The sequence below is a fragment of the Panthera pardus genome, unplaced genomic scaffold (assembly GCF_024362965.1).
Source record: "Panthera pardus isolate Hobbes unplaced genomic scaffold, ASM2436296v1 HiC_scaffold_13, whole genome shotgun sequence".
In the NCBI taxonomy this organism is placed as follows: domain Eukaryota; kingdom Metazoa; phylum Chordata; class Mammalia; order Carnivora; family Felidae; genus Panthera; species Panthera pardus.
In genome coordinates, this window is record NW_026526688.1 from 172,378,715 (window position 1) to 172,446,912 (window position 68,198).

The 68,198-nt window shown below is 38.0% G+C and overlaps 1 protein-coding gene across 4 annotated transcripts; it reads left to right on the forward strand.

Moving 5' to 3' along the window:
- Window positions 1-448: 448 nt before the first annotated feature.
- On the forward strand, window positions 449-52,099 carry TMEM156 (transmembrane protein 156). Of its 4 annotated transcripts, none has more exons than XM_019414081.2 (8): window positions 449-608; window positions 26,500-26,769; window positions 28,299-28,559; window positions 31,474-31,593; window positions 34,709-34,792; window positions 40,922-40,964; window positions 48,560-48,662; window positions 51,498-52,099. In XM_019414081.2, exons 1-8 carry the CDS (start codon window positions 521-523, stop codon window positions 51,555-51,557), a joined length of 1,029 nt encoding a protein of 342 aa, XP_019269626.2. In that variant the 5' UTR covers window positions 449-520; the 3' UTR covers window positions 51,558-52,099. The 4 variants fall into 4 exon arrangements, with proteins under 4 accessions (XP_019269626.2, XP_019269634.2, XP_019269642.1 ...); XM_019414089.2 differs by having other exon boundaries at window positions 34,745-34,792; XM_019414097.2 differs by lacking the exon at window positions 40,922-40,964.
- Window positions 52,100-68,198: the final 16,099 nt, after the last annotated feature.

The window sequence follows — 68,198 nt, forward strand, 5'->3', positions numbered from 1 at the left end:
ATTAGAATCCAGTTCAGTGCCTGGCACTTACAAGGGGTCAACAATCATTTAAGTAAGTGAATGAATGGGCATGACGGACCTTCATCATTTTATTTCTGGTGTGTATATTGTGGGTTTATATTTACGCACACACATTGGCAAAAATGGGAAAACACCTTCAAATCTAGGTGAGGACAAGATCTTTCCTTCTTGACATCATTTCTTTATCTTTCTTGTTTAGAAGATAGTTTGAAAGTGTCTATCAGACAGTAGTCTTCTTAAAGGAAAGTGACTCAAAATGAAAAAGTCTCAGTTCAAGGCCTCTTTTTTTACAATCGATCTTAGCCAAAAGCCTGAGAAGCAATCAAGCCCTCTTTTTTTTTTTTTTTTTTTTTTTTTTTTTTTTTTTAGTCTTACACAAAAGGAAGTGAGTATGAAGTTGCTTGCATAAACTTAAAGAACTGCAGAGATGAAACCCAAAGCAGGAAGAAACATGCCACCAATGTACTGGAGGGGAACACACTGTGTCATGTGAATAGACATGACAAAAACAGCCTTCTTTAAATTACTTTTGGCAATTGTGATCGCATTCATTTTAATTTTGCCAGAACATTTTAAGACACCAAAAGGTGAGTACATAATTATAATTTATCTTTTCTTTTTCTAATTAAAAAAAAATTATGATAGGTAACGGTTACAAGGAAAGATCCTCTCTTGGATACACGCTGCCTGGGCTGAAGTTCTATGTCTGAAAAGTTAAGAAAATGAGATTGTAATTTTAGTTGGCTGTTATATAGCACAGTAACCTTATTTGCAGTACTTAATTATTGTGGCATACCGTAGTGAAATAAAAAATGAAAAGAAATATCTAAAATGTGTAGTCTAGATTTTAAACATTGAGTTTACATTCATCTCACATGATTTTGCTCTTTGAAGTAGTTTCCTTCAAAACAGTTTTAAGTATGCTTAGACTTATTTCACAAAGTGAGTTATATTTGTTATGTTAAAGGTGTTTGATTTCCCTCTACCACAGCTATTTCACACAAATAACTCACTGTTGCTTTTTGAAAAATAAGAGAATTTGAAATAAGATGGGTGCAAATTTCAGCAGGTGTGTGCGTATGTATATTTGTAACTAGAGAAAAAATGGAACAAAATGTCCTCTGCGGATATTTCAGGGATTTGTGATATGATTGTTGGAACCTAGGATAAGAAAATAAATAAATGTAAATTTGAACTATTTTTATATGTCAGTAAAAGATTTAAAATATATATAAATGTGCGTTCGGAAAATAGTTGTGCTCCCTAGTATTTAATAATAAGAAAAAGTAAAAAGAAAACACTATATTCTATCATTAAAGTTATATGAATTTGCTTAAAATCAGGGAAAAGCTTATATTTGATGACATTCTGCCATGATTACTGTTGCATGTACATGATACTAAGTGGCCAGATAACAATATTTTTGCTAAATTAACACTATGTGCAATTTTGTGAATGATTGAATTTTTCAAAATTTTCTTGGTTTTCTGGCATTGTGTTGCTCAGACTAAACAATCATAACATATATTTTTAATTCTTGATTCCACTTAGTGAAAATATAGAGAATAGTTAGAATTGGAATGGAGATAACTTATTTCAACGTTTAAGCCTTTTAAATAGTAAGCTGATTTGATAGTTATCTAAGGTAGGCCATGAAGATGGACCTCACATCTCCAAAAAATCAGGTTCATCTAACGAAAACCAAGTAATCAGCCTCAAAAAAGATTTCATAAACTATTTGCTAACTGTTGGTTACTGTGTTATGAGAACTGGTGATTGCCAGAGCATGTGAAAAGCTTTTCTTTCTTGGGCAGATGTCTTGACAGTAATCAACCATTAATGATTTTTGTGTTTTTACTTTCACAACTAATTACAATCAGCTCTCACTACTACCTATATTGCCTCTGCAAACTTAAAATAGCCACTTCGCTTTTCCTGGTCCAAGAACAGCACAGATAGATATTTCCTTGGACTCTTTAGGGGGATGGATTTATTTGGGAATTTTATTTCAAAGGGAACTTCCTTGGGGCCAACAAACAAAAATGTTTGAAAACCGTCATCTTATCCTGATGTCATTTTGTGGTAGAAGGGATTTTGCACACAGCCACCATAAATGAAAGGTTGATGATTGAGTAAAATATTTTACACATGCAATAGTGCACGTTTTATATTTTATAATGGTTTATGGATCACCAGGAACAAGGTCATATAGCTTCATTTTATCTAGTCTAATACAGATCCAACTAAAGGCAAATGATTATTTCACTTTTTTTCAGTAATTTTTAAATCACAGTTATAGTTGCCTTATGAAATAAGTTGACATGTCATATTTCATAAAATAAAATACCTGGTAAAAATTTTTAGATGTTCAAGAAGTGCTGAAATTAACCTTGAGATTCTCCTGTATAGTCCTACTCTTCTTATCAGTTACTTGTGGGTTTTTTTCCCCATTTTTTTCTTACATCCTATTCACTTTAATTTCTAAGATAAATATTATAAAATGATTTTTACTTATAAATTATTCACTGATACCACGTCGTTAACACATCAAATGAATTCAGAAGGAATCTTAATGAGGAATAATGTATTCATGAGGTTTAATAGATTTGATTTCAAAATAATAAACCCTCTGAAGGCCTAAGTTAAAAATAGAGAACTGTGTTTGATCATTTTTCATCAAGAATGTGTCTGAGTCTCTGAATAATCATTACTCAGAATATTCAATTATCATAATTACACAGTATAAGCTATCTAGTCTAACTTTATTGAAGAAGAGGAACTTCTTCAATGGTGTTTTGGACTTTTAATGAGTTTGCATTGAGCATGCACTGGCAAGAGAAACTATTTTAATACTTCCAGTTTATTTGAAAGACAGCTTATACTAAGATACAGTAGTTAATGTAATGATTTGCTACACTTACATTGCATGTAGATAGTGGAGATAGAAAAGGAATAGATATATTTTGATTCAGAGATGCTTGCAATTAAGAGAGCCTGGGTTGCCCCAAACAGGAGACTTCACCAACCAACTTTTATTGGACTTACAGTGTTTAAGAGAGAGAGACCTTCTTAACCCATATCAATCTCAGTGATCTTTTATTTATTTATTCCTCCGGTCATGAACAGTGCCTACCTGTGCTGGCTTCTGCAGCACATATACTGAAATTGGAATGAATAGTGTCTACCTGTACCAGGAACCCGGGGCTACAAAAACAACAGGCAACTCTTCTTTCAAGGAGTTTTCAGTTAGCGGGAGGCCTGACTGGTAAATAATTAAATACAATACTGTAATTACTGAAATAGCAATGTAAAAAGGTACAATGGAAACATAAAAGGTGCTTCCAGGCCGGTCTGGGGAGGATGTTCCTTCCATTTTTGTTGCAAAGAGATAACTGTCAGAGCTCTAATGATCAGCTAATATTTCTCCTTACCTGCTTGCACAAGCACTCTCTAAGAGAAGCAATTATTTTCAAATAAAATGTACTCATATAAATATCTCAGAAGTTCTTGAAGCCAGAAATTGTAGTCATACAAATGTCTTACTGATAATTCATGGCAATGCAAGACAGGAATAGCAGAGATAACAACACCTCAAACCTAATTTTATTTAGCTATTTGACTTCCTCGCTTACTTGTAAGAGCCAAACTGACATAAACTATGTTTACCAGCTTTCATTTTCCCTGGCATTTCACACTTTCTGATGGAAATGGTAGTATAATGGACCGTGAACTGCAAGAAAACGGTGGACAAAGGAACTTAACTTACAAAGTATACAAAGTATAGGATAAACCCTGAAGTATTCAAGCCTATGTACACATTACTTATGTCTGTATTATAAAGAACAGTGTTATCAAGAGTAACTGCAACTAATTTGCCTGAAAGTGTTCTTAGTTCTTAAAAATGGGCACTTAATTTTTCTCTCATTAATTGGCTCGTTAAAAAGTTAATCAACAATCCCCAATAAGGTCTGGGATATAGGCTAACAACTATTAAAAAAAATTTTTTTTAATGTAATAAATACTTACACATGTACCAGGTACTATACCAAGTACTTTTACAAGTAATAACTCATTCTGACACATTAAATACTTCATCTCATTTGTGGCAAAGCATCATTCTCAAGAGAGACTATTCTGAAAATATTCAGAAAGAAGGAATAAAACTAGATGGGTAGATTTACTTTGTTGTAACATTTTATTTCTTACGGAATTTTCTGAATCTTTATGGAATGCAAATGGCTACTGATCGACACAATATGTTTACAAATATATTGTAGACATTAGATGCTGGCAAAAAAAAAAAAAATAGACACGGCTAAATAAAATGCTTTCCACTGCTTTGGCAGAACGGGTTTTATTCTGTTAGATTATATACAGCAACCCTTGCTTGGGATGCTTTCTATTAGGTTCTCATTGCATTGGTAGATGCCCTTTCTGTACACCTTTTTTGTTTTTATAGAAAAACAACTTTCTTTAAAATAATAATGCGGTAATATATCTTACCCTGATACTGCTGTTTCTTTTCTCCATAGCACTCATACCCTATATAACTTACTTATCGTGTGTACTTTTTGCTGTCTGATTTCTCCAAATAGAGCATAAACTTGATGAAAATGAGGTTTTTGTCTGTTTAGGTCATATTTTAAGCACTTAGGACAGTACCTGCCACATTAAGAGGCACTCACCAAGTATTTGTTGATGGAGTGAATTTTCTGACTCATACTGTAAAGGAAATAAAAGTGAAACATTCTTGAAGGAAGCATTTCTTATCTGATCATCATAACCACCTTTTGATTTAGGCAGATCAGGCACTATTATCCTCCTCTTGTATTTTGGAAGCAAAATTTTACTTTTAGGTTGTGCAATGTATGAAATTTATTTCACAGACTCTTTCACTTAAAAGAACTTTTAGGTTGTGCAATGTATGAAATTTATTTCACAGAATCTTTCACTTAAAAGATATGTGTCTGTTTACCCTAGGTTATTTTCCTACCATTTTTTTTTCCCATGGAGAGTTTCATAATGTGCATTTACTTCCCTATTTTGACAAGTAAAGTCAGCAATCTTTCTTATCTCCCACTGTTCCACATACTGTTACCATAAATTAAAAGTAACCCCAAACTTTGCCCCTTTTCCCCAAGAAATATTTTAAATTGTCTTTCCCAAATGTTCTATGAATAAATCCATATCCTGTCTAGACTCCCCTGTTCCTTACCTGGTTAACACCATCAATGTATCATTCATTTGCAACATGATGTATTTTTACCCTTTCCAACTCAATATTACTAGAGAAGCCTCAATTACTGAACCCAAGATGGAAATGTAATTATTTGAACTTTTGCTATTGAAATTGATACTCTTTGAGTCTATACCAGTTGTTAAAGAGGCAGACCTGTAACCAAAGGAAAAAAAAAGTATGTTAACTAATATCTCTGTAATTAGGCAGCTAAGCCATTAGCTTTTTTTCTCTCCTGGCAGCTAATATTTTTTTTAAGTTTATTTATTTATTTTGAGAGAGAGAGTGAATGGGGGAAGTTTAGAGAGAGAGGAAGAGAGAGAATCCCAAGCAGGCTCTGCACTGTCAGCAGGAGCCTGATGTCTGGCCTTGAACTCAGAACTGTGAGATTATGATATGAGCTTAAATCAAGAGTGGGACATTTAACCAACTGAACCACCCAGGCACACTAGCTAATGTTTTTAAATTGCTGAATTATGATGCAGAATATCCAATAATGATTAAAGCTATTTAAAATTTTTTAAATGTTTGTTTATTTATTTATTTATTTATTTAGAGATAGAGTGTGTGGGGGGAAGGGCAGAGAGAGACGGAAACACAGAATCCAAAGAAGGCTCCAGACTCTGAGCTGTCAGCACAGAGCCCGACAGCGATCATGACCTGAGCTGAAGTCGGACGCCTGAGCCACCCAGGCGCCCCTGATTAAAACTATTTAGAAACAATTGGAGGTGTTTTGTTTAGTTTGGCTATTTTTTTAAAAGCACAATTTACATACAGTAAAATACAAAGATCTTAAGTGTTCGGTTTTATAAATTTTGACAATCATATGTGACTATGTAACTACAACCCCATACAAAATACAGATTTTCATCACTCCCAGAAGGATTCCTTTTGCTCATTTCTGTCAAATTTTCTCCTGTTCCCAAGGCAACTTTCTGACCTGTGTCACCATAGTTTAGTTTTATCCCTTCTTATACTTTATATAGACGGAATCATCACACAGTATCTATTTTTGATCTAGCTTCTTTAGCTTAGCATAATGTTTTTGAGATTCACCCATGTTATTAAGTGCATCACTAGCTCTTTTCTATTTATTGCTAAATAGTCCATTATACAAATATATCGCATTTGTCCCTTATGCCACTGGGTTGTTTCCAGTTATTGGCCATTATAAATGTGCTGCTATGAACATTTTTGTACAACTCTTCATATGAAAATATGTTTTCATTTCTATCAGCTAACTAGTAGTAAAATAGCTCAATATATTTAATTTGATAAGAAACTGCCAAATGCATCTCCAAAGTGGTTGTACTAGCTATGTTTCTGGTGGTAAAAATTGCTTATTTTCTTCAGTTTGTATTTCATATACTGAACCAATAACACTTAGAATATGTATTGTCTGAAAGAATCCATGCTTCTTCCAAAGTTCCTTGACAACTCGTTAACAGAGAAATAGCCTAGGTATTGGGAAAATATGACTTGACGTAGAGTAGTTTCTGGAGCTGCTCTTGTCTGTCAAACAATGAAGATTTTACTGTACATTCTCACTTATTTTTGAAGGTCAACAGAGAGTTGAGACTTCTATTCTTGCATTCAACCTTGAAAAATACTCTTGGCACAAAATATCTAAAAATGTGAGATAAAACATTAAAAACTAAAACATTAAGAACAACAACAAAATATATAGTTGAACTACTAACAAAATAAGAAAACTCCTCAAAGGTGGAAAATGATTATAAATTATGAATTCAGACTGGTAAGCAAGAGTAAACAGATTGGTCACCTGAGTGGCCTAGAGTCTGTTTCATGGGTCATACATGGTAGACAGAAGCCAGAGCTTAAGACTGGGACCCCAAAGGTGACGTGCTCTGTGAAGGAGTAAGGAATAATCTAGGGAAAACTTGTCTGGCTATAAGGAAATTTGTCTGCCTTTACCTAGGCCCTGGAGAGAGTAAGGAAAAAATTTCCCTTGAGAGTTTGTGAACACAAGTTGGCCATAGCTTGGATATTAATGATCATTGCCTATAAGGTGTGAAAGGCCAAATCCAAGAATTAGGTCTTGTCTTTGTTTTTTTTTTTTTCTTGTATAAATTTGACATGTGACATTGTTCCCTAGTACTTTGTTGAGGATTTTTACATCTGTGTTCATCAGAGATATTGGCCTGTAGTACTTTTGTGTGTGTGTGTGTGTGTGTGTGTGTGTGTGTGTGTGTGTGTGTTGTCTCTATCTGGTTTTGGTATCATGGTAATGCTGGATTCAGAATGAATTTGGATGTTTTCCTTCCATTTCTATTTTTTGGAATACTTTGAGAAGAATAGATATTAACTCTCCTTTAAAAAATTTTTTTTAATGTTTATTTACTTTTTTGAGAGAGAAAGAGAGAGAGAGAGAGAGAGAAAGAGAGAGGAGGACAGAGAGAGAAAGAGGGAGACACAGAATCTGAAGCAGGCTCCAGCCTCTGAGCTGTCAGCCCAGAGCCTGACACAGGGCTTGAACCCACAGACTGCGAGATCATGACCTGAGCTGAAATTGGATGCTTAACTGACTAAGCCACCCAGGCACCCCTATTAACTCTTCTTTAAATATTTGGTGGAATTTGCTTGTGAAGCCATCTTGTCCTGGTCCAACTTTTTTTTGTTGTTGGGAGTTTTTTGATTACTGATTCAATTTCTTGGCTATTCACATTTTCTATTTCTTCCTATTTCAGTTTTGGTAGTTTATATGTTTGTATGAATTTATCCATTTCTTCCAGGTTGTCCAATTGGTTGGCTTATAGTTTTTCACAATATTCTTTATAATTGTATTTCTGTGGTATTGGTTGTTATTTCTCCTCTTTCATTTATGACTTTATTTATTTGGGTCATTTCTCTTTTCTTTTTGATAAGTCTGGCTTGAGGTTTATCAATTTTATTAATTTTTCAAAGAATCAGCCCCTGGTTTCACTGATCTGTTCTACTGTTTTTCTAGTTTCTACACCATTTATTTCTGCCTTAATCTTTATTACTTCCTTCCTTCTTCTGGTTTTGGGTTTTGTTTGTTGTTCTTTTTCTAGCTCCTTTAGGTGTAGGGTTAGGTTGTTTATTTGAGGGTGTTGTTGTTGTTGTTGTTGTTTTGCTTTTTGAAGTAGGCCTGTATTGGTATAAACTTTCCTCTTATAACAGGTTTTACTGCATCCCAAAGGTTTTGGATTGCTGTGTTTTCATTTTCATTTGTTTCCATGTATTTAAAAATTTCTTCTTTGGGGCGCCTGGGTGGCGCAGTTGGTTAAGCGTCCGACTTCAGCCAGGTCACGATCTCGCCGTCCGTGAGTTCGAGCCCTGCGTCAGGCTCTGGGCTGATGGCTCGGAGCCTGGAGCCTGTTTCCGATTCTGTGTCTCCCTCTCTCTCTGCCCCTCCCCCGTTCATGCTCTGTCTCTCTCTGTCCCAAAAATAAATTAAAAAAAAAAAAAAAAATTTCTTCTTTGATTTCCTGGTTGACCCATGCATTGTTTAGTAGCATGTTATTTAACCTCCATGTATTTGTGGTCTTCCCAGATTTTTTCTTGTGGTTGACCTCTAGTTTCAAAGTGTTATGGTCAGAAAAGATGCATGGTATGATTTCAATCTTTTTGTATTTGTTGAGGCCTGTTTTGTGGCCCAGTATGTGACCTATTCTGGAGAATGTCCCATGTGCACTTGGAAAGAATGTGTATTCTGCTGCTTTAGGATGAAATGTTCTAAATATATCTGTTAAGTCCATCTGGTCCAATGTGTCATTCAAAGCCATTGTTTCCTTGTTGATTTTATGTTTAAATGATCTGTCCATTGATGTAAGTGGGCTATTAAAGTCCCCTAGCATTATTGTATTATTATTGATTAGTTACTTTATGTTTGTTATCCACTGCTTTATATATTTGGATGCTTACATGTTGGGTGCATAAATATTTACAACTGTTAGATCTTCTTGGTGGATTGTCCCCTTTATTATGATATACTCCCCTTCTTTATCTTTGTTACAGTCTTTGTTTTATTTTTTAAAGTTTATTTATGTATTTTGAGAGAGAGAGAGAGAAAGAGAGAGAGAGAAAGAGAGAGCACGAGCATGAGAGGGGCAGATAGAGAGAGAATTCCAAGCAGGCTATCAGTAGTACACAGCCCAATGCAGGATTCAGTCTCACAAACTGAGAGATCATGACCTGAGCCTATCTCAAGAGTCAGGCACTTAACCACCTGAGCCACCCAGACACCCCTCCAGTCTTTGTTTTAAAGTGTAGTTTGCCTGATGTAAGTATTGCTACTTTGGCTTTTTTTTTTTTTTTTTTTTTGACATCCATTTGCATGATAAATGTTTCTCCATCCTCTACTTTCAATCTGCAGGTATCTTCAGGTATCTTAAGTCTAAACTGTGTCTCTTGGAGGCAACATATAGATAGATCTTACTTTTTTAATCCATCCTGACACCCTATGTCTTTTTGTTGGAGCATTTAGTCATTTATATTCAAAGTAATTATTAATAGATACATACGTATTGCCATTTTATTACTTGTTTTGTTGTTGTTTCTGGAAATTTTCTCTGTCCCTTTCTAGTATTTGTTACTTTTGGTCTTTTCCTCCCAAAGAGTCCCTTTTAATATTTCTTGCAGGACTGGTTTAGTGGTCATGAACTCTTTTAGTTTTTGTTTGTCTGGGAAAATCTTTCTCTCTCCTTCTTTCTGAATAATAGCCTTGCTGGAGAGAGCACTCATGGCTGCAGATTTTTTTCCATTCAGCACTTGAAATATATCATGTCACTCCCTTCTGGCTTGCCAAGTTTTTGCTGAGAAGTCTACAGTTAGCCTTATGGGTCTTCCCTTGTAAGTTAAGGACTTCTTTTGTCTGGCTGCTTTTAAGAGTCTTTCTTTATCACTATATTTTGCAAATTTAATTATGTCTTGGTGTTGCCCTGCTTTTGTTAATTTTGATGAGAGTTCTCTGTGCCTCCTGGATCTGGATGTCTGTTTCTTTCCCCAGATTAGGGAAGTTTTCAGCTATTTTCTCAAATAAATTTTCTGCTCCCCTTTCTCTCTCTTCTTCTTTTGAGACTCCTGTAATACGAATGTTATTATGGCTGATTGAGTCACTGAATTCCCTAAGTGTATTCTCATGTTCCATAATTCTTTCTCTCTTTTGTTCACCTTCATTATTTTCCATTACTTTGTCTTCTAGGTCATTAATTCATTCCTCTGCTTCCTTCAGCCTGCTCTTCATTGCATCAAGCCTGTTTCTAATCTCTTTTGCTACATTCTTTATCTCTGATTGATTCTTTCTTCACTCTTTTATCTCTGTGGTAAGGATCTCACTAATATCTTCTATTCTTTTCTCAAGTCCAATGAGTATACTTATGATTGTTGCTTTAAATTCTCCATCAGGCATGTTACTTATATCTGTTTCACTTAGATCTCTGGCTGTGGCCTTACCTTGTTCTTTTATTTGGCATGAATTCCTCCATCTTGGCATTTTGTCTAAGTCTCTGCCTTCTTCTCTGTGTTAGAAAAGGCAGTTATGTTTCCTTCTCCTAAAAGTAGTGGCTTTATGAGGAGGTCATGTAGTGTCAAGGGCCTGGAGCTTCAGGGAGTGTCTTTGGTGTATGCTGTGTGTGCCCTGCTATTTTGTTTTAGCTGCTCTATCCTTCAGGTAAGTCATTTGCAGAGGCTTTCTTTGCCTGCTGTGGGCAGTGTTTGGTCCTTGGTCTGAATGTGGCAAGTATTAACTAGGTGTGCTCTGGTCTGCCTGTGAAATGAGACCTGATACCACTTCCATCAGAACTGAGACCATGCAGAAATCTCTGGTCAGATGTGGTGTGGGCAGAGGTTTCTGCTGGTCTTCTAGGGGAGGGGACCCTCCATGCTGGGACTGATGCAAGCTTGACTGAGAAGAGTAGTCTAGTCTGAACTCAGGGGACATGGTGTAAGCAAGTTAGGTAGCCAGTGTCAGTGCTATGCTTCCTCCTGCAAGTGGCTCTGTGTTTATGCTGAGGGGTGGGGAGGGAAATGGTGACAACCAGTTCCTTTGTTACCTGAGAGGCATTTCCACGAAGCTGCCTCTCAGGCATATGCTCTGAGTAGAGCAAATAATCTCCCCGCTGTGTGCCCCAGGCTCTCTTCAGATTATTGTTTCCATGCTGTCTGCCCCTGGGCTGTTTGCCTGCCTTCTCTCCCTGACCCCTCTTGGCTCTATCCCGGCCTAGCCCACTGACCTTTAAAACTCAAAACTTCAAGCCCCACTGGTTGTAAGATCTCAAAAAATACAACCCCTCTCATTTTCCAAGCCAATGGCTATGGGAAATGTTCTCCTTGTGTATTCCCCTCTGTGCTCCTCTCTCTCTCTCGATCTCTCTCTCTCTCTCTCTCTCTCTCTCCCCCCTTCTCCATTACCATGGCTCCCTCCCCTCTGCAGTATCTGTGATCCATTTCTCCCCTAAACCATAGCTCCACACTTTTTACCTTCTTCAATGTGGACTCTTCTCTCCCTTTGGTTGTGGAGTTTGTTCTGTCAGTCTTCAGGTTGATTTCTGGAGTATTAGGATGATTTGATAGTTATCTAGCTGTGTTCACGGGACAAGATGAGCCTAGGATCCTGGTCCTCCAACTCTGCCACCATCTTCCCTCTCTCATTTGACGTTTTTTAGATTTCACTTATAAATGATATCATATAGTAACTGTCTTTCTTGATCTTATTTTACTTAGGATAATGTACTCAAGTCCATCAATTTTGTCACAGATGGCAGGATATTCTCCTTTCTCATAGGTGAACAATACTACATTTGTGTATATATAACACATTTTCTTTATTCATTCACCCATTGATGGGCACTTGAGTTATTCCCATATCTTGGCTATTGTGAATAATACTGTGATAATACTGTATGGGCATGCAGATATCTCTGTGAACTCCTGTTTTCATTTCCTTTGGGTATCTACCCAGAAGAGGAACTGCTGAATGATATGATCTATTTTTAATTTTTTGAGGATCCTCCATATTGTTTTCCATAGTGGACAGACTAATTTATACTCTAGCAGTATATAAGGATTCCTTTTTTACCACACCAAGAAATTTAATTTAAAGTGATTTTGAGATAATGTGGTATTAGATACCAAGCAGAGGTAAACAGCAATCCTTTCTGGAGGAAAACATCTTCAAATCAGATCTCAAATAATTTCCCAAACAAAATTCTAAGTAACATGAGCTACTGTCAAAAATCATAAAACACATGAAGGCTTATGGGCACCTAGCTGGCTCAGTCAGAGGAGCGTGTGACTCTTGATCTCAGGGTCATGAATTCAGGCCCCATGTTGGGTGTAGAGATTACTAAAAATAAATAAATAAATTTAAAAAACCCCACATGAACAGACAATAGTCAACAGAGACAAAAATAGCAGAATAAGATCTTTAAAGAATTCAGATATTGGGGTTATGAGATATATCATATAAAGTAAATATTTAGTTTGTTTCAATAAAAAATGGTATCAAATGAGTATGAGTAAAAAACAAGACTATTAAAAATAATCAGGCAGATTTATGAATCACTATATTATATACCTGAAACTGAAATATCATGCAGATTGGAAAAAGAATAACTTGAAAGTCTAATTATGAAATTATAATAAGATGAAGTAGAAACACAAGGAATGGAATAAATGGATCAGACACAACTGAATAATGAATTGGAATATATATCTGAAGAAATTACTGAGAACACAACACAGAGAGCCAGAGAAAGAGCAAATATGAAATAGAGATTAAGAGACATAGAGAACAAAGGGAGAAATCTCTAATGAAGCTATCAAAGGAGAGAAGAGACAGAATGGGGAAACGACTATGTTTGAAGAGATGTGGCTGAGAATTTTACAAAAGTGAAGAAAGACATACATCCTCAGATTCAGGAAACCTAACAAGTCCCTACCAGAATAAATACAAAATTCTCTAGAACATGAAAAAAAAAAATAAAAAATAACCAGAGATAAAGACTGATTTTCTTCAAAGGAAAATTAGGTAGCTCATTTCTTGAAAGCAACCTTGAAACTCAGAGGCAGTGGAATAAGCTCTGCAAAGTACTGAGGTAAAATTAATGTCAATCTGGAACTGGTGAGATGTAGATTTTCAGATGAACAAAAACAGAGTTTGTAAACAGCAGATCTTCAGAGAAGGAATTTATAGAGAATTAACTATAGAAGAAAAGATATAATCCTAGAAGGGAGGTCAAACATGCAAGAAATGACAGGGGAAAGACCCTCAATAATTATAACCATGTGGGTTTATCTAAATAAATCTTGAAAATGTTAACTGCATACAACAAAAATAACCACTGATTTGTGTGTCAATGAAAAAACAAGATAGAACTAATATGCTGTACAAAAATAGCATCCCTTTCAGAGGCTGTAGGTGAGAATCCATTTTCTTTTCTTTTCCAGCTTCTGGAAGGTTTCTGCATGCCTTGGTTTGTGTCTTAACTTCCATCTTCAAAGCCAGCAATGGCCTGTTGAGTCTTTGTCACGTTGTGCTATTCGGACACACTCTTTTGCCTCTCCCTTCCATATTTCTGATTATATTAGGTCCTTGGATAATCTAGGATAATTCCCCCCAACCCCTTTTTTTAAGATAAGTGCACCAGCTATCTTCATTCCATCTTCTGCCTTAATTTCTCTTTGGCATGTAATGTAACATATTCACAGGTTCTGGGAATTAGGATGTGGACATTTTTGGCAGGTTATTGTTTCTGTCTATTAAAACTGAATAACAAAAGATAGGCAGACACATTCAGTAATGTTAGGATTGGAAAAGGACACAGTAGAAATTTAAAATGTAATAAGAGATTACTATTAATAACTTTAAGTCAATAGATTTAAAATGTTAAGGACATATTTATAGAAAAATATAACTTACCCAAGCTTACTTAGGAAGAAATGGAAAACTGAAGAGTGGTACCACAATTAAAGAAATTGAACCAATGGGTTAATATTTGCTAAAAGAAACCCTAGATTTGGGTAATTTTACATGCATGTTCTGCCAAACTTTCAAGAAATAGGTTGAATAGATTAAAAAATTTTATAATAAACATTTCCAGAAGATAGAAACAGGGGAGTATTTTTCAATTTATTTTTTAAGGCTAGTATATATCTTGGTACCCAAACTTAACAATGATGGAACAAAAAAGAAAAACTTACAGGCCAATCTCATTTATAAACATTGATTAGGGGGTACCTGAGTGGCTTAGTCAGTTGAGCATCTGACTTTTGATTTTGACTCAGGTCATGATCCCAGGGTCCTGGGATTGAGACTCAGTCAGGCTCTGTGCTGAGCATGGAGCCTGCTTAAGATTCTCTGTCTGTCTGTCTGTCTCTCTCCCTCTGCCCTGTCCCCCATTTGCACTCTCTCTCCTAAAAAAATATTTTTAAATAAAACATTAAGAATCTAATTGGATAGGGGCACCTGGCTGGCTCAGTCAGTAGAGTATGCAACTCTTGATCTTGGGGTTGTGAGTTCAAGCCCCATATTGGGAGATTACTCAAATTAAATCTTAAAAAAAAGAATCTAGAGGGGAAGATGGCCGCATAGAAGGGTGCTGGGCTCACCTTGTCCTGCTGATCACTTAGATTCCACTCACATCTGCCTAAATAACCCAGAAAACCACCAGAAGACTAGCAGAATGGACTCTCCAGAGCCAAGTGTATACAAGAGGCCCATGGAAGAGGGTAGGAACGGCAGAGAGGCAGTGCATACTACATGGACTGGTGGGAGGGAGCTGGGGCAGTGGAGGGGCAGCCTGCCCGGCAAGGCAGAGCCCCCGAGTCTGGCTTGCAAAAGTGGAGGGGCTGGACTCCGTGAGTTCTGACAGCCAGAGGGACTTAACATCTGGAATTTTAAAAGTCAACAGCTCTGCTCTTGGAGAGCGGGGAGGGCGAGAGGAATCCAGGAGGGAGAGTCGTTGAGCCTGGGAAGACAGAGCTCAGCTTGGCAGGGGAACAAAGGTGCTTTCAAGTGCCATCTCCCTCTCCCGTCCCCCAGCCTAAATCCCAAAGGGAACCAGTTCCTGTCACTGAACTTGCTTGCACCACGCAAACACCCAACGCTGTGCTTCTGTGAATCCATCCCTCTGATGGGTCTGCTTCCCTCCGGGTGCCACAGGGCCCCTCCCACAGGGGACCACCAATTGAAAGCGAGCTGAGCCTACCCCTCCTGCCCCTATGCACCTTGCAGATCCACCCCGGTTAATACGCCAGATCCCATCAAAGCAGCACCACAAGCCTGGCAGTGTGGAAGTAGCCCGGACAGGGGCCACACCACTCCACAGTGAGTCCTGCCCCTGGGAGAGGGGAAGATAAGGTACACACCAGTCTGACTGTGGCCCCAGCAGTGGGCTGGGGACAGACATCGGGTCTGACTGCGGCCCGTCCACCAACACAAGTTACTCCAGACAGCAAAGGAGAAGTGCCCTGCAGTTCAGCCCCACTCCAGGGGCTATCCAAAATGACGAAACAGAAGAACTCTCCTCAAAAGAAACTCCAGGAAGTAGCGACAGCTAATTGATCAAAACCGACTTAAGCAATACAACAGAACAAGAATTTAGAATAATACTCATAAAATTAACCACTGGGCTTGAAAAAAAGTATAGAGGACAGCAGAGAATCTATTGCTACAGAGATCAAGGGACTAATAAATAGTCATGAGGAGCTAAAAAGTGCTATAAATGAGATGCAAAATAAAATGGAGGTGACCACAGCTCGGATTGAAAAGGCATAGGAGACAATAGGTGAATTAGAAGATAAAATTATGGAAAAAGAGGAAGCTGAGAAAAAGAGAGATAAAAAATCCAGGAGTATGAGGGGAGAATTAGAGAACTAAGTGATGCAATCAAATGGAACAATATCTGTATAATAGGAAGTCCAGAAGAGGAAGAGAGAGAGAAAGGGGCTGAAGGTGTACTTGAACAAATCATAGCTGAAAACTTCCCTGATCTGGGGAAGGAAACAGGCATTGAAATCCAAGAGGCACAGAGAACTCCCTTCAGATGTAACTTGAATCAATCTTCTGCACGACATATCTTCTGAAACTGGCAAAATACAAGGATAAAGAGAAAATTCCAAAAGAAGCTAGGGATAAACACGCTCTTACTTATAAAGGGAGACCCATAAGACTAGTGGCAGACCTATCTACTGAAACTTGGCAGGACAGAAAGGAATAGCAGGAAATCTTAAATGTGATGAACAGAAAAAATATGCAGCCAAGAATCCTTTATCCAGCAAGCCTGTCATTCAGAATAGAAGGAGAGATAAAGGTTTTCCCAAACAAACAAAAACTGAAGGAATTAATCACCATTAAACCAGCCCTACAAGCGCTCCTAAGGGGGATCCTGTGAGTGAAATGTTGCAAGGACCACAAAGTACCAGAGACATCACTACAAGCATGAAACCTACAGACATCACAATGACTGTAAACCCATATCTTTCTATAATAACACTGAATGTAAATGGACTAAATGCTCCAACCAAAAGACATAGGGTATCAGAATGGATAAATAAACAAGACCCATCTATTTGCTGTCTACAAGAGACTCATTTGAGACCTGAGGACACCTTCAGATTGAAAGTGAGGAGGTAGAGAACTATCTATCAGGCTACTGGAAGTCAAAAGAAAGCTGGAGTACCCATACTAATATCAGAAAAACTAGACTTTAAATTAAGGGCTGTAACAAGAGATGAAGAAGGGCATTATATAATAATTACAGGGTCTATCCATCAGGAAGAGCTAACAATTATAAATGTCTATGCACTGAATATGGGAGCCCCCAAATACATAAGCATTGATAAGAATGTGGTAATTTCAGGGGACTTTAATACTCCACTTATAGCAATGGAAAGATCATTTAGACACAGTATCAATAAAGACACAAGAGCCCTGAATGATACATTGGATCAGATGGACTCGACAGATATATTTAGAACTCTGCATCCCAAAACAACAGAATATGCTTTCTTCTTGAGTGCACATGGAACATTCTCCAAGATAGATCACACACTGGGTCACAAAACAGCCCTTCATAAGTATGAAAGAATTGAGATCATACCATGCACACTTTCAGACCACAATGCTTTAAACTTGAAATCAACCACAGGAAAAAGTCTGGAAAACCTCCAAAAGCATGGAGGTTAAAGAACACCCTACTAAAGAATGAATGGGTCAACCAGGCAATTAGAGAAGAAATTTAAAAATATATGGAAACAAATGAAAATGAAAATACAACAATCCAAACACTTTGGGATGCAGCGAAGGCAGTCCTGAGAGGAAAATACATTGCAATCCAGGCCTATCTCAAAAAACAAGAAAAATCCCAAATACAAAATCTAATAGCACACCTAAAGGAAATAGAAGCAGAACAGCAAAGACACCCCAAACCCAGCAGATAAAGAGAAATAATAAAGATCAGAGCAGAAAAAAACAATATAGAATCTAAAAAACCTGTAGAGCAGATCAATGAAACCAAGAGTTGGTTTTTTGAAAAAATAAACAAAATTGATAAACCTCTAGCCAGGCTTCTCAAAAAGAAAAGGGAGATGACCCAAATAGATAAAATCATGAATGAAAATGGAATTATTACAACCAATCCCTCAGAATATAAGCAATTATCAGGGAATACTATGAAAAATTATATGCCAACAAACTGGACAACCTAGAAGAAATGGACAAATTCCTACGCACCCACACACTTCAAAAACTCAAACAGGAAGAAATAGAAAACTTGAACAGACCCATAACCAGCAAAGAAATTGAATCAGTTATCAAAAATCTCCCAACAATAAGAGTCCAGGACCAGATGGCTTCCCTGGGGAATTCTACCAGACATTTAAAGCAGAGATAATACCTATCCTTCTCAAGCTGTTCCAAAAAATAGAAAGGGAAGGAAAACTTCCAGACTCATTCTATGAAGCCAGCATTACTTTGATTCCTAAACCAGACAGAGACCCAGCAAAAAAAGAGAACTACAGGCCAATATCCCTGATGAATATGGATGCAAAAATTCTCAATAAGATACTAGCAAATCGAATTCAACAGCATATAAAAAGAAGTATTCACCATGATCAAGTGGGATTCATTCCTGGGATGCAGGGCTGGTTCAACATTCGCAAATCAATCAATGTGATACATCACATTAATAAAAGAAAATGTAAGAACCACATGATCCTGTCAATCGATGTGGAAAAAGCATTTGACAAAATTCAGCATCCTTTCTTAATAAAAACCCTCGAGAAAGTCGGGATAGAAGGAACATACTTAAACATCATAGAAGCCATTTATGAAAAGCCCACAGCTAGTATCATCCTCAATGGGGAAAAACTGAGAGCTTTCCCCCTGAGATCAGGAACACGACAGGGATGTCCACTCTCACTGCTGTTGTTTAACATAGTGTTGGAAGTGCTAGCATCAGCAATCAGACAACAAAAGGAAATCAAAGGCATCAAAATTGGCAAAGATGAAGTCAAGCTTTCACTTTTTGCAGATGACATGATATTATACATGGAAAACCCGAAAGACTCCACCAAAAGTCTGCTAGAATTGATACATGAATTCAGCAAAGTTGCAGGATACAAAATCAATGTACAGAAATCAGTTGCATTCCTTTACACTAATGAAGCAACAGAAAGACAAATAAAGAAACTGATCCCATTCACAATTGCACCAAGAAGGATAAAATACCTAGGAATCAACCTAACCAAAGATGTAAAAGATCTGTATGCTGAAAACTATAGAAAGTTATGAAGGAAATTGAAGATGATAAAAAGAAATGGAAAAACATTCCATGCTCATGGATTGGAAGAATAAATATTGTTAAAATGTCAATACTACCCAAAGCTATCTACACATTCAATGCAATCCCCATCAAAATTGCACCAGCATTCTTCTCAAAGCTAGAATAAACAATCCTAAAATTTGTATGGAACCACAAAAGGCCCCGAATAGCCAAAGTAATTTTGAAGAAGAAGACCAAAGTGGAGGCATCACAATCCCAGACTTTAGCCTCTGCTACAAAGCTGTAATCATCAAGACAGCATGGTATTGGCATAAAAACAGACACATAGACCAATGGAATAGAATAGAAACCCCAGAATTAGACCCACAAGAGTATGGCCAACTAATCTTTGACAAAGCAGGAAAGAATATCCAATGGAAAAAATACAGTCTCTTTAACAAATGGTGCTGGGAGAACTGGACAACAACATGCAGAAGAACGAAACTAGACCGCTTTCTTACACCATTCACAAAAATAAACTCAAAATGCATAAAGGAACTGAATGTGAGACAAGAAACCATCAAAACCCTAGAGGAGAAAGCAGGAAAAAACCTCTCTGACTTCAGCCGCAGCAATTTCTTACTTGACACATCCCCACAGGCAAGGGAATTAAAAGCAAAAAGGAACTATTGGGACCTCATGAAGACAGAAAGCGTCTGCACTGCAAAGGAACCAATCAACAAAACTAAAAGGCAACCAACAGAATGGGAAAAGATATTTGCAAATGACATATCAGACAAAGGGCTAGTATCCAAAATCATAAAGAGCTCGCCAAACTCCATACCCAAAAAACAAATAACCCAGTGAAGAAATGGGCAGAAAACATGAATAAACACTTCTCTAAAGAAGACATCTGGATGGCCAACAGGCACATGAAAAGATGCTCAACATCACTCCTCATCTGGGAAATACAAATCAAAACCACACTCAGATACCACCTCACGCCAGTCAGTGGCCGAAATGAACAAATCAGGAGACTATAGATGCTGGTGAGGATGTGGAGAAATGGGAAGCCTCTTGCACTGTTGGTGGGAATGCAAACTGGTGCAGCCGCTCTGGAAAACGGTGTGGAGGTTCCTCAAAAAATTAAAAATAGATCTACCCTATGACCCAGCAATAGAACTGCTAGGAATTTACCCAAGGGATACAGGAGTGCTGATGCATAGGGGCACTTGTACCCCAATGTTTATAGCAGCACTTTCAACAATAGCCAAATTATGGAAAGAGCCTAAATGTCTATCAACTGATGAATGGGTAAAGAAATTGTGGTTTATATACACAATGGAATACTACTTGGCAATGAGAAAGAATGAAATATGGCCTTTTGTAGCAATGTGGATGGAACTGGAGAGTGTTATGTTAAGTGAAATAAGTCATACAGAGAAAGACAGATACCATATGTTTTCACTCTTATGTGGATCCTGAGAAACTTAACAGAAGACCATGGGGGAGGGGAAGGGAAAAAAAAAGGTTAGAGAGGGAGGGAGTCAAAACATAAGAGACTCTTAAAAACTGAGAACAAACTGAGGGTTGATGGGGGGTGGGAAGGAGGGGAGGGTGGGTGATGGGGATTGAGGAGGGCACCTGTAGGGATGAGCACTGGGTGTTGTATGGAAACCAATTTGACAATAAATTTCATATTAAAAAAGTAAAAAAAATTAATAAAAAATTAAAAAAAGAATCTAATTGGATAAAAATGATCAAACATGTATAAAGGTGTGTAAAATTATCCAATTAGATTTACACCTGGAATACAAGATGAGTTAGCATTAGCAAACCTAATAATGTAACTCACTGTATTAACAGATTAAAGAAGAAAGAACACACAATTATCTCAAAGTTCTTGAATGAGCATTGAATTATATTCAACAGCCCTTGTAACGAAAAACCATTAGCAAACTAGGAATAGAAGAGAGCTTCCTTAAACTGATCTCCAAAAATGATTATATGAAATATTATTCTCAGTGATGAAATGTAAGTATTCTTTAAGATCAAGAACAAGCAAAGATGCCCTCTCTCAACATGTCTATTCTTCATGGTACTAGGGGTCCTGGTAGTGCAATAAGTAAAAGAAATAAAAGTTATGAGGATTGGAAATCAATAAATAAGATTGTTTTTATTTGTAGTTGGTAAGCATATCTGCATAGAAAGTCCAAAAGATTTATACAAAATAAAAGTTAATAAGGAAATTTATAAGTGGCAAAAAATAAAATTGATGTTCAAAAGTCAATTGTATTTCCATATGCCACTAATGAACCTAAAACACACCCTTAAACGATACTATTGGCCCTAACAACAAAAAGTAAGGAACCCAGGAGGAAATCTAACAAAAGGTATATGGGGTATAATGTAGAGAGATCATTGAAAGATATGAAAGAAAGCCCAGATAAATAGAGAAAGGAAGGAAGAAAAAAGCGACAGGAGGAACTCAATATCTTATCTCTCTTTTCCAATGGATTTCAGGGTTCAAGTCAGAATCACAGCTAGGTCCCTCACTGATCTTAACAAGCTGATTCTAAAATTTATTATAAAGAGCAAAGGGCCAAGAATAGCTAAGACACTTTTAAAAGAAATGAACAAGGTGAGTGGACTTTTCCTATCAGATATAAAAGCTTTTTTATGAAGCAAAAGTAATTAAGTCAGTGTAATTTGCCAAGATAGAAAAATGGATTAATGGAACAAAATTGAGATCCCAGAAACACACTCATATATCCATGGGTACTTGATATATGTCAGAGGTGTCTTTATGGGTAGCGAGGAAAAGATAGTCTACCCAATAAATGCTAATGAAATTGATTATCACATATGGAAAAAATTAACGTGGCTTCCTACTTCACACTGTACCCAATTCCAGATAGATTAAGAACAAAAATGTAAAGGCAAAACTTTAAAACTTTTAGAAGTTCATTTACTTTAAGGGAAAAGGATTTCTTAAGGCACAAAGCACAAATTATAAAGAAATGATCGATAGATTTGCTGCATTCAAATTTAGAGCTTCTTTTATCTAAAAGATCATAAAGAAAATGAATTGATAAGGCATAATCTGTGAGAAGTTATCTTGATAAAATATTTAAAGACCTTCTTAAAATTTTATATAGAAATTTTAAAGAACTCCCAAACAGTAATAAGAAAAAGAAAAACAACCTAACAGAAAAAATATGTCAAAATAGAAAAAACAAGAAAATACACTTTGAAACATAGTGAGATTCTAGTTAATACTCACTGAATTGGCAAAACTTGAAAGGCCTTGGCCAATATGTATTGTCAGTGGGAACCTTTATACATCACACAAAAGAATATAAATTGGTACAATCACTTCATATAACAATTTGGCATTTTCTAGGAAAATCAAAGATACACATACTGAAAACCCAGCAATTTTACTCAGTATGTATACTAGAGAAACTTCTGTATTTTTATACTGGCAGATATGTTCATCAATGTTCATAACAGCATTATTCAAACATAAAATTCACTGAGATAAGACTTACATATAATAAAATGCTCTAATTGTAAGTGTATAGTTCGAGGTTTCACAAATGTTCACACCAATGTAACTACCACCACAATCAAGATATAACACTTTCTAAAACCCCACAAAGTCCCTCTTTCTCCTCTGCAGAAAAACCCTTCTCCCACTGTCAATATATTTTTCCATTTCCTAAGATTTCACATAAATGGAATAATAAACTATGTAATCATTTGGATCAGGCTTCTTTCCCTTGGCATAATGTTTTGTTTGGATCAGTATTTTCTTGCTTTTTGTTGCTGAATAGTATAGTCCATTATAAAGGTATGCCAGGAATTGCTTATATATTCACTAGTTGTTGGGCTTTTGGATTGTTTCCAGTTCATGGCTATTACAAATAAAAAAGCTGCCATGAAAATTCATGTATAGGTATTTTTATTTCTCTTGTGTAAATTTCTAGGAGTAGAATTATTGGGTCATATACGAAGTATATATTTAACATATAAAAGATGGAAATCTGTTTTCCAAAGTGGTTGCACTATTTTATGTTCCCACTGGCAATGTATGAGGGCTATAGTTCATAGCAGCATTATTCATAACAATAAAAATAGAAAGAATCCAAATGTTTACTGTCAGAAGAATAAACAACTTGTGGTATATTCATTCAAAACAATACTACAGACAATTAACTATAGCTATATGCAGCGACATGACTAAAACATATTAAACAAAAAAGGTAAGTCATAGATGAATACATATAGTATATTCCATATATATATGTGTATATACACACACACACACACACACACACACACACACACACACGTTTCCAAAATATGTTAAATGAAACACTGTTATTTAGGAATATGTACATCTTGGAAAGACTCTAAGATAAAGCAAAGGAGTGATAAACACAAAATTCATGATTGTGGTTAACCTCTTGGAAAGGAATATGTAGGGATGAGAAGGGATAGGGTGCTTCAAAGATATTGGTAATATTAATATCCTTAATCTGCATGATAGATACATGGGTGTTTGTTTATTTTTATCATTCTTCAACTGACACGACACATTTTACATATGCTTATATATGATAAAGCTTTATCATAAAAATTAAAAAAGAAAATAAAGGTAGTTGATGTTTTTATAGCCTTACTCTCTGGCTTTCTTAAAAAAAAAAGTTTGACTTGGGCATTTGTCCTATAGTGTAATGTATTTTTTTTTTTAAGTTTATGTATTCATTTTGAGAGGGGGGAGACAGAGACAGAGACAGAGAGAGCAAGCATGAGTGGGGTAGGGGCAGAGAGGGAGGGAGAGAGAATTCCAAGCAGACTCTGTGCTGACACAGCGCAGAGCCTGATGCAGGGTTTGAACCCATGAACTGTGAGATCACGACCTGAACTGAAGTCAAGAGCCAGAGGCTCAACCAACTGAGCCACCCAGGTGCCCCTGTAATGTTTTTTCCTAATTCTACTTAATATTCTATATACTTATGCTGCGAGATTGCAGTCATAGTACTGGAGTAATTCTGGAATGCATTTCTATCTCTGGGAGTGAGAATTTAGATGTCTGACTGCCAGCAATATTAATGGCAGTAGTTAAATTCATATATCCTTGTTTATGGAGATGAGAAAATAGGCCACCTGATAACAAAACTGATTGAGTACAATTTAATATTTCTTAAAATTATACCAGGGAAGGATATATCCTCTATTTATTTCCTTTCCAATTGAATTATTTAAAACTAAGGTTTAAAAACCATCATAATTACCTCATAGTCATATATAAAGGATATAGCATTAATTCTAGAAAGCCTAGCTGGTCACTTATTGGATAAGATGATTGTAATATTGACAGCAAAAATTTCTCTATCTAGATTGAGATTTGTGTTCATAGGAACACAAATTCAAGAAATGGAAAATTTTATAAGATGAAAAATGCCAGTAAGTAAAATGGAAACATGACAAGAGATGTTTTTGTGTCTTTTAATAGTATAAAAAAACTATAGGTTATAGTGTTCCATCAGATAGTACATTTCTTTCTCCTTCCTGGGACATTATTATTGAAGAAAATAGTTTTAAAAATTAGTTACAATTCAATCATAACATTGTTTGTAAATATATTAACAAATATGTTAACAAATTGTGGATTTGAGTAAAATATCATCTCCCCCCCCAAAAAAAAACCCTTTATAGCAATGCAAGTATGAAATGTGTTTATAGCTAGAAATCACATGTGAATCATTATAGAAACAATTTCAAATGTAGAGGACTGAAAACAAGCCTCTAATTTTATTAAATAATAAAAATATAATCATCAGTAATGAGACATGTATGGAATTATTGTTAAAATACAAATTCCACAAATAAAAAATTCTTTAATACCAATCGATAGCCTGGTTTTCTTTTAATATTGAGCCAAGATGTATGACTAGTAGTAATCACTGTAAGAATTGAATTCTTTCATCATACTCCACATTATTTGAAAAATTAAAACATTTATTTTGCCCTATGTGATTATATGAGAAATGGTAAGGAAAGTCACATCAAGGGACAATTGAGTTATTTTTTCCTACTAGCAAATGACTGTCACACTAGGAATACCTGAGAGAGAGAGGTTACCTATTCCTTACATGATCATTACTGCTAAATAGGGATTCTCAGTTTTTATATAGTGAGTTTTAATTACTTATGCGAATTATTTCACAGATAATTCTACCTTAAATGAAAGTTGAATTTTTAATTTTCACTTTGGAATATAGGTTTGAATTTTAAATAATATACATCTGTACAAATTTCAAAAGTGTTTTCATATATACTATACCACTTGATGCTACTATAACCTGATGAGGTTAGCAGGATCTAGAGGTCTTATCTCTATTTTGCTGATAATAAAACAAGACTTACAGAGATTAAGTAAATTGTCCAAGTATCTTGCCTAATGACAGATATAGCTCTAGAGTCCTTGTCTTATTTTGAATACAATGTTCTTTCTTTTATACCATCATTTCCATATCTAATGTTTGTCTTCAGGCAAAAATAAAAATTAGGATGTCACTCTGTTAAATGTCATCTTTGGAGGTTCAGATAGGTTGAATAATGGCTACCCAAAGATATCACGTGCTAATGCCTGGAACTTGTGTTAACTCATAAGGAAAAAAGGTCTCTACAGATATGGTTAATTTCAGGATCTTGAGATGGGGAGATTATCCTGTATTACCCAGGTGGAACCTAAATTCAATCACAATTGTCCAATATAACATGTTATAAGAGAGGCAGAGGGAGATGACACAGACAGAAGAGTAGAAGACAGGACAGAGGAGAAAGCAATATGACCAGAAACACAGAGACTGGAGTGATGTGGCCACAAGCTAAGGAATGCCAATGGCCACCAAAAATTGGAAGAGGGTGGCCAGAAACAGATTCTTCCTCAGAGCCTTCAAAGGGACAGTGGTCCTGCAGACACCCAGATTTCAGACCAATAAAACGGATGTTTGAACTTCTGGTTTCTAGAGTTGCAAGAGAATAATTTCTCTTGTTTTAAACTACCGAGGTTGTAGTAATTTGTTACAGCAGCCCTTAGAAACTAATACAGACTTACTGTTCAAGATTTTCATTCCCTGTTCAATTCTGTGCAATTGACTTAAACCTCTATTTTGGGACAGATGGATTTGGAGGAACCCAAGGTTTGTTCATTAAAACTTTCCCAGAAGAGAGACGGTTAAATGTTAAGGTTTCCAAGAATTTCTCAATTTCTCTTCCCTGAAAATTAATAGGGAATGTTGACAAATTTTTAAAGGAAATATTTAAATGAAATAGATGTTGTTAATTCATGTAAAAACATTCTTGTCACTGACAAGCTGAAATATACTGTGTCTGCCTAAGAAAAACCAGGCACTTGTTATGTATTTACTTGAATGACAAAAACTCAGGATTTCATAGTAAACACATTTTTTTTTTCTTTTATAGGAAATATATTGGAGCTATCATGTCTGGAAGTGTGTTTACAACCTAATTTCAACTATTCACTCCCCTCTTTAAATTTTTCTTTTGTGACTTTTCTGAAACCAATAAGAGAAACTCAGACTATTATGGGAATCTTTCTAAATCACTCCAACTTTCAAAACTTCACCAGAATTTGCCAAGGCATCACGAATGAATTTAAAATGTGCTCCTCATGTTTGGCTTGCGAGTCCACAAAGCTCATGGATTTTATTTCTCAGGAACAAACATCAAAAGGTAAAAGCAAAGAGAAAGTGATAATAAAATTTGTCAAGGATAAACCACCTTATTCTGTTAAAAAAGTAATAAACCATTCCATTTTAAATCCAGTGGTATTGGAACAATCAGCAGTGTGGCTCTTGATGAGTGGCTTGCAGGACTTTGGGACATTACTCGTTCTTGGTTTACTTTACCAAACCAAAATATCTATTCTTAAAATACATCAAAATGCCAACATAATTTATGTAATTTGATGGTTAAAAGATTATTTAGCATGCTTTCTTCAAAGGTATCGAAGTTTTAAAAATTAAAAAAAAGTCTAAGTAAACCTATAGGTTCTCACAGTAGAATCAAACTTTGATTCCTTAAGGAGTCATTGAATCCTTGATACATTTGTACCTAGTCCTACCTAACATTTATCCACTGAATATGAATTGTCTTTTCACTTGCCTAACTATCCAGTGAGCCTCCTGATGCTGGAGACTTTGTCTTTGTTCACTATATTTCTAGATCTTAGCAGAATGCCTAACACTAGATGCTTAATAAATATTTGTTTAAAGAATGAAAAAATAAAAGAATAACTGTATTATGTGTCATGTTTAACTGAATCTCACATCTATTTTGAGAATGAATATATATTATTTAATTAAATCAAATCAACTTGTATCATTGAGAAATTAAATAATTCACTTGTAGTCATAAAATACACTAGTGGCCTCAGGCCCAAGCATCAGATTTATTATTTATACCTATTCAGTGACACTGCTGCCTGTATCTCTCCATATTGGCATTTTTTCTATTCTTTCAGAATGGGAATGAGATTTCTTGGTATTGACTTTAGATGAAGTATAAAAGAGGTATCTTTTTCTGGGTTCTTATTCAAGTAGTGCTGCAACTATTGCAGGATTCTAGGTCAAATTCACCAGAAAGCAAGTTGGGAAAACACCTTTATGGTGATAGAGAACTAAGAAGTGTTTTAAGGGTTGGTAACTCATAGATGCTACTTCTCTGCCTCCTTGAAATGTCAAACAGTGCATCGATAAATTATTCCAGTTGCTATGGTTGTGGAACATTTTACCTCAAAACCCAGTGGTTTAGAACAACAGCAATCAATTTATTATTTTTCTTTCTTTCTTTCCTTGCATTATTTCTTTCCTTTCCCTTTCTTTCTTCACCGCCCCCCCCCCCCCCATTCTTCTTCTTCTCCTCCTTCTCCTCCTCCTTCTTCTCCTTCTTCTCTGGCTGACCAGGGATTCAAAATGGGCATAACTAGGCATTTCTCGCTTGGAGCATTATAATCTGTCCCACAAATCATCAGGGAAATGTTTGTATTTTCCTTGAGATGCCTCAATTCTATTTCAACCCAAATGTCACCTGGTTTTCACAATCTTAAAATATGTAAGCACTTTAATCATTATTTTTAGTGCAGGGAGCTTCTCATTTCTACTTTGTTTGTAGAGGAAGTAAGGGATTTAGTTTTGAGTAGTGTGTGCTTTCTTACTACATATTACTATGTTGCAAATAACATCTTCCTAATCTCTTCCTAGTTCTTACCATGAAAGGATCAACGGAAATGAAGGCAAATGACTTTCATTCACCTTGTCGACATTTTAACTTCACTGTAGCTCCTATAGTTGACCACTTGGAAGAACATAACATTACATGTAATCTTAAAACCCGCACCAGAACGTCAGCAATTGTGGAAGAAGGTCCAAAGGAGGAAAAGTCTATGAACCATACTTGTAGGATTATGGAATACCTGAATAATTGTACACACATTTCTCTGCACCTAGAAAAGGATGTCAAAAGTATGTATTTAAGGAAGTTAGAGGGAAAGAGAATTGGATACAAACTTAAATAAAGGCTAACACATTAACTGCACTAAAAGTTAAATAGTTGAATTTTGTTGATGAAATAGTATGACTGGAAAGAATGTTAGCCCTTTTATCTGTTTATTTTTTACTTTTCATGGGGTCTAGCAGTACCCAGAGGCTGAGGAGGCATCTGTGGGTTGTGATTTGAGGGGCACTAGAAAGACCTCAGAGTAACTTTGGACATGCCTATTAGCTGTGCTTGATGTAACACCACCACACCTAGGTATTAAAGGGTGAAATTTATTTTTAAAGGTAAACATTCATGTACGTTGTGATGGCCTGTGAAAACCTTATTTTGAATTGACTTAACATGTTTTCTCCTCAAGTTGAGAATGAGGACTGGATAAAATCGGATTTTTCATGCAAAGCATGGAGAGAAGCAGGGTGCAGGTTAGGTACTCTGGGTCACTGGATGGCTCTGAGGGAAAGGTAGGAGTCCAAAAGATAAAACTTACACATATCTTACTTCCCTTTTAAGCTTATTAGCTTCCTAGGTACCCTATTCTGAATTGCCAGAATTGATCCTTTCTGCTAAGCAGTGTGCCCCACTTCACCCATAAAATCTACTTTTGAGAACATTTTATGATATAACCATTTAATAAGTGCCTACTGTTTGCCAAGCAATGTGCTAACATTGGGAAACAAAAATAGATGAATGTAAAGTGGTCAAGCAAGTAAATTCAGTGTGACAGGTGCTATGGTAGAGTAAGTTGCTGTGCTTTTTGATATTTCAGATATATGGAAGCCTTTCATATTGCCTTAGAATGCTTTAAAAGCTTTAATTTTTCAGATATAATTATTTAGAAAATATTATATATATCTTAAAGCAAACACAACTATATAATACGTATGCATTTTTAAAGTAAAATATGAGGCTTCAAAGGAATTTCTCTTGTGAGTTAGTCTTCAGGGCCCTACAGCCTCTGCAGTTAGTGGGTATTTCGAGATGTGTGTATAGGGTAAGAGAGAAGATCTGAACAGAGGGGTCAGTTCCCTTGGGTTCAGGAGTGAGATTGGAAGGTAGGCTTTAGAAGGACTGCATAACAATGATGCAATCCGAAAGATAAAGAGGTTTGCATTATAAATATTAAACACTTATATTTCTTTCAATGTATCCATCTAATTGCTTTTTATGTTTTCTAAAACATAAAGGAAAAATAAGCACTTCCATAAGTATGATTTTAAGACAATTTTTTGTGTTAATGAAAAAAATCGATAAATGCTAGTCAAAGTGTCAAAGTGAAATCATAGTTGACAACTTTTTTGTGTCCATAACTCAGCAAGATAACAGCGGTATACAAGTATGTAGTATTGTATTCTGGAAAAAGTATATCCGTTTGTCATGCGTAGAAGATTTAAAATGCATTCATATTTTACTCTGCTGTGCAGAGACTAATTTGATCTCCCTTAAAAGCCCTATCTACCAGGGGGTGAAACTAAATTTAGTCCAATCTGGTAAATTTGTCTCTTCAGACTTTTTTCAGATTCCTCTCTGTTCCCCCTTGATCCTTTCCAAGATGACTGCAGGGATGGGGGGTAGGTGGGCAGCATGGGATGTGGGGAGACACATTCTTCTGCATTTGCACTGGAGCTTTGGTGGGTGTACAGGCAGGCTTGGCCCCAACTGTGGACATTCTGCTATTGTTATACAAAGTTGGTGAATGCGTGGTTCTTTTTTCATAGCTTGATTGGTGCCCAGTGACACCTTGGCCATTGGGCCCAACGTGGCTCTTGCTGGCACTGTAAGTCTTCCATTCCGGTTACCTGCATACTTTTACTTTGCTGAGCAAGGACTGAAAGTTTGCAGCTGAAGGGCTTGGGGTGATTTGGGGGGGGGGGCAGTTGCTGAGGGCTGTTGTTCCAGTCAACTTTTATCTTTTCTCCATTCAGTCTCTTCTCTAAATAAATGTTGGATGACAATATAATGTACATCTGCCCATGGGGGTGGCCCCTGTGAAAGGGGTACCCATATCATGAACCTGAACCCCACAAGGGCAAACATCCAAGGGTATAAACAAGTTATATATCCTGCTAACTTGAGTAAGTACTGTGTTTTGTGTGCAAAGAGGAGGGTCCACAGGGTGGCTTGGGAAGTCAGTAGACAGCTATGTCTTGGACATGATGAGGTCACCTTCTGCTATGTCACCGATTCCCAGGTCGGTTGGCCAGTGTCTTTATGGCACCAAAGGAGATGGTGCTAAACTGTTGCTGGCTGGGGACTATCCTTCCCATGAGCCTCATTGTCATTTGAATGAACAAGCTTTTTTCTGTAGGCTAGGGTAACTATCTAATTAATATGTGCACCTGATCTGATCATTGCAGTGAAAGTCTGTGCAGAAAGGGGAGTCTGACTATTTATCTGCTTTGGCCTCTTCTTATATGCCCCATTCCAACCCTTTCTCTTTGTCTTTCTCTTTCTTCTCAATCTTCCTTACGCTCACTGCATCTTGGTCAATTTGAGGACATAATTTTTGGCTGCTTGGCCCAGGGTCACACCTGTTAATTACAAATGGCCCTGATACTGGGACTCTGCTTTTTGTGGTTTTAGCCTAGTGATAGCAACTACCTGGCAACTACTGCCGGCATAACCTCTAAGTGAAATTGAACCTAGAATTTTGGAGCTAAATGAACCCATGGAAGCTCCCTGGTCAAATTTCTTCATTTAATACACCCATTTAATATGTCAAGGAAGAAGTCAGGAGAGCAAATGACCCTGTAACAGTGATGGTTAGATATTTAGCTTTTCAGTTAAGGCTAGAATATGTACTAGAATACAACCACACCACCATATGGCCTCTCTCTGTTGTATCATTTTATTGTATTTTTATGGCATTTTTTTTCTTTGCAGATTTCACTTGTTCCATGAAGATCACTTGGTATGTTTTAGTTCTAGTCGTTTTTATATTTTTGCTCATCCTCACTATCCACAAAATACTTGAAAGCCACAGAAGAGTGTGGAAGTGGCAGAGTAAGTATCGAGGAGTAAATCTGTTGTCTGGCACAATTCATTTAAGGTCTCATGTATAGATTTACGTTCTTGAAAAAAAATTTTTTAAGGTTTATTTTTGAGAGAGAGTGACAGAGTTCTAGTGGGGGAGGGGCAGAGAGAGAGGCAGACACAGAATCCGAAGCAGGCTCCAGGCCCTGAGCTGGCAGCACAGAGCCCGACGTGGGGCTCGAACTCATGAACCACGAGATCATGACCTGAGCTGAAGTCAGACTCCTAACTGAGCCACGCAGGTGCCCCTAGATGTACATTCCTTTTAAAGTTCAGTTTGCCATTTATTGAGCACCCACTGCATGTCAGTGGCAGTTCTAGGTTACCCAAGGAAAAGAAGCATAAGTGAGACACAGTGTCAGCATTCAAGAAGCTTCATGTATCTTTCTCTACTCAGACAAGAGAATAGAGGGGAGGCGAAGCTAGGCAGGAGTTCAAAAGGGCTGGAGGTGGAGCAGAGGCTCAGTGGAAGTGAATGCAGAAGAGAGGTAGAAGCGTAGGGAGTGAGGATAAAGAATTTCAGAGTTGGAGATCTTGAGCAGAGTGGCTCTAGGTGATGAGTGTGTGAGTTACTCTTTCATAAGTAGAAGGGTGTCAGTAGATTTTTGGCTGGGCAAAGCTAAAATGTGTGATTGGAAATCAGGCAATAGGGATGATATTAAAAATATTTAATTTGGGGTGCCTGGGTGGCTCATTCAGTTAAGTAGCTGATTCTTGGTTTTGGCTCAGGTCATAATGTCATGGTTGTGAGTTCAAGCCCCACATCAGGCCCTGTGCTGGGTGTGGAGCTTGCTTGGGATTCTTTCCCCTCACCCAGGACGCCTCCCCTACCTGCTTACACACACAAACACTCTCTCTCTCTCTCTCTCTCTCTCTCTCAAAAAAAAAAAAAATTTAGTATGACTCAGGCATCCGTCTATCAGGATGGACATTGACTGTAAACTGCTCAGGTAGCCCTAATGGCGTGAACTCACACATATATCAACGCTTCGGGTGTGTGCCCATGCGTACACTGGCTCTTCTACTGTGTACCTGTGCATACACTGACACTTCCGGGGTATGTCCATGCCTTTACTGGCTGAATATCACGCCTGAGTGATAGTTTACAATATGAGTAGATGGTCTCTTAAAGACAGTCTAAAATGTATCATTATGAGAAGAGGCTTTGGAGATAGGTAGACAGAATAGAATGTCAGTACTATCACTCATCAGATATGTGACTTTGAGCAAGGTATTTACTAGATCTAAACGTCCCCTTTTTCCCCTCTGTAAAACAAGAATAATCACCATTACCCCACAGGTAAGGATTGAGTTAAAGAGGTTCTAGAAGAAGTTTATCACAGTGTCTAGTGCACAGTAGTTCTCAATAAGGGAGAGTAGTATTGGGATGGTTGGAGTATTTCCTAAGACTCTTTTTTTTAATTCTTTTAAAGTCTATTTATATATTTTGAGGGAGAGAGAGAGAGAGGGAGGGAGGGAGAGAGAGAATGAGTGGAGGAAGGGAAGAGAGAGAGAGAGAGAGAAAGAATCCTAGGCAGGCTTCACCTTCACATTGTCAGTGCAGAGCCCAACACTTGAACTCACAAACCGTGAGATAATGATCTGAGCCGAAACCAACAGTCGGCTGCTTAACCAAACGAGCCACCCAGGCACCCAAGACTCTTAAATTCTTTGCCAGGCAAGGCTGTGCTGGGCAACTCAGTAGGCAGAACAAATGGTTGCCCCTAGGTTGGGGTGAAGGTACCGTTATCTCTTTAGGCTACGTATTTGTCGCAGGTATTTCTGAAAGCAGTTTCATATCAAGTCTTACCATTGATACTGTAGTATATAAGGCTAATATATAATAATATCATCAACATTGTGTATTTGTAGAATAACCATTTTCAGAGCATTTTCACAAGTTTTTTTTTTTTTTTACTAGCTTCTCAAAGTATGTAAACAGGGTATGTACTATTATTTTCATTTATAGATGAAGAAAACCCTGAGCCTCAGAGAGATTAAACGGTTTTTCCAAAGTTATACAGCTAATAAAATATCAGAATTAATACCTAGGGTTTTCCTAGTTGTTATTGTTTTTTTTTTTTTTTCTTTTTTGAGAGAGAGAGTGCATGCACACATGTGGGAGAGGGGCAGAGGGAAAAGGAGAAAAAGAATCTTAAGCAGGCTTCCATGCCCAGCGTGGAACCTGATGTGGGGCTTGATCTCACGATTGTGAGATCACAACCTGGGGCAAAATCGAGGGTCAGAAGCTTAACCAACTGAGCCAACCAAGCACCTCAGAGGTCTTTCTGGTTTTAAAAATATTATTTTAAATGAACATGTTATTTGCAAATAGTGCATGGTTTTGAGTTTCTTGATCTGCTTTTCCATATAATTGCATATCGGGAAAGAGAGATAGTAGTAGCTAGATAGAGAAAATGTCTAGAAAGAAACCAATAGTAGGGAGTGAAAATCTTATGAACATCTACCCAAATGACAGGCTTAGTGACTTTTGAAGGCTTGTCTTACAAAACCAAGCATGTAAAGTAATGAAAAAATATCACACCATTTAGGACATTAAATATGCATTAAAGGGGTGCCTGGGTGGCTCAGTCCAACGTCTGGCTCTGGATTTCGGCGCAGGTCATAATCTCATGGTTCCTGAGTTCAAGCCCCACGTCGGGCTCTGCACTGATGACATGGGGCCTGCTCGGGATTCCCTCTGTTTCCTTCTCTCTCTGTGCTCTCTCTCTCTCTCAAAATAAATATACATTAAAAAATCAAGATGCATTAAATATTCTGTACATATCTATGTATATATAATAATGTAAATAATAATAACATCCTATACATGACAGCTGGTGCTTTTGCTTAGAGGAGACGGCATGATGGCATTTATGGTGGTGGAGAAACCGCTTGCTTTAGAAAGAACCTGTATTTGCTCATGGAAAATAACTTAATAAGGAAAGCTCTTAATGTCTCGTGGCTCCCGACCCTGTTGTGAATGGCCCATTTTCCTTGGTAATCCTTTGAGTCAACATGGGGAATATATATTAAGAATGTGGTTGTTTATCACTTAAATATTTAATTTCTGTTCTTGGAATAGGTCAGAAATACGAACGTACATTTGTTCTCTTAAAAGGAAAGGATTCTGAGAAACTGCGAACACTGAACGTGCAGGTCATTTCAGGTGAGTTCTATGATGTGCAGACAGAGCATGGCTTTGAAAATCCCAGTGCTTCACCATTCCACTGTAGACCCAAGATCGAATGATCTGAGCTCATTTAGATTGGCCTTGTATCTGGAAAAAAGGAGCTGTGGGCAAATGAAATCTAGTTTAATATGTCTTACTATCAGGGGACAGTCATGATCAAAACTAGCTCCTTAAATAATGGAAAGTTTGCCTAATTGGCAAGAAGAAATTCATGTGAGTAGGCAGAGGAGAGAAAGCAATAAGGAATCAGCTTCAGATTTATTTTTAAATGAGACAAGATACTATTATTCCTCAGAATTGCAAGGAGTAATTGCAGAGTGGGCATGGCTTTTGCTAGGGCTTTCACTTAGCAAAGGGTGTCATTGTGTAAAGAGAACTTCTAATAGCCCCAATTAAAAAGTCCCCTGTCCTCTCCCGAGAAACAGAAATGGAATAAGGGAACCCTAATTAGAGCGGCTAAGGGAGCTGTTAGCACAGACGCTGTGGTTCGATCTCCTAATTGTGAAGCCTCCTTCTGAATTCAAGCTGTCAAGTCATATTAAAAAGAAAGAGAGGGAGAATGTGAGATGAGCAAAGTCCTCTCCTTCATCAGGGAGACGTCCTGTCCTCGACTCTTGGAAAACCACAGAATCATGAGTGATATTTCTACAGCTCCTGGCGTATTAGCCAGTGAGCCGGCTGCCTCATACTTTGTGAGAAGTCAGATGAGGGGAAGCTTCAAGTCTGGTGTATAAACGGTTTTCAAAAATGAAAGGAAACTGAACAAAGCCTCAGGCCCCCGCTGCAACTGCATCGCAGCCACATGCAGATCTGTGCCCAGCATTTCCTGGGAACTGTGCTCCCGAGACTTTTCTTATCTACTTAGATTAGCATGTACTTGGACCCCTAGCTTGAGGAAAACTTGGAATGAATGCACCTAAAGAAGTCAATTAAAAAAAAAATGCAGACTTTCTCTTCTCGGTGTGAGCAGTAAAATACTAACCTATGGCTAATAATAAGCAGTTAGCTTAGTGATCATTTGATACTAACCAAATGTGGGTCAGTGTGGTTTGTGTGGTCAGTGACAATTTTGTAGGATTAATGAAATTAAAATCATAAGGTTGTTTCAGATGCCAAAATTCATTTTTATAGGAAGGAAATGGTATTTCCCCTGTTCTTCCTCTTAGGCGGTTCCCATGCCTGACATTCATATACCAGGAATGTTTTAACCCAGTTCTGCGGAGCTTGTCAGGGGCCTTAGGAATCCTGGTTCTCACTCTTTTCAAGTCATAATTTTGAGCCGTGCAGTTTTGTCTGAGAAAAAGTCAATAGTCCCCCTGCCAACTCATATAATCAGGGGAATCACAAATTTAAAGTACTAGCTAACCACAAGACTAACCTCACAAGTTGTATTTATGAGCCTTTGATTTTCATTCACCAGAGGAAACTGTCTCAGGCATCCGTTCCCTTTAATAGCTCTCATTAAAAATCCTCTAGCTTTATGACCAGGTATATAATATTAATGTTTAGAGCGAGCCAGGGGGTGAAGGCCTTTTTAAAAAAAAAAAAAAAAATCAAGAGTCCTTTTGAGGCTTAGCATCTTAAGGGCTGTTGGGGGAGGGGGGGAGGAGAAGCAGGTTCTTTCTTGATATTTATAATCCTTTAGCCTAAATGCAATTTTTCCTCTCCTATTATAAGTTGCTCTTTCTGAGAGAGAAATGGAAAGGAAATAATGTCTCCCTTGAGTGCCGTTTTTAAGGCCTCTCTTTGTAATGATGGATTATAGGCAGCAGTGAGAATGCAAGGAAAAAATGTGCCAGCATGGTTCTCTGGAGAAGCAGTAACATGAGTAAAAAAAAAAAAGAAAAAAAAAAAAAGCAGATTATTCAAAGGGAGCAGTGACTACAGTCACATTTGGCAGAGCGGCTTGCCGTCGTGAATGCCTCTCCAGTTGTTCACGTAGTACAAAGTAAGCGTTGTTACACATGTACACACAGAGATGGATAGGCTCACACCCTCAAAAGGATGAGAGAGAAACAGAGAGAGTACCCAGCCCCTGGCATTGCACAGTGCCCGACCCGCTCTGGAGCAAACACTGGGAGAGTAAGCATATCTCATTGCTGTAGGAAGCGATGGCACGCAGAATCAAATCCTAAGCTTTTATGTGTCTCTAATATTTTCTTCCTGGCTTTGAGAAACGGGATGGCTTAGGTTGCCTGTCTTGACATCAATCTACTTTCCATTTTATTCAGTGGATTGTTATCTTCACACAGGTGATGACTCTCTTATTCAGCTTCGGATCCTTGTCCCTGACATAATATCTGGCACGTAGTTTGTGCACAATAAAAGCTTATTAAATCACAGAAACCCTGAGGGGAAATGAGTATGAAGTAGAAAGAGCAGATGAGCAAGAAATGAATCTTGGGGTTTGGGAAAGGTGAAGACAAAGTGAGAGTGATCAGAGGGCACATAATTCTACTTCATTAAAGAACATATAACTCATTCTGCAGCATTGCTAAGGATATCAAGGAATAATGAAATACATTGACCTTCTTGAAGAAGAAATTTTGAGAACTATGCAAAAGCAACTTTGAAATGTATCCCTAAAACAGTGTTTAAAGGGTTGATCACTGTCGGGAGACCAAAGTCAGGGGCAGGAGCAGTGGCCTAGGACCTGAATCATCAGAGGCAAACAATAGCAATCAACTTGGCTGGGTTGCCAGAAAGGAAACATATTGGAAAACCAGTAGGTAACCCCTAGAAACAACAGACGTGTTAGGCACTCAGAGGTTGCAAAATAGACAAGAGTTAAGGGAGGCCAGGCAGCCAAAAATACAGCCAAAGTCACAGTGGGAGTGGCCTGGTGAGCATGTCTCTGATCGGATCACTACCACTGAACACTCCCTCCGAGCTTCCAGAGCTACCCTTTGACCATTTCAGTTTTGTATCACTGTCCAGGATTCAAAGCCCCAAGGAGGGTTATCTGGTTGAATGAGCGCAAGCCACAGATTGGTACCCTGGAGCCAGGAAGCAGCAATATCTGCCCTCTGGCCTCCTGCGTCTTTGAGAGCACCCCTGAGATGTCCACATGTTGGATAGCCGATAACTAAATATCTATGACACCAGGTTTCTAGGACTAGAGCTTCTACTCACTCCTGCTGCATAGGCCAGTGAGGTGGCCTATGTCATCTCCCCCTCTGTGACCATTGAAAATGGTGAAATCTTGGGGTACCTGGGTGGCTCAGTCAGTTGAGGGTCCAATCCGGCTCAGGTCATGATCTCATGGTTCGTGGGATTGAGCCCCGTGTCTGATGCTGAGCTGACAGTACAGAGCCTGCTTGGGATTCTCTCCCCCTGCCAAATAAATAAATAAACATTAAAAAAAAAAAAAAAGAATATGGAGGAATCTTTAAAACTTGAAATTCTTCACCTTCAAATATTCAACCCAAATCTACTGAATACCGACTAAGAGGCATGTGTTATGCTAAGCATTGATGGGACAGGGGCACAGACCAGCAGTCTCTGCTGTCACAGAGCTGACAGCACAGTTAAGGAAATTCTACCCCTCGGTGCCTTAGGAGAAGGGAAACCTGATTCAACTATAAACATTTATCAGGCAACTTTCACAGACATCATTGTATTTCATTTCACAACAATGTCGCTTTTTTTCCTGATGAGAAAAACTGAAATTAAGAGAGTTTATGTAACTGACTTACAGGCAGTTCCTAGCAGAGTGAGGGTTCAAACTCAATTTTGTCCAGCGGGCTTTTTGGCTCACCACTTACTGACTATGGTGAACTGAGGAGTTGACTCCTGCTGGGTCAAGCCACAGATCACAACTCTCCTTGCGTTTTTATATTTAACACTGGAAACCGAGATGAAACATTTTCTCTACCCTGTATAAGGTTGTAGGAGCTTGTGTGTGACAGTGTGAGTCTCCCTCAAAGTAACATTTCAGCGTTAGTGATATGTTTTTTGCAGTTAATGTGAGTGGGTTCTTAGGGACCATGAAGGAAAGAAAATGGAATTTTACTGTGAAAGAGAATTACTAAATGCCAAAAGTAAGTGGATGACCCAGTAATTTGTATTACCCCCAAATAAAACGAATGGCAATGTAAAATTACAATTTGCAACATGTTTATGGCCAGCATAATAAAGACTAAGCAGCTTTCGATTTCCAGCAGAAAAGAAGATAAATTACTCGTGCCAGATGTCCAACAACCAAGCAAAGTAACATGGAAATTTAATTTTTACTTGCTTAACTGTAGCATTTACGACTCCTAAACTACGGGTTTGGGTTCATAAAACAGTAAAGGTTGCAGCCATCTGGTGGGTTACAGAATAGATCAGAATGCAGAAGATGACTCTACATGCAGGAAGAATTTCTTAAGTGTGAGGAATCTATAGGCAGAATAGGATGATTTATCTGTTCATCCATTGAATGCCTTTATGTGATAGCCTTTTGTGCTAGGTCTGGAAGAACTGAAGATAAAACACATGTAGATAAACATCTCCATCTTTGCACAAACTTTCCCTGCCTGAACTAGCCACTCCCTGCAGACCTCACCTCCTCCCACTGGCCCTTCCCATCTTGGCCCAGCTAACACCTCCCCAAGGAAGTCATATTGGACCTTGTAGACCAGGGCAATTCCCTATATCACACATCCTCGTAAAGCCACAAATCTCGCTTTGTGGCAATGATCACTATCGTTATTTTATATATTTGTGTTATTGTTTGAGTGATGTGGCTCCCATGAGCCAGTTAGCTCCCTGAGGTCAGGGACTCGACCTGATAATATTCATCACAGCATCCCCAGCTTACACTGTAGGTACCCAATACATATTTGTTAAATAAATACAACTCTACATTGGCTACGTTGAAAGAATGGCTGCAGCTGTCTTACAAAGACCTTTCAAAACCTTTTTCCCCCTAAATTATAACTTTTAAACACTTCATCAGTTTCATTCCTTGGAGTGTGAACAAACTGGCAAGTGAGACAATGGCTCAGAGTACTGGCAGCTGTCTGTTCTCTTTAGTTGTTAATTCTAGGTAATTTTGCAGTCATGTATTTTCCCCGTCCTCATTTGATTTTCACACTGGCCAGATTTGGAACAGCTGAGTGGTTTTAGGATCACTGTTAACAATAACAGATGGAGATTTGAACACAGTAGAGAGTTGGCTCCTTGAATAATGGAAATCTATTTTAAGCTACCATAATTGGTTCTATTAGCCCTAAAAAGCAACTAGCTATCTTGGGCTTGCACAAAAGTGCCAATGTTTTTATGTGATGAAAAGGTCAGAAGGGTGCATAGCGGTGCTGAAGTTCTGCATTCCTAGGGCAATAAGAAGAAATAAGACTGGAAGGTTTTCTCAGAGCCAGATTAGAGAACTGAATAAGAATCACCAAACCATCGGAGAACTTCCGCATCCATCTTGACTACAGTGATCTGTGAAGATTAACTTGCATTCCTTCATTTCTGGAGAAGCTCCTATAAGGAAAGCAAGTACTTTGTGGATAACAGTTTAGACATTATTGCCATTGTCTCCACAGAGTCATGGCCGAATCTCCCAAAGTACAAGGAGGGGAAGGACGCCCCGAGGTCACCATTTCCAGGGTTAGCCATCCGTAGCCCACCCCTGCTGAGCAAAATGTGGTCCTATTAAATTCCAAGCCCTCTCAAGTGGGCTTGTAAAAATATTCTGCTTTGCACTTGGTAGTGCTTTCTATTTTTCAAAGTACATCAGAATACACCGTTATTACCTCCTTTACCCTTACCTTGAGTTTCTTCCTTTTAGCGTCAAGGCAACCACACTGGCTTTGATGAAGTCACGAGGAAGTTCAGGTGTGAGTACCCACTGCCAGCTGAGGCTGCATGCCTGCTCCACCCGCAAGGCAACCCAGGTGCCTCACGTTGGTGACTTTACCTGGTCCAGAGCCTTTCTTCAGGCCTGAAGCCTCAGCCTCCTGCAGTGGTGGCTCACCAAAAAAGATCCATTACGTAACCCAGCTCACAAAACAGGTTTATAAGAAGGCCAACGTATTGATTCACAATGAGTATTACAACCGAGAGAAAATACGGACCCAAACACTTCCGACAGCTAACACGTGTGCCCTCTCTCCTTAGACAAAACCATGCTGGGAGTCAAATCACGGCCAAGGCTTGCTTGGTAGGTCTTAAAGCAGATTCCTTTGCCAACACAGCTTGAAAGGCCTTCTTCCCCGTTTTAGGGATAGCTTGATGGCTCAGCACTTTTAACATTTAATAGGCTTTGGGAATGATTTCTGAAGATAATGCTTCTGTTGTGGTTATGAGTTGATTTTATAGGCTAACTCTCAGAGGACAATCTTATTTTCCTTATCTCCAAGTTCCTAGGAGGCACCCCAGAATTGACTTCTTGTACAGCTCGTACCCATGCACTTTTATTAAGAAAAATGAGGCACAAAGAAGTTAGATGACATTCTTTCAGTCATTCGACACATATTTTTTACCTATTATGTGTCACACTGCAAGGTTGGTTCTCGGGAATATAACTGCATTAAATACAGTCTTTGCACACAAGGAGACAGACAAATAAGCAATTACAACAAAATTGGATAAATTCACTATTGGGGAAATAGAGGTCACAGAATCATATATGGTACGGATACCTAGTCCTGTTTACTATTCCTCGTTTTGTTTTGGTTTTAGCTATTTTGTCTTTCCAATTTCATAACCAAGGATAGCTGAACCGGTAGCTTTGGAAATATGAATATAAAAAATTGATGGGACAAATCCTCTAAGCAGCGAAGAGATCGTGGCTAGGATGAGGAAGTTTTAGAGGTACCTGCGCTGTGGGAGAAGTACCTTGTCTTTGACATGAAAATCATCAGGAACAAAGAGAAGAAAACACCTTGCAAGTTTCTGTTACTCAGTGGGAATCAAATATTACTTTGGAAGGATGAATTGAAGTTACAAACCAGATGTCATAGATATAAAGCACTTCTGAAAAGTGATAGAAATCTAAAAAAAAAAAAAAAAAAGAAGGAGAAAAAGAAAAATATCAGAGACAATGTGGACATTGTCATGGCCAGTGTGAGAAGGGTTTATTCAAGAACACAAGGCATGGAGTTTTATTTTTAATCCAAGTTTCTACCACTGGAAATCCATTTTGTTCACTAGATTCAGGAAGGCCAAAACCCATTCTGAGGTTCCTGAAAAAAGTCAAAGACATGTTTGGTTCAGACCTTTGACAAATTCATGAATAGACTTCTGTGAAGTTTTAAGATATTCCTGACTGCTTCTGCTGCCTTAACTAGTGTTAGTGAATTAATTTTGTTTGAAAGAAACTCTATTTCCCAGTGTAGAACTAGAAAAATATCCCACCCATCTTAGCTATTCTGAAGAAGGCATTAAAATGACATATATTCTACCTTTTTGCTTTTTTATCAATTTTTCAGAAGTTTTCCTATTAGCATATAAGTTACATGTCCTTGGGTACTAGGAGAAACAGAATATAATGTACCACTAGAGAGTTATTTGCAACTAGCTATCATTTTGACAGATAATAGCATTCTGTAGTAAATTACGGTTACACCGTATTATACAACATCAGCAAACCAAATGAATCAGCAAATGATGAATAGTTTGGCTTTCTAACCAAAAGAGCTCTGTTAATTTTCTTTGGTAATTAGTTAATTTCATGAATAGGTTCTTTTGATATTTTAACTTTAAAAAGAACTGTCTCCAAATCTCAACTTCTGAATAGTATCAGATGCTTTGTCAAAGATTGTCTAAGCAATTATCTGCATGGCAAGTTCATTCTGAAGTCTTAATGTGCATCAGAATTAATTTGGATGTCTGTAAAATTTCAGGCTCCTGGACCATTTTGAAGGGAGATTGTAATTCAGTAGATTTGGGACAGAGTTCTATTAACTGCATTTTATTTTTTAAAAAACTTTTTTTTAAGTTTATTTATTTATTTTGATGTGCGGCTCAAACTCATGACCTGACCTGAGCCGAAACCAAGAGTCAGATGCTCAACCAACTGAGCCACCCAGGTGCCCCTAGAACCTTCATTTTAAATCCAGGTTCTGGTGATTTTCAGGCCAAGGTTCTGTTGATCATTTTACTAATTTTCTCTTGTTGTGTGACAAATGACCACAAATTTAGTGGCTTAAAAGAACACACCTTTATTATTTCATTTTCTGTGGGTCAGAGATGTGGGCACAGCTTTGCTGGATCTCAGGTTCTCACAAGGCTAAAATCAAGATGAGAGGAGCCTGTATTGTCATCTGGAGTCTCTACTTCTAAGCTCATTTAGGTTGTTGGCAGAAGTCATTTTTTTGATGTTGTTTTTTGTTTTGTTTTGCTTTGCTTTGCTTTGCTTTGCTTTGAGGTTGTTTACTAATGGCTCTGGCTTCTTACTGGCTGTTTACCAGAAGCTGCTTCAGGACCTAGAGGCCACCTGCAGTCTTCTGCTACCTGACCCTTTCCATAGTTCAGCATGGTGGTTTTCTTCTTTAAGCCTCACAAGAGATCCTCTCTGACCTCAGGGAAGGCCCCATCTCTTTTGTAAGGGCTTTTACTTCATTAGGTCAGCCTCACCCAGAATAGTCTCCCTTTTGAATAACTCAAAATCAACTGATTTGGAATGTTAAATACACCTGCAGAAATTTCATCTTTGCCATATAATGTAACCTACATCCCATTCATGGTCCCGCCCACACTCAAGGGAAGGGGATTAAATGGAGCATTACCCCAGGGGGTGGGAATCTCAGGGACTATCTTAGAGTTCTGCCTACCACACCCACCTCTGAGAAGCACATATTTAGAAAGACAAAAATCACAGATTCAGTGTGAGACAAATGGGGATGATAGAACTAGCCCCATAGATGTGGTTGTTCTTATTGATAATAAGGTAAAAATAAAGGATGCTAACAGGGTCAAGTGCAATGGCCCTTTGAGGAAGAGAGCAAGGAAATGAGAGTTTTGTGTCTGTCTAGGTAAAGACTGGTCTCATTTTCTCACCTTTGTCCTAACCAGTCAGGAAAGCCTTGTCACTTACCTTTTAGAAGGTTGAATACTCTATAAGAAGGAATTCTAGGGACACCTGGGTGGCTCAGTTGGTTGAACATTCACCTCTTGATTTCAGGTATGAACCCAGGGTCATGGGATTGAGCCCCTCGTTGGGCTCTGCACTGAGTGTGGAGCCTGCTTAAGATTCTATCTCTCTCTCCCTCTGCCCCTCTCCCCTGCTCACATGCCCTCTATCTCTCAAATAATATATATATATACATATATATATATATGTATATATGTATATATGTATACATATATATACACACACACATATATATGTATATATATATATATATATATACATATATATATGTATATATATATATATATTTTTTTTTTTAAAGGAGGAATTCTAACTTTGGCAGTTATTTTAGCATTGCCACAGGAATGGAAGGGTTGTTAATATCTGTTGAAATGGTTTAAAAAAAGGCATCTACTCCTGTCCCTTAAAGAGTAGTTACTACTTTTTAACGTCTCTAATTAAGATCAATAATTTTCTAGAAAAATTTACAAAACCTGATACCAGAAGAAATAGAAAATCTAAACAAAACAATTATCATAGAATAAATAGAAAATTTGTCAGTTATCCCTGAAAAAGTAACAGAAGGAGCAGTTCACAGGGGAATTTTACTGATCTCTAAAAAATAGATATTTCCAGTGGTATTTAAACTGTTATTGACCATAGAAAAGAAGGATGCTTCTTAATTCTATTTTGAAATAAACATAGTAAGATTTATTATTATTATCATTATTATTATTATTTTAAAATGTTTTTTATTTTTTTAAGTTTATTTCTTTTGAGAGAGAGGGAGAGAGTACACATGGGAGGGGCAGAGAGAGAATGAAAGAGAGAGAATCCCAAGCAGGCTCTGCACTGCGGGGCTTGCCACGGGGCTTGAACTCATGAACCGTGAGATCATGACCTGAGCCGAAATCAAGAGTGGGACGCTTAACCAACTGAGCCATTAAGGCATCCCAACATTAGTAATATTTAAAACTAAGAAAGATTGTGTCTAAAATGAAATCAGTGGGCAATCTTATGTATTTCTGTGCAAAAATTCTTTTTTTTTTTAATATGAAATTTATTGTCAAATTGGTTTCCATACAACACCCAGTGCTCATCCCAACAGGTGCCCTCCTCAATGCCCATCACCCACCCTCCCCTCCCTCCCACCCCCATCCACCCCCAGTTTATTATCAGTTTTTAAGAGTCTCTTATGATTTGCCTCCCTCCCTCTCTTTTTTTTCCCCCTTCCCCTCCCCCATGGTTTTCTGTTGAGTTGCTCAGGATCCACATAAGAATGAAAACATATGGTATCTGTCTTTCTCTGTCTGACTTATTTCACTTACATAACACTCTCCAGTTCCATCCACGTTGCTACAAAAGGCCATATTTCATCCTTTCTCATTTCTGTGCAAAAATTCTAAACAAATATTAGCAAAATAATCGAGTAGCTCAGTTTTAAAAAAATATATGTATATATACATACATAAACACTTCTACTGTGATAAAGAGGAGCTTATTCCAAGAATACAGGAACAGTTCGCCATTAGGAGATATCTATTAATGTCACTCATAAAATTTGTTTGGTTATCTCCATACATCCTAAAAAATGCATTTGACACACAATAATGCCCATCCTTCATAAAACTCCCCAAAATAAAATAAATAAGTACTTCCTTAACATGATAAAATATATCTGTCTCAAAAACCCAGAATCATATTTACTAGGAGAACACTAAAAGCATGCCTAGCTAAAGTCAGAAATTTTCAAGAATGTCCAATATTTTCACTTTATCTACCACCATCCTCAAAGTACTGGCCAACACAATTAGGTAAGAGACAGAAATACCTGGTTAACAAATTGGAAAGGTAAAATGATCACTTTGTGTACCTGGAAAATTTAACAGATTTCTCTTAAAAACATTCTTTAAAAATAAAATTCAATAGGGATAGGATACAAAATACAAAAAAATCTATGGCATTCATATATGTAAATACAACCAGTTATGCATTTAAAACAACCATAAAAAGATAAAATAGGAATAAAATTAATATAAAGAAACATATAAGATCTTTCTAAAGTAAACCTCAGAAAAATGCTCCTGAGAGACATAAAAATGACTTGAACAACAACAAATGGTCTATTATATTCTTGAATTGGAAGATGAATATATAAAGATGCCAATTTTTCCTAAATCATAAACAAGGTCATTTTAATATCCTGATGAAAAATAGGCTGTCAGTAACAGCCAAGAAAAAATTGACATGGAATAAGAAAGAAGAGAAGTATCTGTTTCACCACGGTACTGGTACATAAGTAGAGAAAAATATCTAATGACAAATTAGAAAGTTTAGGACTTGAGTAAATGATAAAAGGGGCACATCTAATCAGTAGGAAAGAGAAGGGCTACTGAATGAAGGGTGTGACAACTGAATAATCATCTAGAGAAAAAAAAAATGTGCTTAATCCAGAGTTCACACTACTGCTAGGGTAAATTTCAAAAGCATCAATAATTTTAATGTAAACATGAAACCATAAAAGTAATAGGAGAAACAACAGTAGAATCCATTTATAACCACAAAGTAGTGCTTTCGATCCATGGCAAAAAATTCAGTTAAAAGACTGATAAATTTGACTACAAGAATGAACACAGTAAAAACCGTTAGGGAAAAGTTATTTGCAGTTCATCACATACGATAAGCAATTTTTCCTGGTAAATAAGGAAGTTCTAATAATTAATGGAGAAAAGACCATAAACCAGTAGGCAAATGAGTAAAGGATAAAAATGGACTGTTTATAGAAAAGGAACTACAAATGGCTCTTAAATGTATGAAAAGTTGTTTGGCCTCATTCAGAATAAATTCTTTCAAAAGACTTTTTTTTTTAATTTTTTTATTTTGATGTCTACTATGTGCCAATAATGTTGGCCTTCTGGGTATAGGAGACACAGCAGTGAACCAAACAAAGATCTCTGTTGAGCTTACATTCAGGTGGAAATGAAAATTAAAGCTACACTGAAATGCCATTTTAATCTACCAGATTGGTAAAAATCCAGAAGTTTGACATCACCCTCTGTGGACAGAGGCAGTAGGTGCCCTGCACTCTTATACTTTACTAAGGTAAACCAAGAGGCTAATGTGCTACAACTGCTGTGATATGTAATTTGGCAATAACTATCAAAGTTACAAATGTACAAGCCCTTTGAGCCAGCAATTCTATTTCTAGGGATTTCTCCTATGGATTACTAATATAGGAGAGAAATGACATATATACAATGTTTATCGCTAGTGTGTTTACAATACCAGATTAGACACAATCTGACAGGAAGGTGCTTTGATGATACATCCACACTATGGAATACCAGAAAGTTGTAAAAAAGAATGTGGAAGAATTTTTGGGGAAAGATCTCTGAGATAGATCATTAAATCTACACACATGTGTATAGTATGCTATCATTTACATAAAGATAAAAATAACATATACATACATATAAACATATAAATCTATGTATCTATGTATCTATATCATCTATCTATCTACAAAAAAACTAAAATCCTTGGTTGCCTGTGGCAGAGGAAGGAAAGAAGGGAAAGAATTATGTATGTGATGTGGTAGAAAGTGGCTGTCTGTAGGAAATGGGGTAAAGGGGAATAATATCCCTAATATCCCTCCCTAGTTTATAAAATTTTAATCATGTGACTGTATTTTTTATTCAGAAAATTAAATACAAAAATAAGTCTTATTAAATTTTTTTCTAATTAAAAGAGTATAATTCTGACAGATGGTTTCACAGTATTTCTATTTCGGTAACCTATACCAGTGTTTAATCATCTTCATGGATAAGAAGCATCATATTCTTTTTTTTTTTTTTTGATGCATATGGAAATTTTAAAAAATTAAAAAAAATTTCCTTTGATAAGCATCATATTCTTGATTACACTTAAATCTTCCTTTTTGATTTGTCTTCTTAAGAAGCAGCTGCTCAAACTTCTCTTTAAATTATAGGTCACCTCATTTCCATTCATGTCCAGGGCTTTGTATAAAAAGAAGAGACATCTGTGAAGCAAAAACTACATGTATTATGTAAAACTCAAGTTTCAATATAAAAACCAGAAAAGCAAGACCCCAGATCCCAGTGGAATGAAAGAAAGACCATATGCCATGGGTCTGAAATTTCACCTCCTACCTTGAAGTCAGCTGAAGATAATATTAGAAGGACTTGATGTCACATAGTCCTAGAAAAGGAGGACAGATTAGAATTCATCTGATTTGTAACTTGGCTTCTTGCTAAAATTGTCCCTGAAATCAGAGATGTCCTTGATATTCTTCTTAGGGACCTGTTTTAACAAAATGCAAAGAAGGAAATGTTTGTAGTCAGTTTCCAACTAAAGTTTTTTTCTTTCTACTTGGCATTGAACGCTAAGAATGTTTTTCTCTACTTTGCTCCCCCTTTAACTATGCTGCAGGTCTTGTGCTCAGGAAGTGGGGGTGGGGAGGAGAAATGAAAGAAACAGAGTTGAGAGAAATGGGTTAAAGGTGTCACAATTGTAGACAGGAAATCTAGCAAGTGATGGAAACTACCAATATCCTTGCTAGATGGAGGGCATGGTTCTCTTAGTACATTGGAAAATGTTGTATCTGTTTTTGCATTGCTATTGACTGCATACAGACCAGAACAGCTTTCCTTCTTAAAAAATAGGGACCAAGCAGAGACTGCCCTTGACTCCGGTCAAGAAAGCGCTTCCTCCAATACCAGAACTAGAAGTTACTTCCACGATGCATCTGCAAGATCAGTATACACGGTGAGTGAAGACTGGGCTTTACTGATGATTTGTCTTTATTCGTTATAAACATGAAAGATCCAAGGAGATGCAGTTTACCTCAAACTTCATTTCTATCTGGGTGTAGGAGACAGAAGGTGATGAACTTGCAAAAGTACTTCATATGAATTAGATGGCATGAAATAAAATCACTATTTTCTCCAAGGTCTAGGAAGGACCAATAAACTAATCTCTTAGTCTATTAAACAACATGTGCCCCTGAGATGTCAGCTCATCCCTTGGCTGTTTCCTAAGGTTGGATCATACATAATTCCAGGAGGCTAATCGTTCTTTAGTCAGAACATGAGAAAAGAGAGAATGTAAATTTATAAAGCCAGACTACCCACTGATCCTCAATTACTGAAATTAAAAACTTCCCTCAATATAGGATCTGATAATAAATCTAATGTACATTGATTTTCATGTGCTTGAATCCCAAACTATGGTCAGAAGTGCCTTCCAAATGTATATACAGTAAAACCTTGGATTGTAAATAACTTGTCTATGAGTGTTCCTCAAGACAAGCAAACATTTCTAATAAATTTTAACTTGATAAACGCTTGAAAAATGAGCGATGTCTTGTAATACAAGTAGTAATGATGCTGAACAAACATCACGTGATTACTGAGCCAATGGTTCTTGAAATTTGCTTTGATATACAAGTGCTTTGCATTATAAACATGTTTCCGGAATGAATTATGCTCGCAAACCAAGGTTTCACTGTATATTTTTTAAGTAGGCTCCACATCCAGCATGGAATCCAATGCGGACTTGAACTCACGACCCTGAGATCAAGACCTGAGCTGAGATCAAGAGTCTGACGCTAAACTGACTGAGCCACCCAGGCACCCCTCTTAGAATTATTTTTCATTTATTCAACAAATATTTACTAAGTAGCTGTTATGTTAAGGCACTATTGATAGCTGTGGTAGGGGATATAAAAATTATAACAGGGAAGAGGAAAGACCCTAGCATTTATTAGTATCCTTTAATTGTCCTTGGTGGTGATAAGAATAAATGATCTAGACTTTGTTTGTTTGTTTCAGGTGTAGAATTTAGTGATTCAACACCTCCATACAACACCTGTGCTCATTATAACACATGCACTCCTTAATCCCCATCACTTATTTCACCATCCCCAACCCACCTCCCCCTCCCCTTTGGTAACCATGTTTGTTCTCTATAGTTAAGAGTCTGTTTCTCGGTTTTCCTCTCTTTTCTTTTTCCCCTGTGTTTGTTTGCTTTGTTCCTTAAATTTCACATATGAGTGAAATCATAGGGTATTTGTCTTTCTCTACTGACTTACTTTGCTTAATATAATAAGCAAATTATTACTCTCTAGGTCCATCCATGTCATTGCAAATGGCAAGATTTCATTCTCCTTATAGTTGAGTAATAGTCCAATGTGTGTGTGTGTGTGTGTGTGTGTGTGTGTGCGCGTGCATTACTAGATCATTTATTCTTTATGACACTTGGGTAATTAGTCAAGATTCTAGCAGGAAACCAATAGTATACTCAAACTGAATCATTTGAGGTGAGTTTAATAAAGGGTCTATTAAGCCGAGATGTGGGAAAACCCAAAAAGAGAGTGTAGCACCCTAAAACTAGTTAACAGTAGGGCACTGCTACTATCCCTAAGACTAAAGGGGCAAGGAACCCAGAAAGATAGGCACAGGCGCAGACATACACATACACACACACACACACACACACACACAATATATGGGGAGGGCTGCCTGATAAGGACTGTGACTTTTGGCCAAGTGACACAACAGCCTGCAATTGCCCTGAAGAGAGAATAAATACCTCAGTTTGGCTGTTCTCTCTTTCCCCGATGTGCTAGTACTTACCATTGGTCAAACCCAATCAGAGCTAGAGGACAATGGAGCTTGATTGAGGTAGTTCATATAGACTGGCCTCAAGGGTAACTGGAGGGTGGGAAAGAAGTGGAGTGCAGATCTAGAGAGGCAACCGAAGGGATAGACTGTAAATGGCTCAAAATGTCAAACTGGAAACTGAATGCCAAGTATATATTTGTGTTCAGGACTAGAGAGAAGCAGGTCTTAGTGTTTGGGTCTTAGTGGAATCAGAGTCTGCTGTTGGCTTAGAAATTGCTAGGTAGACTTTAATGTAATCATGTGATTGCTTTAATGAAATATTATGCTTGATATCTCTCATCCTGGTCCTCGTTCTGGGATGTTCAACCTTTCATATGAAGAGATCCCCTTTCATTCACCAAATACTTTTTGAGCACCTACTGTATGCCAAGAATTCTGCTGCTCATTGTCAAAGTAACATGCAGTCAGTGGAGAAATCAGATTGAGTGCCAATAACATGATACAGGTATTCATTCATAGGGGACTCAGGGAGCATAATGGAGAGACAGCTCATTCAATGGAAATGCTGCCTAGTACATAATACATGTTCAATAAGTATTTGTTGAATGAATATTAAGTCCCAACTTCTGTGTTTCTTTAAAAGAAACTTGGCGTGAACACTTACACTTTATTTTATAGAAGAGGACAATAACCCAAACATACTGTGGTGACAGAGGCTTAAGGAGACCCTAGTTTCCTGGGTCCTAGGCTGAGACGTTTGTTACCACTAGCCACACTGTCTTCCTAGGTTTATAACGGAGGCTCCATTGTCTACCACAGGATTAGAAAGAGCTCTTAATCAGTGATATTGAGAAGATTTTTGGTGTCCTTATAAGACACAGTTTTAATAAATGGTTTAAAAATTATTCTCCACTAATTCTTTTCAGATAATAACATTCTTGCATGAATAATATTTGTCTTTTTTTCTCTTTATCTTCAGAATATCCCTCTGAATTCCTCCGGACCATTTGGACTAGACCCTTTTGAAGAATACTCATAATTTTATTTCAGGAATGAGTTAACTAGTAAATATATGGGTCCAGCTGAGAATGCACAATGGGAACGGTAGGAATGGTCACTGGCTGATGAAAACTGGCTCAAGAGCATTCATTTGGCCCACGAGATCAAAGAAACCAGAGTTTTTTCAGGAAGCCATCATGATTCATGGAAAACAAGCTGATGACACCCATAAAAAACAGTAATGGAATGCTTCCTCTCCTTGTTTATCTATCATTATACTACAGTGGCCTCAAGATTTTGATATTGAAAGGAACCAAAAACCAAGGTCAAGGATGAAAATCCTTTTTCTCATTAGCCCACATTGCAGATTCTGATTTGATGGGTTTCCTATACAGAGGGATTGTTTCTATTTGGCAAATTACTTAAGAGGGCCTGGGTTGTTTGTTAATGTATTTGTTTGGATTTATAAATTTTGTCTCCTTTTGGCACTGAGGATGCTTTAAAAAATTCAAAGATACCAAAATCAAATGACTTTAAGTGAAATACTAAGTGAAACTTGAATATTGAAACATAATAGCAAAATGTTTCTTCTGATTCTTTCAGCGTTCATATCATTTATAGCTATCACTGATGTCAAGAGTAGTTATTAATTACAATAAGAGCACATATAGACGATTTTTAACATTGAAAAATATAAAAACACCTTTCCAGAATTCAGGTGGAATTTAATCTCCTGGCGTCATTATATGGTTAAAATTGCTTTTCTGAGAAGATTTCTAGATTTTAATGGCAGGGTCAGGTTTAATATTAAGCAAACTAACAGGAATGAATGATTCAGCATACAGAGGGTTTTTTGGTATCCTCTCCCTCTCTCCCATCCCCTCTTCTCCCCTCCCCACCTCTCTCCTCCTCTCCTCTCTTTTCTTTTTCTAGATCACAAACTGAGATTCTAATCATAGCATTTAGGTTTTGAAGATTTGGAAAATGGAATTCTACTAGTCTCACTTTTTATTGTCCCTGTAAACTTGATTAATAGGTCAAGTTCAGGTCTGGGACTATTCAGCAGGAGTTGAGAGATATCACACTCCTTGAGGGATAGATATTATATGATTTATAATAGGCCAAATTATTGTTTCCTTGAACATTGCCTATTATGTTCAGACAAATGACTTGGAAATCAATGGGAACTTGGCTTACAAAAGGCATAAATTAAGCTTCAAATTCTGTTAAATTGTGGCAGCTTCCTGAAAGCTAATTTCACTTATTTATTGAAATAATAGACTTTAATAGATATTGTGAAGCATTCAAACATGTGGATGGCCTGGTGTCTGCCTGCAAAGAATCTATACTCTAGTAGAGGAGACAGGATACACTACTCCTAGTTATAATGCTAGACACAAGGGTAAGATAGGGTAAGATAAATGTCATCTACAGGCTCCACGCTTCCTGCTGAGAATTCACAGGCCAGTAGAATCATTTCCAGCTGGGGGCAAGCAGGGTAGGCTTTTCAAGAAGGTGGCTTTAAGCAACATTGAAGATAGTTTTTTTATGATCTTTCTGGAGAGGTGGAATTTCCCAAGTATATACTTTCTCAGCCCTCATAACCCTTTCAATATCTGCTTTTTACAATTATTTTCATGGTTATCAATTAATGTCTATCTCCCTTTCTAGACTGATTCTGCTCACCATAATATTCCTGGAAGCTGGCATGATACTTGGCTTACAGAAAGTTCTTAATACATATTTTTTGGATAAAGAACAATTTACTGAGCCCCTCTGTATGTCAGGCACATGCCACAGATAGTCTCACTTCTTCCTTACAATGATTCCTGGAGACAGGTGTCATTGTCCCTAAGGAACTGAGGCCTGAGAAGCTCACCAATTTGCCTGTGATCTCAGGAACAATATGTGGATTCAGTCCTAGACTGAAGTATATAAAATATGCTTTTGTACCTAGCCACTTTTGTGGCTAGTATAGCAGGATCATGATTTGAGTGGTTCTTAAGGAGGGGGGAGGAACTGACCATCAGAATCCAAACAGGGCTCTGTAAGCATGGAAGAGGAAGAAGAAGAAAACTGTCAGGTGCCTCTGTGAATGTTTCTCCTCAATTCCAAGGAGATGTGCAGAGAGATGTGTTTAAAAATAAAACACAGGCTTGGTTTTTCCCCCAGAACAATCTCTTGAGGCGTGCTAAGGCTATTCTTTTAAGCATGTCTCAGTGCCGAAACTTTCATGATGGGTCTCCACAAAGTTGTCACGGCATCATTATCTCTCTCCAAAATTATGTCTGTTTTCAGATGGACTGTAAAAATAGCACATCTATTTTCACACAGAAGAGTGGTATCAGTGTGTGATATTACAAAAGCAGGCACATCTGTAATGAAGAGCCACACAGTAGGCATTATATTTCTTTCATAACCGTATGCCTATTTCCTTTTAGGGAATTGCCTTTGACCCATGGAACAATGTCTTGATAGGACTGTTAATCAAAGTTTCTTGCTAATCAGCCAACGGATGACATGTGGCCAGAGCTAGACCAATTTGACCTTCTTTATCAGGACTTTGGTTTATAGGTGCAATGATGTACGGGCAAGAAAAAAATGACTGGAGCTTATTCATTCCAGCAGCAGAGTTGAGTCATTCCTGCTTTTAAACTCCCCAACACACCCCGAACTCCCATCAAACTGCCTTGGTTCTGAGTCTGGTTCTCTAGCCTTCCCTTTGATTCTGTGAGCTACCAATAATATCTTTGTAAAATATCCTTTTCCTGCTTAAGTTTCCAGACTTGGCTTCTGTTGCCTGCTGAATATAACATCTAACATCTATTTTATTTAGTAAAGTCATAGGATGTCTGAGCTGTAGGAAATCTTATAGATCATCTGGCTAACTCCTCCATTTTACAGCTGAGGAAAACCGAAGCCCTGGAGGCTGAGGGTTTCACCCAAGTTCACATCACAGAGCTTGTCAGTGACAGAACTGAGATTAAGACAAGGGCTCGTTTGCCCAGGGAACTGGAGTCTGCTTTTTATTTTAATTCCTTTTTAGTACAAACCAGAGCCTCCTTCTCTGTCTCTCCCCTCTCTCTCTGAAATGCTTAATAGAAAATAGTGACTTAAAAAAACCTTCACTCCTCCCCTCCCCCAACTGACAATTTGCTCTGTTTAGTTTAAACACTTGTTTCAGAGATAGTCCTTTCTGGGATTTGGCATCTGGTAATGACAGGCATCAGTTTGTATCCTTATATGGAGCCTTGATTCTTTCTAGCTGTCTTTAAATGTTTATTTTCCCCTTACATGAAAATGTTGGGACAGGAAGTGGTTTGCTCTAAGGAAGCGTATGGGGTGGGGTTCTCAAAGTGATTATTTTCCACTTCCAAGTCTAACTTCTAGCCATGTGCATTTGGGGAGAGACTTCCTTTACTCATACTAAAAGATATATATATATATATATATATATATATATATATATCTGCTCTATTTTTTCAGTTGCTTTAGGGCAGTCATAGCTCATACGATCACTGCCAAAAGGGCCAAATGTTGGGATAGGAGTTGGGGAGGGTATTAACAATGGTTCAGTAGTCTCCCCTTGTCTGTGGGGGACATGTTCCGAGACCCTCAGTGAATGCCTGAAACCACGGATAGTACCGAACTCTATGTACACTATGTTCTTTCTACACATAGTTTAATTAATAAACTAGGCACAGTAGGAGGTTAACAATAATCCTGAGAGAACAATTATAACAATATACTATAAGAAAAGTTCTAAGAACGTGGTCCCTCTCTTGAAATAGCTTACTGTACTCACCTTTCTTCTTGTGGTGATGTGAGATGATAAAATGCTTCCTTGATGAGATGAAGGGAGATGAATGAATTAGGCCTTGTGATGCAGTTTTAGGCTACTTCTGACCTTCTGGCGATTCATCAGGAGGATCATCTGCCCTCCAGACCACCGGTAACTGAGACCGAGGAGAGTGAAACCCGGATAAGTGGGAGCGACTGTAGCACTAATTATGTGCCAGCCACTATTTTAAACACTTGGTACTTATTAGTTAATTGGTTTTAATATCATACCACTCACAGCTGCACCTTATATCCCCCCTTTTGGAGCATTTCAATGCACAATCACAAACTAAAATGTTTGTGATGTCCCTATAATTTTTTTAAAAATGTAAAAAAAAAGATTTATTAATGGTTAAACACAGTTTCCAGGAAAATCCTTTTTTTTTCCCTTCCCAATTATCCCTAGATACCAGTTTTGAATCAGTAGGTAAGGACTATTATCAATCACCCCAATTTACAGGTGTAAAAATTAAGGCAGAGAGGTTAAGTAACTTACTCAAGGTCACATAGCTATTAAGTGGCGGAGTTGAGATTTGAACCCAGGTGGTCTAGGTTTCAAACTCCATGCTCTTAACCCTCTGTTGCATCTTAATCTTGGACTCTCTGTGTAGGGAAGGGAAGTTTCTTTTTCTTGGGAAAAAAATTATCCAATACAAATGCCTTTCATAAGCACTTCTAATGGGGGTTTTATATCATGAATCTCTGTGTTCCAACGATGCTTGGAGGCTACAAACAACACTCTACCACAAGTATTGCTATGCAGCAATGCTTCTCTTGTGTCTACCCATGTATCAAAGTACCTTTGCAGAACTGGATTATTTGGTGGTTGTGAGAAGACTTGCACAGATTGAAGCTTTGGGTTCTAGATGCTCATAAAATAGGCTCAACAGGGGCACGTGGGTGGCTCAGTTGGTTGGGCGACTGACTTTGGCTCAGGTCATGATCTCACAGTTCGTGAGTTTGAGCCCCACGTTGGGTTCTGTGCTGACAGCTCAGAGCCTGGAGCCTACTTCAGATTCTGTGTCTCCCCTCTCTCTACCCCTCCCCTGCTCATCTCTGTGTCTCTCAATAATAAATAAACGTTAAAAATTTTTTTGAAAAAAAAAAAAAGCATGAGATCTTGCCATTTCTAACAACACGGATCAATCTAGAGAGTGTAATGCTAAGAGAAATACCATATGATTTCACTCATGTGGAATTTAATGAACAAAACAAATGAACAAAGAAAAAAACAGAAAAAAAGGCTCAACAAATAATTGTTTAATAGATTACTTATCGGAGTTAAAATCTTTTAACTCATCTCAAGATCCCCTGTGGTGAAAGATAGTAATTACAATGCACAAACACCTACACATGGATGAAGAAAGGCTGTGAATCGAGTCCCTGGAAAGTTTCTTTCTGCTTACTGGGTTCAAACACATTTTCCTACTTGAAATTTGCTACACAGAGACAGGATATCATCTCTATTCCCCCGCCTATTTTGGCAAACGGATGATATAGGTTTTATTTTTTAAACAATTTATCATAACAATGTTCCATGATATCAAAACAAACCAACAGTGCTTAATAATTACATCATAGCGAGATTTTCTTTATTTTATGCTTTATTCAGAGTGAAAAATTCAGCAGGAAAAAAAGTATTTTAAAAACTTGTCTATTTTATTCTAGCTATCTAAATAACAGACTAATACTAGAAGAAAAGTTCTCCATTATTCAGTAATCGTTGCTTTTTTACAGAACAATTAGATTAACATGAGCAAAATGATATTTTTCAATGGCATGTTTTAGTGCAAGAAATTTCATCAGAGACAGAAATCACATAGGCCATATTCTAGAGACTGTGCTCATTTCGATGGGACGGATGGTGATGGAGGAGCAAAAGGGAGGTCAGAGAAGGAGGCGAGAGGACATTGTCCTGCCTCTCTTGAGGACCAATTGTATAAGCTCTGGGACCCAGGTTGACTTACCTATGCCTGAAACAAGCCAGTGTTTGAGAATCCATCTTTCCTTCCTGTTTAATTAATACCACCACAATACTTGAGCAGTGTAGAACCTCCCCCACCATCTCAGCACCAAGACTTGATTTTTATTACCAGTTTACAGTAAAATTTAATTGGAGTACATTACACATTAAGGCTTTTGATTATTAACATATTGCTGAAGTGGAGGTCTTTTAATTATTCATCCATTTATTAATATAACAGTTACCTTATACCAGGCATAGTCCCACAGCAGAGACAGGTGACCCAGACAGTTTGGAAAGGCCTGGGCTGGGGCTTACTCCTTGAGAAATTGGTTTTATCCATCTTTGAATTCCCAGTACCAAGCTAGATGCCTGATATGGAAATTACCTGATAAGTGCTTGGGGACTCCTGGAACGAGTGTTATGGGAGCCCAGACAAGGAGCACCTAAATGAAGGAGGAAGACAGAAGTGAGGGAAGACTTCCTAGGGGAGGGGATGTAATCTGAGTCTTAAAAGGTAAGTTGGCCAGGGTGGAAGGAACCCATATAAAGGCACTTGAGCAATGATGTACAGAAAGGGAGGCCTTAATTCAGGATCTATGTGTCCTTCAAACACACACACATGCACAAACACACGCACACACACACGCACACACACACGCACACACACACGCAGGCTGACATGCAGGACACAGAAATATGCTCTCTTTGCAAATAGCGATAACTATGCTACTCTCGGTTTCAAGGACATTGCAATAATTAATGTGTGACAGAGATGGGCTTTGTTAAGCTTGAGAATGCCAGAGTTCTTCGGGGGAAATTGACAATACTGTGATCTATTGTGATATTTTTCACACTATATAATTTCAGCTTGTAACTGCTTAACCAATTAAAGATTAAGCAGGCAGCCCTTACATGCTACTGCACAACTGAAAGAATGATTTATTACAGCAAAGGATATTGGAATAGAGGGAAGGCAGATTGCAATCAGAGGAGCATGACTGCAGGTTGCTGTTAACTGGTACTCTAAAACCAGGTTTCCCTGTTCAACCTGGAGAAAGACTGCACTTTAAATCCACCTTTTGGAGCATTCCAGTCCCTAATAACTAGCTAAAAGGTTTGGGAAGTCCCTACGGTTTATAAAAGGGGGAGGTGGGGAAGGCTTATTAATGGTTAAACACACTTCTCAGGAAAACCCTTTTTTAAAATTTCTGATTATCCCTAAATACCAGGTTTTGAATCATTGCAGTAAGAGAAGATTGAGACACTGGAAGATTTTATGGAATTTCATCCCACTTTTGCAGTTATACTATAGCCAAATTTAAAAAAACAATCCAGTCAAATTTAAGAAACAAAACAGAGGAACATATGGGAAGGTGGGGGAAGAGAAGAGAGGGAAACAGAAACAAGAGACTCTTAATGACAGACAGCAAACTATGGATTGATGGGTGGGAGACGGGCCAGATGGGTGATGGGTATTAAGAAGGGCACTTGTTGGGATGAGCACTGGGTGTTGCATGTGATGAATCACTGAATTCTACTCCTGAAACCAATATGGCACTGTATGTTAACTAAAATTTAAATTTAAAAAAAAAATGAGAGGAAAGAAAAGTCCAGTCAAAGATAATAAATTCTAGGGATGCCTGGGTGGCTCAATTGGTTAAGAGGCGGACTCTTGATTTTTGGCTCAGGTCATGATGTCGTGGTTTGTGAGTGTGAGCCCCATGTCGGTCTCTGTGCTGACAGTGCAGAGCCTGTTTGAAATTTTCTCTCTCTCTCTCTCTCTCTCTTTCTCTCTCTCTCAAAATAAATAAATAAACATTTCAACATAAATAAATTCCATTACAGCACATTTTTAAAAATGTTTAGTTTTGAGAGAGAGAGTGAGCATGGGGGAGGGGCAGAGAGAGAGGGGGACAGAGGATCTGAAGTAGGCTCTGCCCTGACAGCAGAGAGCCTAACCCAGGGCTCTAACCCATGAACCACGAGATCATGACCTAAGCTGAAGTCAGATGCTTAACCGACAGAGCCACTCAGGTGCCCCTAAAGCACATTTTCATTTGTGCTAATGATACTGTATTGATTTTGGAATGTGTTGTTCTATGATGTCATCAATATTGTTCAATACTTCAATCCATGAAGGTCCTTCATGGGCTCTATCTAGTCAATGCATGGTGGTAGCTGCATATGTTCAATTGCTACTACATAGAGGTTGAGAGGGAGCATGGTGCTGGGGGCAGCCAGCAAGAATCTCTGTGAGTTTGATCCTTGAGTTGATGAGGAACTGATGAAGGTGCTGGAAAATGTAGGACCAGACTGTAAAGGAATGCTGAGGCCAGCCAGTGAAGGTTTGGATCAGGGGAGTAACCAGATTTGCACTCTCAGAGAGTCTGTGCTGACACCATCTTAATGGAGGGGGCCTGGGGCCTGTCCTGACATCAGGCTGGTGTTGTGGAAGAGGAGAAATCATTTTCCCCTCTACCCTTCTGAGTTCTTCACTGAGACCCTTATAGTAAAAATCACATTAACAAGAGAAAAACAAACAGATGTTTACTAACTTGTAACCTCACGTAACATTAGAGATACCCAGGGGAAAATGAGTAACTCAGAGAAGTGGCTTAGAATTCAGGCTTATATACCATCTTAATAGGGAAAGGGGATGGAGATGTAGGCCTCTCAGGGAAAAGTAAATGATTTTTAGGAAAGATAAGTGGGCACTGAGAAGAACAGATGAGGTATGACAGGTTGTTCCAAAGTCCATTTGGATGTGGTGTTACTTCTAGTCTTGTGTCCTGTAATAAGAGTCAATCTTCTCTGATTGTTGAAACTCCAGGGGAAGGGATTTATGACAACTGAGTTTCTTTTTGGGGATCTGTCTTTAGGAAGATAAGGGGAGTTCAGAAAAACTTCTTCCTGCATTTGCTGTTTTTCAAGTGCCTACAGCTCAAAGTAATCAACATACCAAAGCAGCATATTTTGGAGTAGCACATCCTGATCTCCTACAGTCATATACTGGGTGGCATATTCTGCTACCCTTCAATATCTATTACACTAGTTCATAGAACAGATAAGAAAAAAGTGAAACAAGACTGGAGCAATGGAGGGGTGCTTGGGTGGCTCGGTTGGTTGAATATCTGACTTTTTTTTTTAAGGTCAAGTATTTTTTTATTTTGAGGGTCTGAGCAATAATTAGCTCAATTCAACCCAATTCTCTGAGCGAAAGGCTGCATCAGTAGCTCAAAACCAGAGATCCCCATGGTAAATGGCATGAATTTGAGATATGCACATCCAGGTGTAGTTCAAATGATGGCCAACAGGTAACCAAAAGACGAACAACAGACAGAGCCGACCAATAAATCTGTTCTGAGCCACAGATTTTCAATGAACAAATGCCCAGGATAAGATGGCGCCGTTACTCAAAAAATTAGAGTGTGGAAAACGACCACCCTAGCAGATGGTGCATGCGCCCGCCAAACATCTGACTCTTGATTTCTGCTCAGGTCATATTCCCAGGACTATGGGATTAAGCCCTATGCTGAGCTCCACACTGAGTGTGGAGCCTGCTTAAGATTTTCTATGTCCCTCTGCTTCTCTTCCCCACTAGTGTGCGTGCTCTCTCTCTCTAAAAAAAAAAAAGAAAAAAAGACAGGGGCAATGGGATGGAGGAAGATACACAAAAAAGTAAGCAATAGCACTTGGCAACTAGGTGTTGACAGTAAAGAGAAGCAGCAGCCTAGGGTGACAGCTAGGCTTCTGGCAGAAGTAACACTGTGCATCCAACAGAGAATGCAGGAGGAGAAGGAAAGATTATGAATTTAATTTGGACATATTCAGATTAAGTTTAGTGGGATACCAAATACTGATGTACAGATGTCTGGTAGGAAGTTGACTCTGGTTGGAATTTAGGAGTGATGTCAGGGTTCAAGGTAGAAATTTGGGTGTCATTAGCATAGAGTAGGGTGTTTGCAGAAACCATGAATATACCTACTGGATTTCTTTGCTCAAACTGATTTACATTATTTTGGATGAGACAAGGGCAAAGTGAATTTCAAATTGAACACACACAATAGATGTTGCGGACCTAGTACAGATATATGAATGGCTGATGACTGAATGAACGAACAGTATAGGTTCATAAAAATCAATAGATGTTCTCTTTACCTCATGACTTGTTTCCATTTTAGCCCTGGAAAGAAAAAAACATGATTACCTCAAAGAGACAAAAAGGCAATATTCGGATGCAAAACATGGAGGACTTTATTCCTGCTTTTAAAAATCAACAAGTCTTTCATTTTTTCAGCCAACTAATTTCAGACCATTTGACATATATTATTCTCATTAGGTATCAATGACCTAGCAATGACTGACCAACTGCTGTGTTTGCAGCAAATCCAGATAGAGATGACCAGCCAAGTGACAGACTGGGTACTGTTCAGCAAGCAAACATGTTATTCTGCACATGACCTCGCTAGAGTAAATGTGAGTCTTTATAATCCTTGCCAAAGACCAAGTGGTTTTAAAAGAAAGAGAGGTATGGCATAGCAGGCATTAACTTATAACACCCATATCTTATATAAATGGTCATGCTATGGTCCCAGGGGCTGCAGAACAGATCAAGACTCCTTAATAATCAATCACAACCTCATCAAGGTAGTGTACAGGGCAGGATGGAAACGAGTCTTTCATTACCATTGATAGATTTTTACCTTGCCAGGGAAAGGTAGTTCTGACCCTTCATGAATCATTGAGGAAATGCCTAAAATGCAGAGTTGTGGCCCAAAATGGCCCAAATGTTTTCACACCTCACTACAGGCACCAAATAGTCTGGGCAATGCCAAATAAGTTACAAATCCATTTTGTAGTTCAGGAAGGTCATTAGGATTCAGATTCGTTATCTACTGAGACTTTGCTTTACTTTCCATTTATTACTCTCCTTTGAATGAAATGGAGCTGTAGGAGGAGAGCAGAGACCTCAATTCATTCAACCCTGACACATTATTCGTGTCTACAATTTTGCCATAAATTTGGAGAGAGACAGAAATTGCAAATGCAGGGATTTAAATCCCCTTGTGCTACACTTGTCAAGAAGAGCAGATTGTAAACTGCCTCTTGCAAATATGATATGCATTTGGGCATCAAGCTAATAACTCTGAACCACAGACTCGTTCATTTGTGTGGTGTTTCCCTCCAGAAGTTTTTGAAATTGCTTCTTTGGCCATTATGTATCTCAGAGCTGTTTGGGTTTAGTAGGAAGATTACAGAGACTATCTGGCTGAGAAAGTTTTTGGAGTCCTTCTCCAATGGGATGGAAATGACAAATTTTTCTGTTTACATCATCACAGCCTTTACAAACTATGCATTTGGGTTGGGCTTCTCTGAGGAAAGGAAAAAGAAATTTGCATGGTCATCAAATTTGTCTTAGAACCTTATAGGAATATTGATGATGAAGAAATCCAAAGCATGTAGATGCCTTCACTCACATTTCTGGTTCTTCTATTGAAAAATAATTTGTGTGTTCTATACTTGAAGTCATTGGCAGGGTCCTATCCCCTATCTCCCTGATCAGAAGCAATTTTCTTTTGCTTGTTGTTTTGATTTTTAAAAATGTTGTTACATAAGTCATCCATTAATACATTTTCATTATAAAAATATTTAATTATTACAAATAACACTGGAGTCCCCTTTAATCACTATACAAAATTCTGAGGTTCTCCTCCACCTTATCACAACCCTTTCCATCCCTGGTCACAAAATTGTAGTTATACGTGTATCTTTCTAGATCTTCTTTAGGGATGTGGGTGCATGTGTTATTTTAGATAGACTTTCTACAAGTGCCATACTGTGACTTTCTTTTTGCGCTGCATAATACATCTTGGAGATCTGTTAGTACAGAGGTCTATTCCATTGTGCTATGGACTGAATGTTTGTGTCCCCCAAAATTCATATGTTCAAGACTAATCCCTAGTGTTTTGGAAATGGGGCCTTTGGGAGGTATTTGGGTGGTAAGAGGGGAACCCTCATGAATGGGACCAATGCCCTTATAAGAAGAGATGCAGAGAGCTTGTTTCCTGGCTCTCTCTCTGCTCTCTGCCATGTGAGGATACAATGAAAAGACAGCCATCTGCAAACCAGGAAGTGGGCTCTCCCATGACACTGGATCTGCTGGCACCATGATCTTGGACTGCCCAACCTCCAGAACTGGAGAAATAAATGTTTGTTCTTTAAGCTAGGCAGTCTATGCTGTGTTTGTTATACTAGTCCAAAATGACTAAGGCATATTCTTTTTATTCTTTTTAACTGTTGCATATTATTCCACAGCATCAGTATACCATAGTTACTTATTTAGGTGGTTTTAATTTTTTTAAGTTTATTTATTTACTTTGAGGGAGAGAGAGTGAGAGAGAGAGCACACAAGTGAGCATGGGAGTGGGGGAGGAGCAGAGAGAGAGAGAGGAGAGAGAGAGAATCCCAAGCAGACTCCAGGCTGTAAGTACAGAGCCAGATGCATGGCTTGAACTGTGAGATCATGACCTGAGCTGAAATCAAGAGTTGGATGTTCAACTGACTGAGCCACCCAGGTGTCTGGGTTTTAATTCTTTTTAAATGTTTATTTTTGAGAGAGAGAGATAGACAGAGAGAGAGAGAGAGAGAGAGAGATCATGCAAGTGGGGGTGGGGTAGAGAGCATGGGAGAGAGTATCCCAAGCAGGCTCCACACTGTTGGCACAGCCTGACATAGGTCTTGATCCCATGAACCATGAGATCATGACCTGAGCCAAAGCAAGAATCCAATGCTTAATTGACTAAGCCACCAGGGGCCCTTAAGTGGCCTTAATTTTTCATCATAGTCTATCCATGCCTGACAAAGAGTCTTGAAAAATCTCTCATAGAGTGAATTCTTCTAAGTAAAAAATGTAAATTTCATTCACTTTAATGGAAAAAATGTTCATATATTTCTAAGCCTCCAAATCATATCCATTTTTCCTAAAACATCAAATACCATTAAAATGGACACAATTACTTCAATAGTTAACAGTTTATAATGTAACTCAACCAGACATTCTCTCATTAATTGCCCTATAATATGGTTGTTTCCATCCTCTCATTCAGTTTTTACAGACTTTGATGTATTTGTTCATTCAATAAATAATTGCTGAGCACCTACTATGTGCCAAGCACCAGCTTTGGGTGTTGGGAATATGGTAACAAAAAAAAATATCTCTGTCTTATGGAATTTACATCCTAGTGCAAGAGACATATAATAGACAAGTAAGATACAAAGGATGTTAGCTAATGATACATCCTATGGAGAAAAAAACAAAGGAGGGAAAGGGAATATAAAATATTGGGAAGGCTGAAATTCAACCTGAAGAGATCTTGCTGAGAAGGTGGATTTTAAATAAAGATGTGGAACAAGTGAGGGAGGGAGCTGTGAGGCTTTCTGGAATGAAAGTATCCTATACATCCCTGACAGAAGATGCCCTCTAGGACCAAATAATTCTTTCTGACATAAATGGCCTGGCCAGTCTTTCTGCCCTGTTGTTCATCATTTGGTTTCTTGTCCTTTATCACATTTCCTAGTTATGGATTCTTTTTTTTTTTTTCTGCAGAGATAGCAAACCAGAGCTTTTCTACACAAGTGTCAAAAAAGGCAATCATTGGTTTCAGTGAGAAATGGATCACTCAATATGAGGTTTATCACATGAGAGAGAATGGGATGTATATAGGTTGCCCACCTTCTCTTGGAATCAGAGGCACTGGCAGGAAAAAAATGTGGTTAGGCCTCTGACTGGGAGATTTGTGGAACAATTTATCTCTGCCTGGAGCCACAGGATGGGAAGAAAAGAGCCCAGATGTTGGCTGAAGAGAACTCAACCCAAGGGAGAGTCCTTTTTATGACCAGATATCTGCTTGTCCATGGGCTCTGTCTAGCATTTTATATAGTGCCCGGACATAAACCTTGGCTCTTCCAATTACGAGTTGGATAACGTAGAAATTATTTAATCCCTTTGAGCTTTCTTTTTCATCTGCAAAATGGGTACGATAATAGTAGCTATCTCATAAGACTGACATTGGGGATTAAATGAGATCACAGAGGTAAAGTGTCTGGAACATAGTAAGCACTCAGTAAATAAGAATGCCACCACTACTGCCATCACCACCATCATTTCTTGGGCTTTGTAGAGAACAACACCAAGTTTAGAGAAAAGAAGGCGTTATTTAGTACATCTTTAAAACATTTATTAGTATCTCACAGCACCTGGTACTAAAGGATAGCTAAACAGCTGCCTAGATGAGTCGATAATCTTCAAGGCAAGGAAAACAAAAAAAGTCCCAATGTTCCAGGCAGGTAGTAAAGGGTTAAGGATTTTCAGGAAGGGAAGGGTGGTGATTTACACGTTTCCCTGGCACCAGGGAAGGGGGGAGGGGAGGAGGAAATGGAGCCATTTTAGGCATATCAAAGGCACCTGTGAGACAGGATGCTGTGTTGATGGCCAGGAAGCTGCTTGTTGTAAATGTCTGTGAAGCCAGTGATGTGGCTAGCCTGGGGTGAGAATAATCCAGGGGTGACCTTGTGTGGCTTCATTCTGTGTCTCTTTAGTCTCAGTTTGTCCTCAGTTGCATGGAAACAACCAAAGCTGACAACCAAACCTTTCAGCTACAAATCCACCTCATGGTGTAAAGAGAGCTAAACATGTAAGTGTTCAGATGTCTCTAAAAATAACAGATTATGTTTCTTTTGTTTGGAGGCTGTGCATAATACTTTCAGGTGCTAGCTAGTCAGGTCAAACTGCCCTGGGTTTGAATCCTGACTCTGTTTTACTAGTTGTGTAACGTTGGATGAATTATATAATGTCTCTGTGGTTCAGTGTTCTTCTCATTTGGGCAGTGGAGATTGTAATAATATCTACCCAATACTGGAATTATGGAGATTAAATGGGATAATGCTTATAAAACAGTCGGCACAGTGTCCTGCAGATAGTAAATACATATTATTTATTATTATTGCAATCTTTTGGATGGATTGTTTTCTGATGAGGTAATTGGGAAAAGGATAGCATAAACATAGAGAAAGGGAAAGGGAAGAAGAGATATAGAAGAGATAGTCAGGACTGTAAAAGCTGATCCTGGAAGAGAGGCATTTACTAACTGTCAAAAAAAAATCCTGAGAGAGAAAAAGGAGAAAGATGGCAGGGACTCAAAGGCAGAGGCTTAGCTTTGCTTTTTGCCAAGGTTCCATCCATCTGGCCTTGGCTTCTACGCTGGCTTTTTCCTCCAAATGGCAGTTCTAGAAGCCCAGCGGTGAAACCCAGGGCAGGGAGATGGATCATCTCTGAATCACCCTAAATTCTGTACTCATTGCAGGCATATAAAAATTGTACATATTATTCTTCTGCAGTATAGAATTCCTTTGAGACTAATAGAAGAGACAGGCCTGTCAAGTGAGTCAGCAGTGACCAAAGGCAGACATAATCCCATTGCTTTTTGGCTGACAACTCATGCAGAGGAAAATATTCTCTGATCCATACAAAGGCAAATGTAGCTTAAATCCCAACACAAAATTCTAACTATATTCATCTTCTATTCCCAGTCGATGAGGACCCTAGATGCCAGAAATAGCAAATACACCATCTCTTACCATTGGATTGTAATAATTTAATAGTTACTAAAGGTAAGATGCTCAAAGGACAGGATAACTCAGATATTTTCAGATCTAAGCAAAAAAAAAAGATGAAAAGAATGATGCCTCTCCTCAGATTTGTTTAATAGTGGATATTGTAGAGGAATATCTATTATGGGTGAACATACAGAAAATGAACATAAACCTGAATAAATTATGAGATATCTAGAAAAACAAAACACATGGTGAACCGCATGATTTTTTCTTTTATGTGAAGGGTGGCTGTGAAGGCAAAATTGCAGTTTTAAGATGGGTTTTCAGTGTGATCTCTTCTGATGTGCCTTCACAAACACAATCATTTCAGAAACCAAGTTGAGCCTGGATCTGAGTATCATAATTCAGGACATCCTTTTTAAATTAAAAAAAAATCTTTCATTAAAAAAGTTTTTTTTTTGATGTTTATTTTTGAAGGAGAGAGAGAGAGAGAGAGAGAGAGAGAGAGAGAGAGAGAGCATGAGTGGGGGAGGAGCAGAGAGAGAGGGAGACACAGAACCTAAAGCAGGCTCTGGGCTATGAGCCGTCAGCACAGAGCCTGATGCAGGGATCGAACTCAGGAATGGCGAGATCATGACCTGAGCGGAGGTCAGATGCTCACCTGACTGAGCCCCCCAGGTGCCCCCAGAATGGAGAGCATCCTTAAGAGGAAGATCAAAGGGCAAATTTTACATTACAAAAATTACCTTGATGCTGAAGAATAATTTCACTTACAAAATTAAACATGGATTGAAATCATGTATTATGATCCACCCCATCTGTTCAGCATACACTCTATCTGCCTACCTACCTACCTACCTATATCTATCTATATCTATCTATCTATCTATCTATCTATCTATCTATCTATCTATCATCTCTCCCTATTTTTTTTACAAAAGAAGAGAAATAGGTTTTTTGTTTTTTTGTTTTTGTTTTTTTTTTGCATTTTTGCTAAATTACTTCCCTAAGATGTTATTCCTAGACCTCTGCGATGGCTTTGATTGAAATCTGCCTGCTCTTGTTTCTAAAAAGTGCAGCATGGCTGGCCTGTGCAGAAGGTGACTTTCCAGATAGGAGAGCTCCTGGTGGGTCAGCTGACTTCTACGAAGCACAGGAAATGCTCTCATTTCTGGGTTCAGACTTCTACATTTAGCAGCTTCCTTTAACCCACCCCAGGCTGGTGCTTCTTCATCCCCTCTGAGCTCTGCTGCTGAGGTCCAT

Excerpts from the sequence above, each read along its gene's own strand:
- TMEM156 (XM_019414081.2), top strand. The coding sequence starts at position 521 with ATGACAAAAACAGCCTTCTTTAAATTACTTTTGGCAATTGTGATCGCA. Across the intron at positions 609-26,499 it reads ACATTTTAAGACACCAAAAG|GAAATATATTGGAGCTATCA; the intron begins GTGAGTACATAA and ends TTTCTTTTATAG. Across the intron at positions 31,594-34,708 it reads AAGAGTGTGGAAGTGGCAGA|GTCAGAAATACGAACGTACA; the intron begins GTAAGTATCGAG and ends TTCTTGGAATAG.